Source organism: Cnephaeus nilssonii (assembly GCF_951640355.1).
Source record: "Cnephaeus nilssonii genome assembly, chromosome: 7".
Lineage (NCBI taxonomy): Eukaryota > Metazoa > Chordata > Mammalia > Chiroptera > Vespertilionidae > Cnephaeus > Cnephaeus nilssonii.
Window position 1 is genome coordinate 19,979,778 of NC_137078.1, and position 72,089 is coordinate 20,051,866.

The window sequence follows — 72,089 nt, forward strand, 5'->3', positions numbered from 1 at the left end:
TTGGAGACAGATCAATAGAAACCATCAACGAGAGAAAAAATATTAAGGAAAAATGAACACAGGGTCAGGGACCTGTGAAACAGTGTCAAACAGCCCAACATTTGACATCCCAGAAAGGAAAAGGACTGGGAGCAGAAAAAAGTATATGAAGAAAAAGTGGCCAAGAACTTCTCAATTTTTTTGAAAAATGACTTACAAATCCAAGAAGCTCAAGAGTAATAAAGATGATGAAAACCCTATATCATAGTTGAACTGCTGAATACTAAACACAAAGAAAATATCTTGAAAGCAGCCAGAGAAAAAAGACACATTACATAAATGGTAACAAAGGTTAGAATTTTTGCTAATTTTTCATCAGAAGCAATAGAGCTAGAAGATAATGAAACAATATTTTCTGAGTGCTAGATGAAAAACTCTGCCCACCCAGAATTCTATTTTGAATAAAAATATTTATCAAAAATGAAGATGAAATAAAGACATTCTTAAATAAACAAAATCTGAGAAAATTCATCACCAGCAGACCTGAACTAAAAGAAATGCTAAAAGATTCCTTCAGTCCAAAGTCAGTAATAGCAAATGGAAACTACAAAAAAAGTGCAAACTAGCAGAAAGAATAAACAATAAAATAAACAAATTGTGGAATATTCATACAATTGATTAATTCTCAGTATTAAAAGCAATAACCACTGATAAATGTAATAACATGGATTAAGCTGACCAAAATAAGCCACATACAAAAGACTTCATGCTATATGACTTCAATTATATGACATTTTAAAACAGGAAAAACTAATGATATAAATCATATCCATGGTGTCTTGGGGTAAGGGTAGGAGATTGACTATAAAGGCGTAAAGGGGAACTTTCTGGGGAGATGGACATTTCTATTAACTTGATTAAGGGAGTGGGTATATACATTAGTCAAATGTTATCAACTTAAACACTTAAAATCTATGAATTTTACAGCAGATACATTATATCTTAATAAGGTGGGTTAAAAAATTTGTTACTTTCTTATTGAGGTTCCCCACACTTTTAAACCTGCATGCACCCTAATATTCTCTATCTTTAGTTTTCTCTGTGGTACATATCACTGTCTAACCCACTATATATTTTATTTATCTTGTTTTATCCTCCCTTCTAGAATGTAACTTCCATGTGGGTAAAAATGTTTGTCCGTTTCTTTCACTGTTGTTAACAGGACCAAGAACAGTATTTGGCACATAATACATTCTCAATAAATGTTACATGAATGAATGAATGACTTGACTTCCTTTACTATTATCAAATGTAAGATGGAGTAGACAGCTTTAAATAATACCCCATTAATATGTTGTGAAACTGAAGACAGAAGATTTTAGTCTAACTCGAAGTTAGAAGTCAGTAAACCTGATTTAAAAAGGTATTACATGAGATAAAATACATGTGCATGTAGTTAGCACCCATGTGAGATACTTTACTTAGGCTCTCAGATGAATTATGGATGTTTCCAATAAATATAACCTCAGATATTCTTCTGTGCTTTGCCCACTAGAGATAGAGGTATAATTAGGAAGTTAGGATAATAAGGGGAAGGTAAGTGGGGCTGTAGTTTGCAAGAAACCTGGGTGGGTGGGCTGCTCTCTATCATCCTGAGATCTACCACCTTTTTGGTTCTTTCAAGAATTAGTAAATATAAACTCTTCTAAGTGTAATGGTCTTAGGATACCTGGGCTGGCCACATCTCTGGCTTTAAAAATTGCTTGTGATGGACATAATTATTAAAATACGAATGTATCCCCGATTCTAAAGAATTAGCCACCACATTTAACATCAAATTTCAGACAGTTGAAAAAAATCCACCTGGTCCAGCCTATTAGAAGTCCCACCCTAGTGAAGATATTTACCTTGAATAGAGAGGGTTCATTTAAGGTAGGGGAGAGGTGGGAAGGGGCTGTGCACAAAGTACCAAGAACATCACACTCCTGTCCCAAGTATTACACCCTCCCAGAGAAGAGCAAACAGGATTCCAAGTTTCAGATAAGGAGATGTTTATTCCAGGTCATAGTTTAGTTGATAAAGTAAGATTCCAACATACAGAACCATGTGGATGGCTCTGAAGTGTGTGACCTCAATGCCACCTCCTCCAAGGCAAACTCAGCCTCCCTGATTTCTACTGTACTTAGATCACATAGCACACATCCCAATACGTGACTGCATTTGCTTATTGCACCTGGATGTTAGCCAATATCACACCACCCTCCCCAAGCCCATCAGGATTATCAGCTTCTCCGGCTCCAAAAGTCAGAAAACATGTACCTGATGTCTTACTTTGTTTATTCTTATCATAAAAAAAACAACAACAACTTTCTCCTCTAATAACCCTCACTTTCCCCCTACTCTGGCTCCCCACCCCCATGAGAGTCAATATTCAAAGGAACTGGGGATTGGGACTCAAAGGTGGGGGAAAAAGGAGTGCTCATACTCCTCATTCTGTGTCCCTCTGAGTGTTAGAATTAGAAATGCTAGGAGTCACCTGTTTAACAGATAGGAAAAAATCTGGGGCATTCTTGTGGAGGTAAAGATGTCAAAAAAGAAGGTAATTTGTAATAGATCTTGTTTGGAATAAGGTACCTGGGAAGGGGGCCTGGAAAGAGGAACCAGGGTGAGGCAGGATGGGAAGGGGTGAGAGTGAGAGTGAAAATAACCTTGAAGATTCTGAGAGAAGAAAGAGGGAGAAGAAATCCATTTGAGGAAATATTTAAGATTTAATGGGGAGATACTGGGGGTGGGGGTGAGAGATGAATAAGATGAACTGATTAGTGTTTTAAGCCTAAACCAAGAAAACAGAATAACAAGAGACCATGACATTTGAGACTTATTTCAACAGTGTGTCGTTTGGACAGTGTGAAGAAATTTCAAGGTTTCAGGCCAACAGTGGACGAGATGGAGGAGCAAATACCAAAACAGCAAGTGTGAGCCTGAGTGTATGTGAATGTGTATGTGTGTGTGTGTTTGTGTGTGTGTGTGTGTGTGCGTGCGCTGTACTTGAAGATCTTAAAATAAGACTTTCATGCCAGCTCTGTGTGTGAAACAAGGACCTGTCCTTGCCCTGCTGTCACAGCCACCATGGGTCATGGCTGCATTGCCAGGTGAACTTCAGTAAAAAAGGAGTTTCTAGACACAATTCCAATGTGTCTAGAACAAGCAACTCGTGGATGCCAGCAAGTTGTCCAGAAATTTAACTCAATCTTATGCTATCTACATGGAGATATAGCATCAGATTCCAAAAGTTAAGGGTTAAGTCCTATAAGATTGCCCCCCTAACTGCACACTCTTCAGATGCCAGCTGCAAACCCAGGTTGTTAGATTGAATGTCTACAGACTGGAGGTTCTAACAACCCGCTCCAACTCTGATTGCAAATTGTAAGTTCAGGCTGTCACCTGTACTTCTGACTGATAGGCTACAAATCAGAGGTTCCCATGATCCCCTCCTCAGATTTGATTAATTTGCTAGAGTGGCTGACAGGCCTCAGAGAAATATTTTGCTTATTAGATCATTGGTGTATTGTAAAAGAATATAATTCAGGGACAGCCAGATTGAAGAGCGAGGCATGGAGAAGGGGCTGAGCTTCTATGCCCTGTTCAGGCATGCCACTCTCCCGCATCTTCACATGTTCCCTGGTCCAGAAGCTCTCCAAACCCCCCCCCCCCCCAACAATCTCTCTTCCTGGGCTTTTATGAAGGCTTCATTACAGAATCATGATTGGTTAAGTGATTGGCCATTGGCGATTGATTAAACCTCCAGCCCCTCTCCCCTCCCTGAAGCAGGGATGGGGTGGAGGTGGGGTGAAACTGAAAGTTCCAAACCTCCAGTCACATGGTTGGGTCTCCTGGCCATCAGTGCCTACTCTTGGGTGGGATCCAAAAGTCATCTCCGTTAGCATAACAATGACACCTCCCTCACTCTCAACACTTAGGAAATTCCAAGAGTTTGGGGAACTGTGAGCCAGAAGCTGTATATGAAGACCAAATATCTTATAAATCAAAATATCACAATCAGATTGCCCAATGTTGAATCTGCTCTTAGTCCCCTGTCCCTGCCCCAAGTTTCCAAAGAGACTTTCTGGAGGAGACAGTTTCTTCTTTTCAACCTCACCACACATGTAGAGGACTTATCTCTGAGCAGAAAGCACACAAGGCATCATGCATTGGTCGTAAATACCAATACAGCACTAAGCAAAGCAGCATTAGTGAAAGGTATTTCTAGCTGACAACAAAAGGTGAAGTCTGTGTGCTAGATGGGGGTGGAAACATTTTCCCAGCTCATCTCTTACCACTGTCCCTGGCTCATGCCCTTCAGCCCCACTGGCCTTTCACTGTTCCTCAAACACAACTTCTGCATCTGCTTTCTTTGCCTGAGGCTCTGGTTCTGACCTCCAGAGTTATAACTCCTGAGACCTCTCTATTTGAGGCATCTCCTATGTCACATCACCCACTTCTAGCTTCTATCTGACACTAACCACTCTGGCCTGATCTAGTGTATCTATTTATTTATTTGGCTTATTTGCAGCTCCACTATTAGAATATAAGCTCCATGAGAACAGGAGCTCCACTCTCCATCTTCTCCAGCACTGAGGATAGTGTCTGGCATACAGAAAGCGATGAATAAGTGCTCACTGAATGAAAAAGCATGCCTGTTGATGTAGGATTGGAACCTTTTATGTTACATAGAAAAGATTTTTCTGCACTAGGTATTCTCCCAGCCCTACTATTTCTTACAACAATGGGACAGTCCTTAAAATGAGAGGGCCACCCTAGCAGGCTTGGGTCAGTGGATTGAGTGTCAGCCCACAGACTGAATGAACTTCAGTTTGATTCTGATCAAGGGCATGTTGTACCTCAATTGTAGGCTCGATCCTTGGCTCCGACGAGTGTGGGAGGCAACCAATCAATGTGTCTCTCTCACATCGATGTTTCTCTCTCTCTGTCTCTCCTCCTCCTTTCCACTCTTTCTAAAAATCAATGGAAAATATATTCTCGGGTGAGGATTAAAAAAAAAAAAGAATGAGGGGGACCAGTGTTAGCTGTTAAATACCCACTCAAAAGAGCAATGCTCTTTATCAAGGAAGCAAATATCTGTGGTTCACTTTTACAGTGTGCTCATAAGAAGGCTCAGAGGCCCCCAGGTGTGTTCAAAGTCCCTTCTGTTTACTGGGTAGAATCAATCTTCTTATGATGCACACACTAAAATTTGTAGGCTGAGGGGCCTCAGCTCTCTGACTTATCGCCATAGTTTCTGTTTGAGGCTGGCCTGGCCTGGCCTTGCGGGGGGAAAGTTAGGGCTGGGGAGCACTGGCCTTGCAGAGACTATCTGGCGGGCTGCTGACAGAGCAGCTATTCCCTCAGCTTGTCAAGGCTACTTAACTTGTTTTGATCACTCAACCAGTAGCTGCTGCAGGCAGCAGCCTTGAATTTGATCTCAGTAAGGTCCCAGCTCTTGGGCCCCACGTGGAGAGGGTGTGAAAACCTCTTTTCTCCGTGGGAGCCCATACTTGATAGCTGTAGCCCAGAGCTACTAAGTCAGGGCCAGCCCAACATGAGCTATAAAGGGTAGGCAGTCTCTCCCATTCCCTCTCCTCACAAGTGCATTTCCATGCCCCAATCCCTTCCCCTTGCCCTTTATGGATCCCCATTTGGGCTAAGGGGCATCCATGGCGCAGCTTATCCAGCCTGCTCTGTCCAGCCCCCTTCTCCCCTGTCCCCTCGCCTCTCAGGCTCAACTCAGGATGCCCACGTCTCCACAAGAGCAGGGCCAGGAGGTGCAGGGTGGAGGGCACTGAGGGAACTACGATTGGGATGCCAGGCCACTTTTTTTTCATCTTTATGATCTGCAACTTTGGGCAAGTCACTTCTCTCTGAGACTCAGTTTCTTTCTTTGCAAACCTGCAGTAAAAATCCCCAGTCTTTCTAGCTCAGAGTATCTCTAGGTTCAAAAGACATAATGGACAGTGTACAAAGTCTTTTCCAACTTTCGAAACCAAGAAGATCACAGTTCACAGTTATTCAAGGTCTATTCTGGGCAATAAAGTTTGATCTACTAAACAATAAACTAATTTACACTTGACCTTTAATAGCCAAAAGTGGCTTCAAAGGATACACCAAATGGGTAACATATTTTAATTTATATCCAATCTTTTCATGTATATCTAGTCTTAAGGAGACAGCATTTAAGGTGAGGATTTCAGGTGTCAGGCTGACCTCTAGAGGCAATACCTTGAGGGGGAAGGTGGTTTAAACACTCAAGTCATAGTTGTGATAATTGTCCCCCTGATCAATGGACAAAGCTGACCCATACAAAGTCTCATGTAATCTGAACAGGACCGAAGATATTCTCAGAGGCTGTCATCACTATTATACAATTAGCTATTTTGCAACTCTTGCCTCATCAAAACTATGTTTTTCTCTTGGTTCAGTTTCTCTTTCAAATACACTGATCACAAATTACAAAGATCAGGCAGACGTGGGCAACTCCGAACAGAAGTCTCATAATCTAGCTTTGGCAACTTCCTCTCCTGTGATCAACTGTTGGAGCAGAAATTGAGACTCAGACTCTTGGAGTAGATGAGAACTTCAGAGATCTGCAGGCCTGGCCTCTTTCAATGTTGTCAGTCGATCAACATGCTTATTGTGCACCTACTCTGTGCCAGACGCTAGAGGGAATGTGACCAAGATGCTGAAAAAGACACTATGGCTAATTCCCCAGGAAGGAGGCAGGCAAGTAGATGAGCAGTTGGGGTGGGTGGATAAATATAGTGTAGTTGTACACTTGGGGGCTCTGGAAGGAATGTCCCCCAGGTTTGGGGAAATCAGAAAAGGCTTTATGAGAGAGGCAATGTCTTTAGAAAAAAAGGAGTAAGCTTGAAGAAGATCAAAAGGTGGAAGGAAGATGATCAAGCTAGAGTTTATAGCATGCACAGGGTACAGAGACCAGAAAGGAAAAGAGATGGGAAGAAGGAAAGAAGAGACTGAGAGGGTGAAGTAAGGCAATCAGAGTGGACCAGGATGGGGGATGTGACTGAGCTCCTCATACAGTTAGGAGATAAGGCAATAAGCCTGGAGCAATAAGCATGGGTCAGATCAGGAGTGGCCTCCTGGACCTTGCTTGAGAGTTAGAACTTCATTCCAAAGAAAATCAGGGGTCTCTGAAAGTTTTAAACAGCACAGCAATTAGATTATACTGGATGAATTCTAAGGTTTCTTCAGTGGTCCCCTGGCAGATAGTTCATTCCACTGTGAGGCTGGTCAACATGTTAGCAAAATGTGTGTTCAAATGGAGTCCAAAGCTTCCATCACAAGAACACGGGCCTGGCCCTGCCCTCACTAGTGGCTTGCTCTTCATGTACAGGGTCCTAGATATCCAAAAACTTTCTCTTATCCCATCTGCATCCCAAGTTTCCTCTTCTTCAGGGTTAAGCCCAATTCATTCCACCACTTCTCATAAGACCCAAGAGAGTTTCTCCTTGAAAGCATGGGGCTTGGAAACATACTTTTTCCTCTCTTGTCTCTGCTCTGGAGAAGTGAGTTGTGTACATCACAGATGTTCAGTGAATCCTCTCCTGGTGGGCAATATCCGTATTTGCATGGACACTGAGCCCAGCTTGCTTGGCCTTATAACAATCAACACCTGGCATTTGCTTCTTTGATTAACTCTCCTATCACCGATCAGCTGGTTGACTCTCCACTCTAGCCTACTCCCCCAGGAACATACTCTTTTTATGCTGCTTTATTTTGTTAAGCCTCAAATGTAAGTATTTAGTCCTTCTTATAGCTTCTTTTTCTGAGGCTAAGTCAATCTTAATTTGGATTCCTTAATGCCCCTTGGCAGCATAACATAGTGGTAAAAACAATCTTCAGAGTCAAAAAGACCTGAGTATGAATTTTGTCTCAGCTAATTAATAACTGTATGACTTTAGGCAAGTGACTTAGCCTGGCTGAGCTTCAGTTTCTTCATCTGTACAATGCTGACAATGTGTATTCTTCAGAGCTGAGATCCGAGCTAATTTAGGTAATGCCCTAGGTACACAGTAAGCATGTGAGAACTGGTGGTTATTAATAATGAAAATGGCAATGGTGATAATAATGATGATCTGGCACTTCTATTTACTTACCTGGAGTCTGTGTTCACATCTATTAAATGAGGCTAATAGTCACTATTTGGTAGAGTTATTGGGGTAATCAGTGTGATAATTGTGTAAAACACACAGTAGGTTCGTGGAGCACGGGTATGTCCCTGCCTCTTTGCCCTCCAGGGGACCCTCTTCCCCTATCACCTCTGTCATTAGACCTTTCTCTCCATCTCAAAATGTTACCAGTAGCTTTTGGGAACACAGCCTCTGAGATGAGCCTCTCCTTTTTGGTTGCCCAAGATCAAAGAGTCATTTTTCTGTCCCTTGTTTTTCTTTAGTTCTCTCTTTTCTGCATGTTATGGGTTGAATTGTTCCCCTGCTCTTCCCCCCAAAAAGACATATTGTAGTCTTAACTCCCAGGACCTGTAAACATGACCTTATTTGGAAATAGGGGTTTTTCAGATTTAATCAATTTACGATGAGGTCATTAGGATGGGCCCTAATCCAATATGACTGATAAGAGGAGAAGATAAGACGTGCAGACAGAGACACATGGGAGAAGACGGTAATGAGAAGATGGAGATAGATTGGAACTTTGCCACCTCAAGCCACGGAATACCTTCCAGAAGCTGGAAGAGGCAAGCAAGGATCCTCCACCAAAGGTTTCAGAGAGCGCATGGTCTAACCCAGTGGTCGGCAAACTGTGGCTTGTGAGCCACATGTGGTTTGCGAGTCGCGGTTTGCCGCTCTGTTGACTAATGAGTTTGCCGACCACTGCGTAAGGCATTACCCTTACCCAGAAGTTTTGACTTCAGGTTAAAGATATTAGTACATTATTAAAATGTTTTTTAAGTGTTTTTCCCTAAGGCAGTGGTCGGCAAACTCATTAGTCAACAGAGAGGCAAACCGCGGCTCGCAAGCTGCATGTGACTCGCGAGCCGCAGTTTGCCGACCACTGGTCTAACCAACCCTTGTTTTCAGACCTCTGGTCTTCAGAACTATGAGAGAATACATTTATGTCATTTCAAGTCATCCTGTTTTTGGTACTTTTTTACATCATAACTGGGAAACTAACACACTGTTCCCATGTTAGACAGTCACATGATTGAGAGGATTATTAATATGTAAAATAAACATTCTTAAAGCACATCTTTAGAACTGACAAGTTGTTTACCCAAATTAGGGATATATTATGCAATTATGTATAAAATAAAATGGATCAAATGGAATAGGGGTCGGCTGATCAAGAAGGGGAAAAATACTGCTTAAAAAGATTCAAGCCTTGGCCTGGTGGCTCAGTTGGTTGGAGCATTGTCCCATATAACAAAAGGTGGCAGGTTCAATTCCCAGTCAGGGCACATACCTAGGTCTCAGGTTTGATCCCTGATCAATATTTCTCTCTCACATCAATGTCTCTCTCTCTCTCTCTCTCTCTCTCTCTCTCTCCTTCAAATCAATAAAAATATCCTTGGTGAAGATAAAAAAAAAAGAAGACTCAAAACACCATCTTACTGATGGATAAGAAAAAGGAGGATGTAAAAGTTGGAAGGGCCTTAAATGAATGTCAGGGCGAAGAACAATATGAGGCCATAATTCAGAGGTCTCAGGGGAGCTGGCATTTTCATGATTACCCTAAGATTTCAGCTTAACAAGGGATAAGGTCTACAGACTAAAAATTAGCCACAAGGTACAACTTTACTCCTGGCTTTAGCAGAGGATTAAAAGAATAAAGCAGGCAGCTGTGTCAGGACTTGCAGGCAGCGTGAGATGCAGTGGTTTGAATAAAGCTGAGCTGGCCAGGGTATGAATTACAGGAAGAAAGGAAGGAAGAAAAAGAAAGAGCTCTGGGCCTATTTATTCCTTTTCTATGGGACACATTGAAGAAAAGACCGAGTCATATGTCACAGGCCCAGCTGGAAACCGTGGGGCCAGACAGGACACAAGGGGTGTGAGTCACCAGCTCCCAACTTGCAGGAGCTCCATATTTGGGAGCCCAGCAAAGCTCGCCACTATTCTGCAGGAGTCCTCTGGTTCCTGGGGCTGCAGCGAGCTTCAGCCAAATGTTTTGCAGGTCCTGAAAATTAGGACTGATGGTGATGGCCTTGGACTCATGCAGCATGGTGTTTCAGGGCAAAATAGTACTTCAATCTCTGATAGGTGGGGACAGAAGAAGAAACTGGGTACACGCTGTTGATGGAGTGATCAGATCTGATGGCTCAGTTTAAGACTATAGTGGACTTTCAGTTGCTCAGCATCTGTTCTTCCCCCGTTTATGGGACTAGATTCTGATGTTCCTCTGGAGTCTCAACCTTTCTCTTCTTGGTCTATAATGCTAGGGGCAGTACTGTCCTTGGCCCAGTCAATCAAGACATTCCATTGTCCTGGCCACAGTAATTGATTTAGGGATGGGCACACAGCACATGTCATCCCAAAGAGAGTCAATTCTAGGTAGAGACTTTTACAAAAACGATTGGCAACAAGCTGCAGTTGGCTGGGCTGCTGAAAGGAGAAGGCAGGCACCTGCAGCTGCTGGGGGCCATCTCACTAGCACATTGGAAGAGCCAGCCTGAGTGAGCTCAGGGATGGAGAGAGACCACGCCTGACGAGCCCGAGCCCCTGTATCCATCTGTGCCTAAGGCTCTTTTTTGTTACATGAGCCAGTATGTTCCATGCTTTTTGTTTTGCTAAGCCATTCAAAGTTAGGTTTCTTTTCTTTTTTTTTTAAATATATTTTATTGATTTTTCACAGAGAGGAAGAGAGAGGGAATAGAGAGTTAGAAACATCGATGAGAGAGAATCATCGATCAGCTGCCTCCTGTACACCCCCCACCGGGGATGTGCCCGCAACCAAGGTACATGCCCTTGACCGGAATCGAACCCGGGACCCTTCAGTCCGCAGGCCGACGCTCTATCCACTGAGCCAAACTGGTCCTGGCAAAGTTAGGTTTCTTTTATTGGCAACCTAAAGAGTTCTGACTAATACTCAGACCTCAGCAAGCGTAATAGGACCACAACAGATACCACAAAAATACACAGAAGCCAGAGAGAAGATCCAATCTGTATGCACGTGGCAAATTGGACCTCCGGGCTTATGTGATAGAAAAGATATAGACCCACCAATGATGACAAGGGCATTTTAGAATACTTAGAGAACTTGAAAACACAAAATGATGGCATTAAATCCTCAAATTAGGGAATAAAAACAAAGTGAAAAAACAGTAACCTGAATTCATTTTGCAATAATATGGCATAATAATAATAACAATAACAATACAAAGAACCATCCCGAAGGCAAGAAGTGTGGGTTTCATCTAGGCTCTGACCAAGGGCTACCAACTCCTCCTGGTGTGTACAGTGCTTTGTCCCTGTTTTAAAATTGAAAGTCCTGAGGTTTCAGAAGCCAGTTAGCCCTGAGCAAACCTGGAAGGTCAGCCATGCCATGAGTTGGGGGAGCAGGTTTCATAAAGAACCGCAGCAGCCACTGCAGAAGGGGGAGGGGTGCTGAGTTACCTCTTCTCTTTCAGGTATGGGGTTTCTCTTCTGGATGTTTACAATATCAGAGTCCACCAAAGATTTGTTGAGGGTGGGGAAACCTGCCTTCTGAGGAACCGCCCTCTGGAATTCCATGATTTTGTGTGTGCTTTATTACAGGGCAATTGGCACTTATAGACCAGTGGTTCCTGCACCTGGCTGATCATGAGTCACCTAGGGAACTTTAAAATGATATATGTTCTCGCTACCACACCTGGAGATCACGACTCAGGCAGAATCAGGTGGAGCCAGAGATCTGTATTTTGAAAAATCTTTGCAGGTGACATACATATAAATTATTCATAAATGTTGTATGTTAACTATCATTATTAATACATCACTTTCCACACACCTCACAAATGGCAAGACACCATTGTTTGGGACACGATGTTCCAGTACGTCTTAAACTTTCTGTGAACCAGGAGGGCTTGTTGAAACACGGCTGGGCTATGCCCCCAGGGCCTCTGCTTCAGTAGGACTGGGGAGACAGGGAACTGGCATTCGAAGCCGCTTCCTGGGGTGGGATGGGGGAAACATCAGAAGACTTTAGTAGCATGACTGTAGACCATAAGCTCAGTGCAGTGTCCTGTCTGGTCTCTAATCTTTGTAATCATTATAGCATTGCTTTCACCACCCCTATACTGATAGAACTCAATAAATTATTGATGACTAATTGTGTGGATAAATGTTTTATTGGCTTCAATGACAGTGACCTTTCCATCAACTTTCTAAAGAGTATTGGGACCTACACCCTTAGCATGTAGAAAACGTTTCTGTTGGTTATCTGAGGAATACTGTCTCATGGGAGCTTAGCTAAGGACAGGGTGGGAACGGCAGGATTTCCTGCTCCCAGTTTTAGGGACTTTGTGCTGAATACAATGACGCAACTGCTGCCTTCTGTCCTGGGGCCTCTAGCCAAGCCCACTGGACTCTCTCAAAGACTCCATTTTACTTGTTTGTCACTTTTCATCCACCAATTCCTTTTTGGCTTTCTTTAGCTTGTCGTCATATTTAAGTTTTAAACTTATTTATCGGGAGATTACTCAAGCACATTAACTTACTAGTAACTACTCCTATGGGTAAACTTGTCATTATCCCACCGGAGGCCCAAGAATGACTCTTCTACTCTCTGCTCCGGCTGTGTGGGACCCCTAATCACCCCTGTGTTCTTTGGCATGTGTTTGATCTCTGTTGGTGCTGGAACAGCTGCGGGCACGTTGGCACCATCTTCCCACCCATCTTCATTAGTACAAGCAATGTTTCTTGGACGACAGAGACCTACACATGGCTGTAACCCAGACCTCTACCCAGACACACCCCAAACAAAGTTAGAAAGAAAGAGAAAGCCACTGACCATTATTGGCCATTAATGATGGGAGTGCCTTGTCCAAGTTCTACAGGAACATTCAGATGGTGTTTCAGTGGCTTTGCAACTTTTATATAACTACTTGAAATAAGAATCAGCACCCGGAAAACACACAAGTAATAATAGTAACAATAGTAGAATTTAAAGATTCCCTATCTATTTCAGACTCCTACTACCACAGTGATACTTCAAAGAATTGATTAGTTGGTATACAGGCTTGTTACCCCTGAGAAAACAAGATGTGTGCTCAAGTTGGCAGGAAACGGAGGGCCTTCCCAACTCCTCTCTGGAAAGAAGGTTTAAGTATCATCAGAGCCTACACATATGGAGAAATAATCTCTCCTAGATCAAGTCTACATCAGCCGAGCTGAATGGCCAAGTTTGTGGAGCAAAAACAACCTTCTCTGTCCTTGACCCAGGCAGTCACTGTGGGTCTCACCTCCAAGATGACTAGTCAACAACTGAGGAGCAGTCCCTCTGCTGTTCTTTAACATCAACAGCAGAGTTAGAGCAAAGCAGTTTCCCACAATGCCCTACGTGGCAGAAATGCCTATAAGGACAGAACTGTTCTCTAGTGCAAACTGGCCTGGGAGCTTGGCCATGTGTGACCTGGAAGGTTCCTGAACCCTTTGGTCAACACCATCCATGTTTAGGTCATCTATGTTTCAGGAAACACCTCCTGTACCTGGCTGACAGGAAAACTTGGTGTTAGATAATAAATAAAGTTGAGGATTTAATGTTCTGACTCTCCAGAATCTGTCACTCTGGAGGGAGACTAGCTGTTCTCCTTGTAGGTTGCCTTGTGGGCTCTCAGAAGCATGGTGGGTGGTGGTGGGCAGGGGAGGTGGGAGGAGAGTGGAAGCATGTCCACTGCCTCTTGCCCTAGCTGGTTTGGCTCAGTGGCTAGAATGTTGGCCTGTGGACTGAAGGGTCCCAGGTTCAATTCCGGTCAAGGGCACTTGCCTGGGTTGCAGGCTCGATCACCAGTAGGGGGCATACAGGAGGCAGCCAATCAATGATTCTCATCATTGATATTTCTATCTCTCCCTCTCTTCCCTTCCTCTCTGAAATCAGTAAAAATATATTTAAAAAATAATTGCCTCTTGACTTAGAATCAGGACATTTATTTTTTTTTTCTGCTTTACAAAATGTGGATGATGGGGGAAGGTTGCTGCAAGGAGAAATTTGAAACAACTCTGACTATTCATAAAGACAGAGGAAATCCCAATACTGAGGCCAAGTTCACACCATGGTAGATAATCATGGCTTAATTATGCATATTACTACTACTGAGGGGGAAACCAGGCAATCTTCTGAGTTCATTTTTTTTAAAGGGGAGGGGTCAGAAACAAATATTTTGTGAAAGGCATATTGAGCTCAAAAAGCTTTAGAGAGATGTGAAAGGGCTTCTGTATGTCACTGACAGGGACTAGAAAGTTCCCATCACATGGAGAGCAGGTTCCCAAGGGTCTAAGTCAGAGTAGGTACAGCAAGGGAGCTGGAAGGCGTTCACTTGGGACGGGTGGAAGGAGCGCAGAGGGGAGCATGCATACTTATCTCTGCGCAGGGAGACTATTGAAGAAGCAGGCTGCAACTGTCAATAAGCCACGTGTTTACACCTGAGGGAATCCTGAGTAAATGGGCCTTTGCCCAGGAGTCCACAGGGGTCTCTCCAGTGTTTGGATTTCTCTGAGGAAGAGGGTGGAGGAAGCTTCTGCCATGGGTCTGGCATCAAGAAGACACACCCATGGCTTTAGAGAACAAGTGCCCGCCTGCCTGTATTTCACAATAGTCTGTATTGGCTAATTTTTGTTGAGTTCACATTAAAGAGAGCACACACTTTTGCCAGTTCAGTTATCTGTAAGTTCCCCTCATTCTTTACTTTTAACTCACGTCCTCTGGACACCTTCCTCCTTGTTGATGGCTGGATGTCATCACGGCAATTTCTCAAGAGTTGCCTCAACCACTGTTAGGCAGAGCTGAACATTTTTCTTTCATAATATCCATACAAATTGCCACAGGCTGCTAACCCAGGGCTTAGGGAGCATCATCATGGGAGGTTGGCATCCAATCCATCAGACACTGTTCTTGTCATTACGCTGTTCTCTATTTGGGAGCGTTAACATGTTGGTGCACTGTTTTAGGGCCAGAGGGTATTCCCTTGAGACTTGTTTCCTGCCACTGGAGAAGAAACCACATCTAGAAGCAGCATAATTGACAGTTGTGTCCTGGAAAGGAAGGTCTTATAAAATAATTTTCTGAACTCTCTGCCTATCATGGCAGAAGGAGGATGTTGTCCCGTCAGCACAGGTTGTGTGGAATTTATAACTGAGCTGGTCGCTGTGTGGTAGAATTCCGAGGGCTTCCATGGTTGGTGTGTCACAGAATGGAGAGGCAATAGTCCCTTCCAGCTCCCAGTTCTGTGCTTTCAGGGAATGGATGTTGGAAGAAGACTCAGTCTCTAGTGCCACCCAAAAGAGAAAGTATGGATAGAGTCAAAAGAGATCAAGCAAAAGAAACCCAGACCTTAGGGTGAAGATTTGCCACTCATGATGAAGGGTTAAAATACAAAGTACATCACACATTGGCAAAATAACAACCGAGAGTCTGCTAAAACTATAAAGAAAGTTGCAGGGAAGAGGAGAAAATAAAATAATCATCAAAGGGAGGAATTGTGGGGCCACATTGCTTGGCCACAGAAGGGCATCACTCCCTTCCTACATGGACCTCTCGTGAGAGAAGCTGGCAGACCTTCACAGGGCAGAGCAGGGTGGCAGAGAGGACAGAAAGGGTACACACATGTCAGCTTGTTTGTGTGCATGTGTATGTGGTGCTTTTCCTTATTGCCATTGACTTTTGAGGTCCTCAAGTTTGAATCAGACAATGAATTGTGAAGTAGTGGTCTCCACAATAAAGCAGCTGATATGAAGAGAAGGAAACAGCCTTTGGCAAAACTAGATTTGGGTTTTGCTAAAGGAAATATTTGTGCTTAATACTTAGCAATGCCATGGGGTCAGAACTGGAGGAAAGGTGGCTTGTTAAAGTTGTACTAAACCCTACATGGCACCCTCTCTTTACCTCACAGTAGATGGTTGACAAGTGCTTGTTGCTGATGAGAGAACAGAAAACCTGACACTTTTGTTTAAAAAACTCAGAGGTAAATATATATATATATATATATATATATATATATATATATATAGTATAATAAATATGTTAATATGTATACATATTTATATATACTTAAGTGTACATTATATACTTTATAATATATGTCATCTGGTAAGTACATATAAACTAATTATATATACACATTTATAAAATTATACATATCTATATCTATATCTATATCTATATCTATATCTATACCTAAATATCAATGCAATTTTAAGGAACAATATTCAACATTACAACAGAAGCTACATGTGTTTGGAGGAGGAAGAAAGCCATGGGGGCTAGGGTGGGCTGGGGTATTCAGGAAAAGATGTCCAAAAATAAGGGATATGTGATCTAAGCCTGGCAGGTGGATAGGAAGAGATTAGTCTGAGCAATGGTGGAGGAATTCAAGAAATATTGGGAGATAACAGGAAAAAAGTGAAGTCTTAATGAAAGGCATTATGCTAGCACTCCTCCATCTTCATCTCTTTCTTTGTCTCTCTCCCTGTTTTGTGTGTTCTATCTTGCTTCTCCTCTGCATGTCTTAAGCCTTTCAGTAGCACCCTTGGGCCCAGCTATTAGCAACCAGAGCTTCAATAAATACTTTGACCTCCATATTCTATGAGCTTCACTTCTAATTTTTCTAGATCTCAGTATTTAGTCTTTAAATCATGTTATTAACCTCACATTATTCTTTAACTTTAGTTCTCTTTTCTTGCTTTTGTCACCGGAGGGCAAGATTTGTGCAGGGGTCAAAATCTGGCACTGGGTTGACTATAGTCATCCAATAAATACCCACCTACACATTTGAGATGTGTCATATACCACCTAGCCCAAAGGTGAATCTCTTTTATTACATTATTATACATTAGGAATTGAATGTTAAAGGAAAAGACATTTATCGACCTTTCACCACTTGTAAATTCTATGCAAGGCTCTCTAGGGGACAGAAATAACTAAGAACTTTACAAAATCTTCATTTATTGAAAGAGACAGATGTATAACAACTAATTATGCTAATATTGAGACAAACTATTGCCTTAAGACTCTGTTTCTTCATACTCTATAACAATATGGCAATCTCCATTGATAATGCATATATTTTTTTTAACTTAAAGTATTTTCCTTGCAAAGTTTCTCCTATAGAATCTAAATATTGAGACGAAATTCAAAGGATTCTGTAAGCCCTGTCCCATTTCTAAATCCTTTTTCTTTTAAACTAAAAACTACTCCCCATTGGCTGTAGACAAGCATTCCTCTCAATACAGAGCTTTCTCTGGTTCAACTAAGTTAATTTGTGCCATAGTTGTCTACAGTGCATTCACAGTTGGCTGCTGGATATATCTGCTGCCCATCCCATTGACATAGCCAAAGACACATAAACCTGGTGATGGTGAAGTAGAGGGAATTCTGTGATTTAAAAAGCTTGGTACACTGGTTTGTATTAGGAGAGAGTGAGCAGGAGAAAGTTCTTTGTCAGATATTTTTAAGCTTAAAAATTGGATGATTTACAATTGAATGATTTCAATTATCATGTGAAGATTCACTATCTAAATCTTGTAAAAGAAAATTCTTAGGATGTTATGGATATACTAGAGGCCCGGTGCACGAAATTCTTGCGCAGGTACAGTCCCTAAGCCTGGCCTGAGATCAGGGCCATCTTCCCTGGCTACACACAGCCAGCCCCGCCCCACACCACCACCCACCCCCAGTTCCCCATTTGCCATCAGGTGATTGGTGCCTGACGGCCGGGAAAAGGGACGGAGAGGTCAACTGTTCTCACCCGCTTGCTGGCCCCACCCCAGCACGGATCGCCCTCTGTGTGTAGGGTGACCAGCGGGGTGGGGGCCTTGGCCTGGCACCACCCGCGTCCCCCGCCACCCACCCCCAGTTCCCCGTTTGCCATCAGGTGATCGGGGCCTGCCAGCAGGGGAAAGGGACCGAGAGGTGGTCAGTGAGCCTCATAGTGACTGGTCCAGTGGTCATTCTGGTCATTCCACCATTAGGGTCAATTTGCATAGTACCTTTTTATTATATAGGATAGAGGCCTGATACATAGGTGGGGGCAAGCTGGCCTGCCCTGATGGGGGCCCTGGATCGGGGTGGAGGGTCCCTGCTGGGGGTAGGCTGGCTGGGGTGAGGGGCTATGGGTGGTTTGCAGGCCAGCCACACCCCTGATCGGAGTAGAAGTCCCTGCTGGGGAGGTGGGGCCAGCTTGGGTGAGGGGGTGAGGGGCCGCTGTCGTTCTGGTCTCTGATCATTCTGGTCGTTCTGCCTTTTCAGTTGCTGGGCTTTTATTATATAGGATATACTGAAAAAATGAGGGACCTCTACAAAGTATGCCTAATTGAGTGGGAGGGAAGATTATGGTAAGTCCAAACTATGCTCCTTTGGGGCATTAAAGTACAGAACCATGTCTACACTCTAGGTGTAGGGTTCTGTACACAGTGTGATATTGCTTGTAGCTTGAGGAAGCTATGTCTCAAAAACAGGCAACTACCCTTAAAGGCTCCATCCACTGTAAGCCAGAAAAGGAAGGGGTCCACCATCTCCATTCTCAGTTGAGGTTTGAAGAAGGATACTACTTTGTGTGAAGCGAATAAATGAATGCATGTTGTTTTAGTCAGGCACATGTGAATTCAGATTCCAGTTAAGCCAATCTTGACTCTGTAGTTATTCCAATCTTGAGTAATTTTTTTTTCATTTAATAGTAATGGTTAAAAAAGCTTTAGGGCTTCCCAAGTATAAGGCACTGTTGTGGATGTGTATTACTTCATCTAATTTCACAGTAATCCAATGAGGTGATATACAGAAAAGACTTAACTTAGCAGACCCAAAGCTGCTATCCTTAGAAAGCGCTACATGCAAGACTGGCTCCTGGCTGGCACTGGGAACCTAGATTTCAGGGGGTTTCCACCATTCCCTGAAAAGAGTTACTCACTGTACCCAATTGTTTGTTCAAACAATTCGGTTTATGCTGAACACCTGCTCTCTTTCTGGGAATCTGGACTTTTGGTATGTGCTAAATAGAGGGTGCCTAAGTGACCAGCCCTCAATCAAAAGTCTAGCATTGAGTCTCTACTGACACCATTTTGCACCTGCCATAGCTCCTTTCTGGAGGAATTAGTGTGTGCTATGTGAGTCCCCTGGGAGAGGACTCTTGGCAGCTTGTGCCTGGTTTCCTCTGGACTTCGCCCTGCACTTTTCCCTTTGTAGCCATTTGATGTAATAGGGTATGACTATATGCCGAGCCCTGTGAGTCCTCCTAGTGACTCATCGAACCTGGGGGTGGACTTGGGGGACCTCTGATGCAGGTGTGTTACCGTATTATGGTCTCAGTTTTAAAGGCAAGGAAGCTGATTCATGAAGAGGGTAAGTGATTATCTTAAGATCACCCAGCGGGCTCGTAGCACAATCAGGATTTGAACCTAAGTAGGCTGGCTCCAGAGCCCTTATGGAGGCTCTGAAATTATAGTAATAATACCGTCCTCACTGGGTTATTGTAAGTCAAAAGAGGTGTGTTTGTTTAGGATATACTAAGTATTCAATAAAACTATTATTATGTCATTACCCACCAGCTCTCTATCACTTCCACCTCCTAACCAGGAAACCTACCATATATTTCCCACAGTCCCAATAATAAGCAGAATGTGTCCAAGAAATTGAAACATTTATGAGGAGGGAAAAGACAGGAAAATGGTATAGAACTTATCGTCTATGTATTTTTTAACAATAATATCTATTACAATGATTTTTCCTTAAAAATGGAGCCTCTATACTTCCTTCCTTCTTCCTTTATGTCTCCTGTGGTCTCCTTGTGTCCAGCTGGAACTGTGGTGACCGTGGTAAAGTCACAAAGCAGGCTGGGTTTTTAGAAGCACTGAGGCAGACATAGGAGAGGATGGGCAGTTTGGCTGAGCCCCCTTCATTGTGGTAACCATATCTCCTATCACCCAGCCCCCAGATAGAAGCACTTTGTTTTATAATAGCATATTTAACATTCTGTTTGCTGAAATTATTTCATAATTATCCTCACCCCTTCTTACCTTTCAAGCCTTCTAGTTAATGTAGAAACATCCTGTTTCTTTCCAATGAGGGAACAAATGACCCCAGCATTCCCCAGATCCATTTTTGCACTGCGTTCAAAGGAAAACAACTCTTCCTGCTAAATGCCTGCTTGCTGAACATCATAGCCAACGCATGGCAAGTGCTGTTTCCTTGGTTGGTAGATCAAGATGTCCTAGTTAGAACTGAGTGGGCTAAAGCTAAAGCACATTACATCTATACGGTAGAATCTGGAGCGTAAGGAAGGTATCCCTGATTTAAAACTTCCTCTTCTCCATCTACTCCCCCAAACCCACTTTTCTTCTTTCAAAGTAAGAAATGTGGCTTAAAATGCAACTAGCAGGGGAGTAGTGATTGGTGTTATTTATATCAGTTGAAATCAACGAGAACAAATCCTTCTCTACAAACACATTTTGATAAAGTAAAATTGGAAGGAACCCATGGATATTAGGTGCTTCAAAAGGGGACTTAGTCATAACAAATGCCACAAAAAGGAAATGTGATATAGAAAAAAAAACCTGATATATTGAAGGGTTACTTCACACACGCAGTAGATTTTTCTGTGGAAAATCCTGGCCCTTGGTGGTCAGCACTTTAAAAGCAGCATGGTAGAGGTAGAAATAAAAAACGACAACAATTTCCTATCTTTAAAAAAGTGCATTTTTATCTAAGAAAAGGCAATGTTCTCACACCAAAAATATCTACACTGTTAAGGATCCACTGCAGAGCAGCCCAGTCATCGGCTGAATGTTTTTTAGCAAATGACTTAGTCAAAAGACCTGGGTTTCCCCCTGGCTTGTGTGCTCAGTGGTTAGAGCATCATCCTGCACACTGGAAGGTCTCAGGTTCAATTCTCAGTCAAGGGCACATACCTGGGTTGCATGTTCACTCTCTGTCCACCCCCCACTCCCATCCAGGTGAGTGTGGGAGGCAACCTGTCAATGTGTCTCTCTTACCTCTCTCTCTCTCTCTCTCTCTCTCTCTCTCTCTCTCTCTCTCTCTCTGAATAGCAATGGGAAAAAGTCCTCATGTGAGGATTAACCAAAGAATAAAAACAAAAGACCTGGGTTTCAGTTTTAGCTGTGTCAATTGACCAGTTGCCTGACCTTACATAAGTCACCTCATCTATTCCACCGCAGTCTCTCAGTGTAATTTCTGTGGAGTGGGGGTTATAGTAATACTTCCAAGGATTGTTGTGAACATTAAATAAGATCATGCGGTCAGTGTGCTGACTGAATCATAAATTAGTACCTAAATGTTAGCAATTAATATTTTGATCCAACGATGTTAACTAGCACCAAGATTGAAGAGAAAAATCAAACAAAATAAAAACCTAGTTCTCACCATAGTGAACATTAAGAAAAGAGGGTCCCCTCAAGAGGAGAGCCTTATAGAGCTAACTTACAAATGAAAAGGGTGTTGCAATAAACCGGTCAAAATATTAGCTTTCCCTCATTGTAGCAGTCTTAACCACTCCTCCAGGGTGTGTCTGTTTAAAATCACTCACAGTGGTCTAAAAAGGCAATGGGCATCAATTAAGATTTAGGTTAGAGCCTCTGAAGTAGCCAGTGATTTAGTTTCTAGGATTAAGAAAGACAAAATCATACTGATGGCTGGATAAGCATAGCATTCCTTTCCATTGTAGTCATCCTACATCAAGGAAAGGTTTGAAATTTAGGCAGCGTAGTATGAGGTGCCTGCTAAAGTTATTATACGGTTGAACTTTTGAAAAACATAGCAGCACAAATGTGTTTTATCAATCTTTACTGTTGGTAAGAGTCTTGGAGAAAGCAAATGTGACTCATCCCCACTGCAGCTCACTCTGAAATGGATCATCCTTCTAAAGCACTCATCCTGCCTGTTAGGTTCAGGTTCATCCACATGGAGTCTCTTCTCCCTTCAGTCATTCAAACGTCCTGTGCTCTCTTCCTAAATGCTGCAGACTGTCATTAGGTTTAGAGTAGCTGCAATTAGTAGGTCTCTCAGCTTCTCTGACAAGGAACTTATTTTTCAGTGGAAATTTTTGTAATGGTTTCTCTCTGATTTTTAACTCTTCCATAGACCACACTCCCCAGCTCAGTCCTTGGCAATGGGACTCTAAGGAGTAAATGATACCCCTTTGGATCAACTAATTACTGTAATTTCTTAAATTTAGCTACTCACTATCTTGGCACCTTCCACACAGCATCCATTGCGAATAAATTCTGCAGAGCTATGAAATGTCTGGCCTGTCTGAACTCTGAGAGATTTATAAGACTGGATCTGGGCCCTCATGAGGACTCTACAGTGTGGTCAGGAGTAGCCAGCAAAAGCTTCAGTGTTTCAGGGACCCACTTGCATTTAATTTACTGGGTGAAGGTGATAGGGTGTTTGGCAAGGTCACCCAGCTCAGTGACCAAGGTGCTGCTTAGAACTCACTGTGGTAACCTGACAGCTACTCCCCTCTTCCCCAGCTCCCAAGGCGATTCAAAAGTTGTAAAGAGAGATGGGCATGGAGGTTAACCAGAAATCCAAACAGATGGAGAAAGACTTTCAACTTAAAAAGTAAAACAATGATGATTTATTTAACTTACAAATAAAATAAACACAATTTAATTTATGAATTATATTTATTCCCGTGATTCCTCATTAGCACAGAAAATCAAGAGTTGTCTGTAACTTTCTTTTCTTTGTATTATGAGTCACACTGAGGTAACTACTATAACACTTGGGTACCTTACAAATCAACACACAATGACACAAATAATCCCAATAGGGGAGAAATCAAGATAGCGGCATAGGTAATCACCTATACTTGCTGCCTCTCACAACCACATCAAAACCACAACTAAACGGCAGAACAACTACCACCCAGAACCGCAGGAAAGCTGGCTGAGTAGAAGTTCCACAACTAGAGAGGTGAAGAAAGCACAGTGAGACTGGTAAGAGGTGCAGAGGCGCGGAAAGTGCTGGCACCTGGATGTGCTGCTCTTTAAATTGGGAGGGAGATACAAGCTCCCGCTTGCTCTGAACTCCAGTTCCGGGTGAGACTCTAGGGGACCAAGGCACACATGGGGTGAAACTGGACTGTCTGGCATCGGGACAGGAACGCGAGGGTGGCTTACTCTTAGAGGTGCTCGCAGTGATCATTGTTCCTGCATGGGGGCACAGGATACAGAGAACCTGGGACTTCTCCGGTTCAGGGCAGCCACTGCTATTTGCTCCACCTTGGTGATTCCCAGAGACCCCACCCCACCTAATTTACAATCCCACCCAAGCTATGCGCATCAGCTTCTGCATATGAATGGCCTGTCCTTTCTCCTAAAACAAACTGCAGCTGGGTCAGTGAGATTCCAAAAGAAGGCCCACTGCCTGGCAGCAGTAGTGGCCTTGCTTCACAGCATGGCCTCATCTGGGCACTTCCAAACCTCATGGAAAGAGGAGGAATCTGAAGATCTCTCTGTAGCTCCTGCTGGGCGGCCCCAGACAGTGGCTGACCTTGCACCTCTTTGGAGATCCAAGAGCCAGAGTACCCAGTGGTCAGAGTGAGACCATACTGGATTACAACTCCTCACATCCATAAGAGACACACTCAAAGGGCAGAATCAGTGAGCACCAAAGCCCCACTGAAGCAAGTCCTGCCCCATAAGGGTGTCTCCTGTGCAACAGATCTTCCAGTGTAGACACAGCTGATTCTCACAGCCAATTGGCCTGGAGGTCAATTCCTCCCAGTGATACCAATAGCAATCAAGGGTTAACTACAATAAAACTGTGCAAACAGCCCACAAAGGGGTGCACCAAGAGCGTCCACCTCAGGTGACTGGGGAAGCTGAGCCCCTGGGCCCTATAGAACACCAACCACACAAGGCCACTCTATCAACTCAAGGAGACTTAGCAGCTACCCAGTACATAGAAACAAACACAGGGAAGCAGCCAAAATGCGGAGACAAAGAAACAAGTCACACATGAGAGAAATGGATGAAAGCAAAATACTGGACATAGAGTTCAAAACCACGGTTATAAGGTTACTCAAGAATCTTCTAGAAACCTCTGAGAAATTTAGTGAGACCCCCAAGGAAATGAAAAAGGACCAATCATAAATTAAGCATACACTGACTGAAATAAAGAATAATGTATAGAGATCCAACAGCAGACTAGAGGATCCCAAGAATCAAGTCAAAGATTTGAAATATGAAGAAGCAAAAAACAACCAACTAGAAAAGAAAAAAGAAAAACGAATCCAAAAATATGAAGATAGTGTAAGGATCCTCTGGGACAACTTCAAGGGAACCAACATACAAATTATGGGGGTGCCAGAAGAAGAAAGAGAGCAAGATATTGAAAACCTATTTGAAGAAATAATGACAGAAAACTTTCCCTACCTGGTGAAAGAAATAGACTTACAAGTCCAGGAAGCACAGAGAACCCCAAACAAGAGGAATCTAAAGAGGACCACAACAAGACACATCATAATTAAAATGCCAAGGTCAAAAGACAAAGAGAGAATCTTAAAAGCAGCAAGAGAAAAACAGTTAGTTACCTACAAGGGAGTACCCATATTACTGTCAGCTGATTTCTCAACAGAAACTATGCAGGCCAGAAGGGAGTGGCAAGAAATATACAAAGTGATGAACAGCAAGAACCTACAACCAAGATTACTCTACCCAGCAAAGCTATCATTCAGAATTGAAGGTCAGATAAAGAGCTTCACAGATAAGAAAAAGCTAAAGGAGTTCATCACCACCAAACCAGTATTATATGAAATGCTGAAGGGTATTCTCTAAGAATAGGAAGAAAAAGGTAAAGATAAAAATTATGAACAACAAAGTGACAACAAATACATATCTATCAACACGTGAATCTAAAATTCAAGTGAATAAAAAATCTGATGAACAGATAAACTGGTGAATATAATAGAATCAGGGACATAGAAAGGGAGTGGACTGACAATTCTTGGGGGAAGGGGGTTTTGGGGATGAGGAAAGTGATTGGACAAAAATCTTTACACCTATGGATGAGGATAGTGGGGGGCAGGGTAAGAGCATGGGGTGGGGTGGGAACCGGGTGGAGGGGAGCTATGGGGGGAAAAAAGAGGAAAAACTTTAATAATTTGACCAATAAAGATTTATTCAATAAAATGAATTAATGACTATCATGTAAAAAATAAAATCCCAATAGTTTTCCTAGTTTAAATCAACTTGAAAAAAATTCCATGCTGGCAGGGACTGCTGATCTTGTTTACAGTGCCCAGCACACTATAGACATTCCATAAATATTTGTCAGACTGATGACTAGTATGCAGGTTGGTCTACATGAAAACAAAGGAAAGCAAACTTTATTTTAATCCTCACCTGAGGATATATTTATTGATGAGAGAGAGAGAAAAAGAGAGAGAGAGAGACATTGATCAGTTGCCTCCCGTACTTGCAGGGACCAAGGATGGAACCTACAACCTTTTGCTGTACAGAGAGACACTCCAACCAGCTGAACCACCCAGCCAGGGCAAGGAAAGTAAACTTTAAAAAATTATCCTTGTATTTCATTTTAATATTTGTACTATGTGCTCTCCTTTATCACCTAGGTATCTTTACAGAGGTTGAGCTGAACTTAATTGGATTGTTTTATTCATCCCCTTTTATTTGTTTATTAGAGGCCCAGTGCACGAAATTCATGCATGGGTGGGGTGTGTAGGCCTGGTCGGCGATCAGGGCTGATTGGAGCCAGGCTGATCAGGCCCGGGCTGGAGAGGAGGTGATGGTTGCCAGGATGGGCGTGGAAGAAATGGATGCCAGACGCAGGCACTGCCATCATCAGCGCCCCACCACCGTGGTTCCCTGCCTCCCCCCTCCTCCTTCCCTCACCACCCCACTGCCACCAAGACTGGTGGGCAGTGGGCCGATCAGGGCCTGCCAGCCAGGGGGAGGGATGAGACATGGGAGGGTGGCCGCCGGCCCCAAGGAGGGAGCCGGCCCTCATTCACCCTGGGAAAGGTGCCACGTCCACCGCCACCCACCCCCAGTTCCCTGTTCCAGCTTGGGGCCTGGCCCTGATCAGGCAATCAGGATCTGCCAGCTGTGGGGAGAGATCACAGGAGGTTTGCCAGCAGGCCCAGATAAGGCAATCAGGGCCTGCCAGCCCAGGGGAGGGATCATGGGAGGCTGGCCGGTTAGGGGAGGTTGGCTGTGGGAGCACACTGACCACCAGGGGCAGCTCCTGAATTGAGCACCTGCCGCCTGGTGGTCTGTGCACGTCATAGTGACCGGTCATATAAAAGCTTAGGCTTTTATATATATAGATTTGTTTTTCATTTTCCATGGTCTTCTATTCTGGAATTCTCTTTTCTTGTCAAATCCTACTCATTCTTTTTAAAAAATATATATATTATTTATTGATTTTTAGAGAGAGAGGAAGGGAGAGATAGAAATATCAATGAGAGAGAAAGATTGATTGGCTGCCTCCCACAAGTCCCCTACTGTGGATTGAGCCTGCAACCTGGGCATGTGCCCTGACTGGGAATCAAACCAGAGACCTCTCTGTGCATGAGCTGACACTCAACCACTGAGCCACATTGGCCGAGCAAACCCTACTCATTCTTTTTAAAAATATATTTTTATTGATATCAGAGAGGGAGAGGGAAAGAGAGAAAGAAATATCAATGATGAGAGAGAACCATTGATTGGCTGCCTCCTGCATGCTGCCTACTGGGGATCAAGCTTACAACCCAGGCATGTGCCCTTCACTGGACCCTTCAGTCTGCAGGCCAAAGCTCTATCCACTGAGCCAAATCGGCTAGGGCAGTGGTCGGCAAACTCATTAGTCAACAGAGCCAAATATCAACAGTGCAACTGTTGATTGAAATTTCTTTTGAGAGCCAAATTTTTTAAACTTAAACTTCTTCTAACGCCACTTCAAAATAGACTTGCCCAGGCCGTGGTATTTTGTGGAAGAGCCACACTCAAGGGGCCAAAGAGCCGCATGTGGCTCGCGAGCCGCAGTTTGCTGACCACAGGGCTAGGGCCCCTACTCATTCTTTAGGCCTCTTGTCTTTTTTAAAAACGTATTCTCTCTCCTCTTCCTCCTACAAGCTAATGTGTATCCAGCATTTATTCTATCAGATACTATTTTAGGTACCTTGCGTATATCAACTCATAAAACACTCAAGACCATATATTGACTCATAAAACCTTCAAAACCATCCAGTGAGGTAGGACTGTTTTTACCTCCCTTCTGCAGATGAGAAACTAAGGAATAGGAAGGTAAAGTAACCCTCTCAAGAGCACACAGCTGGTGGGTGGTGGAGATGGGATTCAAGCCAGGCAGTGGCTTCAGAACTGCCCTCTTAAGCACCCCACCAGTTACTCTTGGATCTGTCAATTTCCTGAACTCCAATGATCTGTTTTTTTTAACAAGGAGAGTGATAATTATGATCATTTATTAGAAAAGGAAATTATACTGTATGTTCTATTGTATTTGTTGCTTTAAATTTAGTTCACATCTTTTTATGTCTTCGTGTATGGATCAGCTTTATTCTTTTTTAACAGCAGCATAGTATTCCAACGTGTGAATTGCCAAATAGTAATAAGAACCCTACTGATGGATTTTGGACTGTGTTCATGTTTGCAATGTCATGTACAACTGCATTTTAAATTGCCTCAAAAGGAAGAAACCCATGCTGGGTTGAACTCAAATAGAGAGTGTTGGGCCAAAAGGCTCTTTTATGCTCTTAAAAAATGATAAATTATGCAGCAGAGAGAAAAAAATGGCATAGAAGTGCCAAAATTATCCCAGTATTGTTGGGGATATTGTTGTTGGGAAGCTATGTTAAATGATTTATGTGAAAAATCTTTTTCCTATGCAAATTTAACTATGGAATAGACACATTCCGCTGTTAGACCATCCTGGCAGGGACACAAGGGGACCAATCACAGGCCTGCTTAGAGTAAGATAGTATGTGGAAGCATTACTGAAGTTTTCCTATGCCTGGAGCAAGCTGCCAGCAACATCTTCTCTGAAAAATGCTTAGGCCAAAAATAGTCTTTGCTCTACTATATTGAGTTGAACTCTGTTTTCAATCAGGCTGCTATTCAAACACTGGAGTAAGTCCAAAATTGCTTTCCTGAGGAAAAGTCTGTCTTTGCTACAGATTGTGCGGCCAGATAAAGTGGGCTTCTTATTTTCACAATGGATTGCCAGACCTGCAGCTCACTTCTCCAGTGTGCAAGAGGGTGGCTTCAATTCAGCTCGCTGGCAAATGGACCAGCTTGCAGGTAAAGGGACCAGCTCGTAAGTCCCATAGTGCACTGGTGCAAGTCTGCCCACGGCCACATATATACGTAACAGCAAGTGGCACAAATAATCCCATCATTTTAAGAAAATAGATTATTCGTTCTAAACAACTAAACTGTTGCCTTCATTTCTAACTTCAGACACACACACACACACACACACACACACACACACACACACAGAGGCCAATAAAGTAAATAATTTAAAGCAAACAAAAAAATGAATGCCAAACTAGCAGTCCTAAGTTTATTTTATTTTAAATACAACTTTATGCAATTTGTTAATCCTCACTGTCAGTTATAACTGAATTATATGTGCTTTTGAAAGTTGTATAATGGATAGCATCTTGTGCATAATTGTTGAAATATATTTTAATTGTATAATTTACATCTGAGGTCCCTTGTCGACCATAAAGTTCATAAAGACACAACCTCACTATATTCCAATACCATATTTTAAGGAAAAATTGGATTTGATTGGTTCGAGTGCTTCTTGAGGGTATGGAACCTACTGCACGTGTTTTTAATTACTTGGATACTTCTTGCATGTGAGGATGGGGACTTTGCTTGGCTTCACTACTGAATCTTCAACACATAGCACCGTGTCTGGCCCATAGTGGGCCCTTAACAAATGTTGAATAACTAACTTACTTTCTGAAATGAGACATGGTATCTGTGCTGGTTTATCTTATGTGTCAACTTGGCTAGGCCAAGATTCCTGAACATTTGATCAAACATTATTTTAGGTGTTGCTGTGAAGTTATATTTTAGGTAAGATGAACATTGAAATAAGTCAATTCTGTGTAAAGCAAATAACTCTCCATCAGGTAATTGGGTCTCATTTAATCAGTTGAAGGTCTTAAGAGAAGAAAGATGGACTTTTCCTGAGCTAAAATGCTACCGGCGGACTTTGCACTCAACTGCAACATCAACTCTTCCCTGGGTCTCCAGCCTGCCAGCCTAGGCTGCAGATTTTTATAGTTTCCATAAATGCATGAGCCTATCCTATCTAATAAAAGAGTAATATGCAAATGGACTGTACATCTGCTACACCCACCAGCCACGCCCACCAACCACGCCCACCAGCCAGTCAGGAGCGAATATGCAAATAGACCCAACCAAGATGGCTGCGGCCACAGAGAGCAGGAGGGAGGCTTGGGTTTCCCTGGCAATGGAGGAAGCCAAGCTTTCCACCTGCCCTTGCCGGCCCAGGCCTCCACCCAATGCTACAAAGTTTCAATGATAGAAGATAAATAAATCCCAACAAAAATGGCAGCAGCCACAGAGCTGGAGAGAATAGGAGGCTATGGTTGCCCCCGGTAATGGAGGAAGCCAAACTTCTGCAACCCTGGCCTGTCTTGGCCTCCGCTTAAGGCTACAAAGTTTCAATTATAGAAGATAAATAAATCCCAACAGAAATGGCTGTGGCCATGGAGCAAGCAGAAGGCTTGGCTCCGCTCCAGGCTACAAAGTTTCAATTGTAGAAGATAAATAAATTCCAGATACCAGGGCCTCTGCTTGGGTTGCTGGGGGGCATGGCCAGCCTGCAAACCACCACAGGCCCCTCGCCCAGGCCGCCCCACACCCCAAGGGAACCCCCACCCTGATCTGGGACACCCTTCAGGGCAAACCAGCTGGCCCCCACCCATGCACCAGGCCTCTATCCTATCTAATAAAAGAGTAATATGCAGATTGACCATCACTCCAACACACAAGATGGCTGCCCCCATGTGGTCAAAGATCCTGCCCCCATGTGGACACAAGATGGCCACCACAAGATGGCCAGCAGGGGAAAGCAGTTGGGAGGGACCAAGCCTGCAGGGGAGGGCAGTTAGGGGTGACCAGGCTGGCAGAGGAGGGAAGATGGGGGTGACCAGGCCTGCAGGGAAGGGAAGTTGGGGGGGACCCAGGCTTGCAGGGGAGAGCAGTTAGGGGTGACCAGGCCTCAGGGGAGGGCAGTTAGGGGTGACCAGGCCTGCAGGGGAGGGGCAGTTAGGGGCAAACAGGTTGGCAGGGGAGCAGTTAGGCATTAATCAGGCTGGCAGGGGAGTGGTTAGGGAGTGATCAGGCTGGCAGGCAGAAGCAGTTAGGGGCAATCAGGAAGGCAGGCAGGCGAGCAGTTGGGAGCCAGCAGTCCTGGATTGTAAGAGGGATGTCCAACTGCTCCTTAGTCAGACATCCCTTGAGGGGTCCCAGATTGGAGAGGGTGCAGGCTGAGCTGAGGGACACCCCCCCCCCCCCCCCGCCACATGCATGAATTTTGTGCACGGGACCTCTATTTCCTAAAATAAATCTCTATGTATACGTATTCGTATACACACACATCCTAGTGGTTCTGTTTCTCTGAGGAACCTCTAACAATACAGTATCCCTTCGTTATTTACTCTTTCAATGAATCAATCAATACATTTCATTCCAAAAATCACACTCATCCACCAAACTCCCACAGCCACCAGAGCTAGACACAACCCCTGACACCAGCTATTGACCTCAACTTCTCCACTAGGCAGTGTTACCTCCTCACTGTTTGGTTTCTCTAGTGATGCAAGGCACCTGCACATGTTCTCTTTAGAGAAGCAGGTGCTGAGAGAGCCCCGCGCATAATGAAGCTACGCTGCGAGGGCGTCAGGTGAGGCCCCGGCTCCCCACTGGGCTCGTAGGGGAAAATACTTCCCATGGTGAAGCTGAGCGGCTGATGGTATCACTTCCTCTAAATATTTCCACTCTTTACGAGTGAAGCTGTGGGTGGGGAATTTCAGAGTCATGGAAACTAGTCAAAAGGTTACAAAGGGTTCACAAACACTGTGCTAATTAGTCCCATATAATGTAAGGAGAAGATGACTCTAAAAATACATTGGTACGAAATATGGTCCTCTTCCGGATTCAGCCCTGGTGGCGCCTGTTTGCCCATCTGGAGGAGGATGCTTTCATAAAGAGTTTTCATAGACACCCTTCTACCAAGGGTTTATGTGGCAGAGGAAGTGGACTGGGAGGGTGAAAGCTTTCCTGAATGTTCCGGCAATCAACACGATTTTTCATCCCAGAGTACTTTTTATCTCAGGAATCAGTGGTACCCCTTCCTTGTCTCTGTTTCAGGTCTCTTCCCTCCCTTGATTTTTTTTTCCCTGACCCTCAAGTTCTTAATTCATTCACTTCTTATCCACAGTTAAAACCTATTTCTAACATAAGACAAAGCTTCTTGCCTGTGCTGGTAATATTTAATACGTCAGAGAAGGAGAAATTTGGAGAGCATTGTGCCTTCCTGAAGTTATATTCTGAGGCTTCATCTCTGGCAACTACCTAGCACTGCCCATTGATACAAGTGATAGATGTCATATGTCTGCACAATAGGATACCGGGAAAATGGGTCATCCATACCTATTTGCATCGGCATGGATGATCCTCCAAAATAATGTGGAGCCTGAGAGCCAGTTTTGGAAAAATAAATATGTTGTGATTACATTTGTGAAAATTTCCCAAACAGGCAAAAATAAACTGCATATACACATAAATTATATGTAAGTTAATTTGTATGGAAATATATAAAAATTGCATATACACATATCCATATATGTGTACATATAGACAAATGAGGCCAATCTAAAAAAGAAGTAAGGGAATGTGGGTAACACAAAATTTAAGTCTGCAGTTCCCATTGAGGGAGGCATGGGTGCAGACGGGCACACTCGGTTAGGGGCGTGCAGCAGGCTCAATTGAGGGTTGGTAAGGTGATCATGTACTTGTTTTATTGTTTCCATTATTATTTAGAATATGCATATACATTATACGTTCCTCTTTGTAGTATGAAATATTTCACAATACTTTTAAAATTTCTAAATTGAAATTTACCTGGATTATTAGACCTTCGTTATCACCTTCCTTGGCAAGTGGACGGGCCAGGGGCTTGGACAAGAACAGGTGCTTATAGAAATTAAACCCAAAGTCAACTGAGTTATAGATCTCTGTGAACCAAACCTTCTGCCTGAGGAGGTTGTGAAAAGGAATGTGGATGCAGTGACACCTCCGCCTGTCATCTCATTTCACCATTGCCGAGTGACTTCTAAACCGCAAGTATTTTTCCACGCAACTAGAACTACCACATAAGGAAGCTTTGTGGTGTGCCACTTTTCAGTAGTCTATTCTAGCGCTGCCTGGATATTTGGGAGCCAATGTGGAGAGTGAAGTTATTTGTTTGGATGACTAAAAAGGGCAGCTTGGACATCATTTGCCCTGGCCCGTGCCATTCCTAGCCCTGCGGCACACACGGGACAGGCACTGGATGAGTAAGACACAGCCATGCTCTCCAACAGCTCTTATGGGGCTCTGCCCATCTTCTCTCACTCAAGTCCCACCTGCCAGTGTTTGCCATTGTGCTGCCAGTACAATCAGAAACATATTCCTTTCTATAAATTGTCTCACATTTCTTTTTATTTAAAGACAATTCTATTTAAAAAAAACATTTATACCACTCCTGAAAATAAAAACAGTGCCATTGCAGTTACTAGCAAATAATCATGAAAAATAAATTCAAAATAAAAAAACCACCCACAAAACATGCTATTACCTTTTAGCTAGCTACCATTCCCTACCAATGGCTCGTAGCCTGAGATCCACTTTCTCTTTGTTAAAGAGGTAAATGACAATGGTTAGAGGATGTTAAGATCAGGCCCAAATCAAAAGAGTGAAAATGAAAACGCCTTCTCTCTGTGACAAAATCTAGTGATTCAATGTGATTTAATAACACATCTGTGTATTGCATACCATATAAAATTATTATAGGGTGCCCACACTTTGGAAATTTTGATTAAATGAGATGAAGGGGGACAGATAAGCAGAAGGAAACTGGAGGGGAATAGTAGGATGTGTCTTCATGGGTGCAGCTTCATGCAAGGCATGTTGAGTCTAAAGGAGCTCTTCGTGTAATAGTTAACCTGGGTCCTTCCTCCCAGGGGATCTCAGAGGGGAGGAGGGGGACCTTCCCCCATAGGGCCTTGAGATGGCTATGAGGAATATCAAAATGCAGACACCTAAGGTCAAAGAGTTGGTCATTGGAGAACAGAGGATGAACCAACTTGAGTATCCACAGCATGTGTTGCAGGTGGTTTTGAGTTCCTCCAGAAGCCAAGCTCACACAGGATTCAAGTGCATGTAGTTTAAGAAGTGATCCCAGGATACCTTGGTGGGGAGCTGGCAATTGGGGAAGTGAAAAGGGGAGAAAGGAAAGCCATGAAGGGCACAGCAACTACGGTGGGCAATTGGAACGTAAACCCTTGTGGAAACTTTGGGAAAAGGTAAGACATGTATCTTAAGAGTTATTCCACTCATGCCTGAGGGAACTGGGATCCTTATAGCCCAGTGGTTCCAAACTTTTTTTTGGCCATGCCCCACCTAAGCATCTCTAAAATCCTGATGCCCTCCCCCTGTGACATATAATTCTTATTTTTCAAAAAGTGAACTCCTGAGAGAAACCAAGATGGCGGCATAGGTAAACACCTAAACTGCTGCCTCGCACAACAATTTCAAAACTACAACTAAAAGACAGAACGGACATCATCCAGAACCACAGGAAAGCTGGCTGAGTGGAAATTCTACAACTAGAAGGAAAGAAAAAAGCTCACGAAAAATCAGAGGAGCTTTCAAAGGACTGAGGTGTGGAGACACGCGTGCAGAGAGGAAGGGTGGCTGAGTGCCTGGCTGGCTTCATCTGGCGGGAGAGGGAAGGAAGCCCCTGACTGCACTGAACTCCAGTTCCGGGCGAAACCCTGTGGACCCAGGCTCATACGGGGGGAGTCTGGACTGTCAGGTAGAGAGAAAGGCACACGGAGATTCGGAGACTTGGGGAAACTGTGGCAGGCAGGGGTCTGAAGACTGCTGAGGTTGCCGCTAGCTCTCCCTAGCAAAAGGGAGTCGGAAGCTCGTGACTGCACTGAACCCCAGTTCCGACTGCACTGAACCCCAGTTCCGGGTGAGCCTGGGGGAATCTGGACTGTTAGGCGGAAACTCAGGGGAGCCACGGAAGGCAGAGGTCTGGAGGCGCGTGCGCAAGGGCAGGGTTGACGGGAAGCCAAGACTGTCTGCTCAGCCCTGAGACTCCGCTCCATCCAAGCTGAGCACAGAGGCTTTTGCAATTTTGCAAGTCTGGTCCTATAAGGCTGTCTCCCAACGTAGACACAGCTGATACACATAGCCAATTGGCCTGGAGGTCAATTCCTTCCAGTGATACCAACAACAATCAAGACTTAACTACAACAAGGCTGTACACACAGACCACAAAGGGGTGCACCAATAGTGTCCACCTCAGGTGACTGGGAGGCTGACCCACTGGGCCATATAGGAAACTTAGCATACAAAGCTACCCTACCAACTCAGGGAAGCAGCGAAAATATGGAGACAAAGTAACAGATCACAAACGAAAGAAATGGAGGAAAAAACAACAACTGGATATAGAATTCAAAACCATGGTTATAAGGTTTTTCAAGAATTTCCTAGAAAAGGCCGATAAATTTAGCCAGACCCTCGAGGATATGAAAAGGACCAACTAGAAACTAAACATACACTGACTGAAATAAAAAATATTATACAGAGACCCAACAGCAGACTAGAGGAACGCAAGAATCAAGTCAAAGATTTGAAATACAAAGAAGCAAAAACACTCAACCGGAAAAGCAAAAAGAAAAAAGAATCCAAAAAGTTGAAGATAGTGTAAGAAACCTCTGGGACTTCAAGCGTACCAACATCAGAATTATGGGGGTGCCAGAAGAAGAGAGAGAGCAAGATATTGAAAACCTATTTGAAGAAATAATGACTGAAAACTTCCCTCACCTGGTGAAAGAAATAGACTTACAAGTCCAGGAATCACACAGAACCTCAAACAAAAGGAATCCAGAGGACCACACCAAGACACATCATAATTAACCTTTTGCACTCAGATGTCGAGTGTGACTCAACATGGTTAGCATTAGAATAAAGGAATTGAGAAAAAAGCAAGCGAGTGGGTTAAAATGCCAAGAGCAAAAGACAAAGAGAGAATATTAAAAGCAGAAAGAGAAAAACAGTTAATTACCTACAAGGGAGCACCCATATGATTGTCAGCTGATTTCTCAACAGAAACTATGCAGGCCAGAAGGGAGTGGCAAGAAATATTCAAAGTGATGAATAGCAAGAACCTACAACCAAGATTACTCTACCCAGCAAAGTTATCATTCAGATGGAAGGTCAGATAAAGAGCTTCACAGATAAGAAAAAGCTAAAGGAGTTCATCATTACCAAACCAGTATTATATGAAATGCTGAAAGGTATTCTTCAAGAAGAGGAAGAAGAAAAAAGTAAAGATAAAAATTATGAACAACAAATACATATCTATCAACAAGTGAACCTAAAAATCAAGTGAATTCAAAATCTAAGGAACAGAATAAACTGGTGAATATAATAGAATCAGGGGCATAGAAAGGGAGTGCACTGATAACTCTCAGGGGGAAAAGGGTATGGGGGGTGCAGGAAGAGACTGGACAAAAATCGTACACCTATGGATGAGGACAGTGGGGGGGAGGTAAGGGCAGAGGGTGGGGTGGGAACTGGGTGGAGGGGAGCTATGGGGGTAATAAGGAGAAACTATTGTAATATCTGAACAATAAAGATTTATTATAAATAAATAAATAAATAAATAAATAAATAAATAAATAATAAATATACCAACCAAACAAAAAAAAAACAACAACACCAAAAAACAAAAAAAAACAAAAAGTGAACTCCTATTCATGTGGAGGAAGCCTAAAAGGCCATTAACTTAGTCTAAACAAGCTTCCAAAGAACATGGCATCCATGAAAGAAAAATAAAAGAACAAAAGGACAGGTGAAGTACCAAGGAAGAAATCATTAAGAAATTGTTAAAAATAATAATAATGTGAAGTGGTATAAAAAACAATAAATAAAGTTTCAAAACATATAATAGAGAACTAAAATGTATAACTATGTCACAATATATATTTATATACTGTATATGAGGCCCCTAGAACCATAAGAAATGCAAAAAATTCACTGTTAATAGCTCATTCTCGAGTTGCCCCCCCACCTTTAAAAATTAAATTGCACCCCTGTGGGGCATGTGCCCACAGTGGGAGCCACTGTTAAAGCCCATTGGAGAGTTAATTTCTGGGCATTTTCATTTGCCTTTGGGCAATTGCAGTGGTGCTGCCTGGCTTGGAGAAAGATCTCAGGTCCTGATTCAGGTTGCTAGGAGTCAGCCCAGTCCTGATGAGGCCTGAAGGATTGTAGGTGGGAACCTGCCTGCTTCTATTGCACCCTTCTCTGCCAGAAACTTGAACATATTATCACATGTAATCCTTACCACAGCCCTCAGCATAGCTACTTCCCTTATGTTCATATAGAGGAAGAGGCACCAGGAATTATAACATTGACCGAAGTCATACATCCTGTATTCTCCTTCACCTCTGGTTATACCTTCCGAGTCTTCTTCTTCCTTTTTTTTTTTAAATATTGAAGTGAAATTCACATAATGTACATTAGCCATTTTAAAGAGACAGTTGTGTGATATTCAATATATTCAGAATGCTGTGTAATCACCACCTCCATCTAGTTTCAAAACATTTTATCACCCCAAAAGGAAACTCCATACCCATTAAGCAGTTGCTTTCCGTTTTTCACTACCACCAGCCCCTGGTAACCATCAAGCTGCATTCTTCCTCTACTGATTTACCTATTCTGGATATTTGATATAAATGGAATCATATACTTTTTGGGCCTGGATTCTTCCACTTAGCACAATGTTTTTGAGACTTATCAATGCTGTAGCATGTATCAGCACTTCATCCTTTTCTGTGGCTGAATAAACTCTATTGTATGTTTACACCACATTCACTTGTTGATGGACATTTAAGTCATTTCCACTTTTTTGCTATTGTGGATAGTGATTCTATGAAAATGCATGTACATGTACTTATTTGAGTCCCTATTTTCAATTCTTTTGGAATCATAACTAGGAGTGGAATTGCTGGGTCATGGGGTAATTTTGTGTTTAACTTTTCAAGAAACCATCCTAGTCTTCTTGAAGCGCTCATTCTCCTGTACCTCTATTTAAATATTAGGATTTCTCGAAGTTCAATTCTAAGCTACCCTTCTCTTTTCTCATTTGATGCTCTTAAGTATAGTCATGTACTACATAACAGTGTTTCAGTCAATGACAGGCTGCATGTAGAACAGTGGTCCCATGAGATCATAACGGAGCTGCAAATTTTCTATTTCCTAGTGATGTTGTAGCCATGATGACATCCAAGCAAAATGTATTACACACATGTTTGTGGCAATGTTGGTGTGAACAAATCTACTGTGCTGCCAGTCATATAAAAGTATAGCACCTATAATTATGTACAGTACATAATCCTCGATAAGGAGAATTAATGGCTATGTTTCTAGCTTATGCACTTCCTATACTGTACTTTTTATAATTATTTTAGTGTGATCTTCCTACTTATTAAAAAAGTTTGCTGTAAACTAGTATACTGTGATACACTGGCAGTAGCCTTATACATCTGGTATTTGCAGTGTCTCTTAACTGTATCATTTTTTCCTGTGCTTGATTTAATTTCATGTTGTTTTATTTATCATGGCACCTAAGTGTTTGTACAATGACAAAATTGCCTAATGACACATTTCTCAGAACATATCCCCATCATTAATCGATGCCTGACTGTATGTATCACCTGTACTCATGACTTCAATTACCATCTGGGTCTGGGTATCCTTGCTGTCCACCACCAAGTCCTGTTGATTTTCCTTTCTAAGCTGACTAATTTCTAGTTGTATATTCTGTCTCCACTGTCACCACTCTTATCTTGTCTGTACTCCTATAGATGTCCTTGTGTGGCTGACTTTATTGACCTAACTGGTCTGCCTGTCCACAGACAAGGCCCTTCTCATCCATTCTCCATTCCATATCAGGAGGGATCCCTTAAAAATGCAGGTCAGATCACAGCATCTCTAGCGTGTTTGCCTTTCAGAACAATCAACATTTTTAATGCTGTCCCATCTTGAGCTACTCCCCTCTTCCTCTGCCCACTGGCCTTAATTGTGCTGGACAATTCTGTGGTCTCCCATCTGAGGGCATAGTAAACTGTTCCCTCTGTCTGGAGCATTAGCCTTTTGAACTCACAGTTTTTCCAGTTCTCATATCTATCTTCCTTATGGAAACCTCCCCAACTCCAGGTGAGATCAGGTCCCCCACAGTATGTTCTGGTCCTCATCACATTTACATACTTTTAAAAAATACATATTTTTATTGATTTCAGAGAGGAAGGGAGAGGGAGAGAGAGATAGAAACATCAAGGATGAGAGAGAATCATTGATTGACTGCTTCCTGCATGCCCCACACTGGGGATCGAGCCCACAATCGGGGCATGTGCCTGGACCAGAAATCAAACTGTGACCTCCTAGTTCATAGGTGGATGCTCAACCACTGACTCACGCTGGTCAGGCACATTGTGTACTTACTAATTAATGTCTGGACTGTACTTTTGAGAGGAGATGGGGCAATGTCAGTTTTGCTTCAACTTATATATATAAGTTTTGACTTAAAAGTGCCGTCCACATAGTGGATACTCACTAGATGGCTGTTAAATTAATTAACGGGAAATGTTGGAACTCTAACTCAAAACTGATGTCACGTCCTTCCCTTTCCACTGCTCCACCTGCCCCATCCTTAAAAACAGGAATGTCCTTGAAAATAACCAAACGGGGGAGGAAACAGAAGCAAGGAGGAAAACCGCGTGGCTGGTCACCAGGGTCTGGCATGGACATTGCTCCTCACACCCACTTCTGGGTGGGAAACCAGCCTCCAGGGGAAAGGAGGGCCTCTCCTGCGGGAGGGAAAAGCACCGGAGCACCCACTTCCACCTCTCGTCACCAGCACAGGGAGAAGACCGCCTGCCCTCCACACAGCCTGACATGTAGCAGTCACCCCTTCCCCGCGGGGAATAACGTTCCAAACCGCCAGAAACCTGGGACAGCACCAAACTTTATATAAACTACCAGAGGCCCAGCGTGCACGAAATCGTGTGCAGTTAGGGTCCCTAGGCCTAGCCTGGCCTCTGTTGCATGGCCTCTGCCGCCCTGCGACGCTGCATGAAGCTCCCCGCCCCGGGACGCTCCGCGATGCTCGAGGCCTCTCCACTGCTCCACAAGGCTCCCCCCGCCCCTTGACTGCTTCCTGAAACTCGCTGCCGCCTGGGTGACTGCTCCGCTAAGCTCACGGCCACCCGCTGCTCAATAGTCCCCAGTCCCGCCATGCTGCCAGCTCCCCCTCAGGTGAGCAGCTTGGGGGCTGGGGGAAAGGGGGTACCGAGAGGTGCTCCATGCACTTTATGGTGACCGGTCGACCATTCGGTCGTGACACCACCTAGCTCTTTATATATATTAGGATGTTCTTTACTGTACACACATGCCTATGATAAAGTTTCATGCATAAATTAGGCACAATAAGAGATTAGCAATAATAACCAATAATAAAATAGAATAATTCTAATACTATACTGTAATAAAAGTTACATGAGTGTGGTCTCTCTCAAAATATCTTATTTTACTGAACTCACCTTTTCACTTAAAGGTCGAATTTTACAGCTTCTCTTTGGCATATCTGAATGGCCAGCATCACCACTTTTGCACTTGGGGCCATTATGAAATAAAATAAGCTTTCCTTGAACACAAGCATCGTGGTGCCGAGACAGTTGATCTGATAACTGAGCTGGCAACTGTGACTAGTGGGTGGGGAGTATATACATGTAGTGATGCTGGACCAAAAGATGATTCGCATCCCGTGCAGGATGGAGCAGGACAGTGCAAGATGTCATTGTGCTACTCAGACCGGTGCATAATTGAAAACTTGGGGATTGTTTCTTTCTGGAATTTTCCATTTAATATTTTTGGACCACAGTTAATGGCCAGGTAACTAAAACCAGAAAAGTGAAACCTCAGATGGGGGAACTATTGTATAACCCTTTTAGAATAGCTTCCCCCTTTGAAGTTGAATATGTTCTTTATCCTATCTAATAAAAGAGTGATATGCAAATTGACCATACCTCTGCTACACCCACAAGCCACACCCACCAGCCAATCAGGAGCAAATATGCAAATAAACCCAACCAAGATGGCTGCGGCCACAGAGAGCAGGAGGGAGGCTTGGGTTTCCTTGGCAATGGAGGAAGCCAAGCTTTCCACCTGCCCTTGCCTAGCCTAGGCCTCCACTCAATGCTACAAAGTTTCAATTATAGAAGATAAATAAATCCCAACAGAAATGGCGGCAGCCACAGAGCTGGAAAAGCAGGAGGCTAGGGTTGCCCCTGGCGATGGAGGAAGCCAAGCTTCTGCAACCCTGGCCGGCCTACGCCTCCAATCCAGGCTGCAAAGTTTCCAATTATAGAAGATACATAAATCCCAACAGAAATGGCTGCCGCCAGGGAGCAAGCAGGTGGCTTGGCTCCACTCCAGGTTACAAAGTTTCAATAGTAGAAGAAAAATAAATCCCAGATATCAGGGCCTCCGCTTGGGTTGCCTGGGGGCGTGGCCGGCCTGAAAACCACCACAGGCCCCTCGCCCATGCCCCAAGGGAACCCCCACCCTGATCTGGGACACCCTTCAGGGCAAACCAGCCGGCCCCCACCCATGCACCAGGCCTCTATCCTATCTAATAAAAGAGTAATATGCAGATTGACCATTACTCAAACACACAAGATGGCTGCCCCCATGTGGTCAAAGATCCTGCCCCATGTGGACACAAGATGGCCACCACAAGATGGCCAGCAGGAGAGGGCAGTTGGGAGGGACCAGGCCTGCAAGGGAGGGCAGTTGGGGGCGATCAAGCCTGCAGGGGAGGGCAGTTAGGGGTGATCAGGCTGGCAGAGGAGGGAATTTGGGGGTGACCGGGCTTGCAGGGAAGGGCAGCTGGGGGGGACCATGCCTGCATGGGTGGGCAGTTATGGGTGACCAGGCCTGAAGGGGAGGGCAGTTAGGGGCAAACAGGTTGGCAGGGGAGCAGTTGGGCATCAATCAGGCTGGCAGGGGAGTGGTTAGGGGGTGAACAGGCTGGCAGGCAGAAGCGGTTAGGGGCAATCAGGCAGGCAGGCAGGTGAGTGGTTGGGAGCCAGCAGTCCTGGATTGTGAGAGGGATGTCCCAGATTGGAGAGGGTGCAGGCTGGGCTGAGGGACACCCCCCTCCCCCCGTGCACAAATTTCATGCACCAGGCCTCTAGTTTTTAAATAATTTCAACAAGATAAAAAGTGGCCTTGAATCCTTTGTGGATGAATGAGTTAAATGAATTAATAAATACAGAGAAAAGTGTGAATGGAGCTCTTGGTGTGGCCCAGTATGGACAGATAGAACAAGTGCAATTTGTCCCCAACCCCTTAGAGAGGATGCTGATGACCAGTTCTCTGCAGGGCTGGGACACACACTGATTCAATTCTCAACCAACATTTCTTGCCCCCCTAGGAGTCTTTCCCAGAGAAACTGAATATGGATGGCAGCATAAGTGACTCTAATCCATCACTAAATGGAAGTGACAGCCCACACTCTGAAGTACTGAAGTAATTTAGGAAAAGCAAAAGCTCAAGGTTATCGCAGGTAAGCTCTCTGAGGACAGTAGGGAGAGGGAGGAGCCATCTACTTTACACACCAGGAAGTACCTGCCCAGGATGATTTTTGAAAATAGAATCACAGAGGCTTTAAGTTGCATTAAAGCCAGTGCCTCCAGGTCAACTTGAAGGACGCCTGGAATCACTGTTTCTCCTCTGGGGCATGTTGAGTCCCTCCCACCTCCATTTAAGGGGTGTTAAGGATGGGAAACACCACCAGATGTCTGACACCAACTCAGGAAGTCAGAGTCTGAGTGAGTCTCCCCACTTCTCCCCTCAGGTCACAGCAAGGGTTTGAGAACTCACCCAGGCAGCACCATTGGTGGCTCATCTGGTCTCCCTGGTGTCCTTGCCTTTCTCTGGGCAGCAGGCAGGAGGTGGCAGCTCAGCCCTGAATCATGATCAAGCTTCTCTTGTTGCAGCCACCAGCCTTGCTTCTAAAGGCAGCTGCAAGCATTTCCCTACTGAGCAACCACACACGTAGAATATGAGTGGCGTAAGCGTGTGTGTGTTTTTCCTTCCGGTGCTGTGAAGTGATGTTGTCTCAGTTCGTTTCCTCTCTGAGCTTTTTTTTTTTTTTCTTCTCTGTCAGAACTGATACACTGTGGACGATTTGTAGTTTAGGGACAGGTAAGAAATCTAGTTTGAATCTATACTGTTTGCTATCTTGAGAAAGACAGGTTAACTTTTAATTATTAATGCAATGCAACTCTGTGGAATGTACTTTCTAATTGGCATGAGCTCCTTTCTAGGCTGCATTGAGGCAAAAATTCGTCTATTTTAAGACCAACCAAATTGGGATTTTTGTGGTTTTATGGACTCCATATGTTCCAGAGTTCCACTGTAAATTGACACAAAACATCCTTCCATTTTACAAGTATGTATTGAGCCTATACCCAGTGTGAGGCACTGTGCCAGGGGCTAGGTATGCAAATGGAGACTCTCCTACTTAAATGTGATGAGTTTGTGGAAGGGAATTGGAAAATTACTCAGTCCCAAGCCGTTTGTGTTCTTGTGGCTGTACTTTTGAGTAGCAGACAAGTAGATATGCTCTGAAGCCAAGCTCCCAGGTTTGAATTACCTCTACCCTTTAAACACTTTTGCATTTCTGTGTCTTAGCTTTTTCATCTGCAAAATGGGAATAATCATAGGGTTGTTGTGAGAATTAGATAAGTTAGTATATGTAAAGCACTAAAAGTGTACCTGGCACAAATAAATAAGTAAGCGGTATTTAAGTTTTTGCTATTTTTATTAGTAGCAAGTGATGTTATTATAAGTTTAGTCCTTTGCTTTCTCCTTCTTTCTCCTACTTCCCACACCTTGCTGGTACATAGAAAATGACTTGGAGGCATACAGGTTTAAGAAAAGAGGGAGAGGGCATGAACAATAGATGCTCCCAAGATGACCAGTGGTACCTCATGCTCCTGCTCCTTCCTGCTCCAACACCCAGGCAAGGAAAGGGTTGTGCTTGGTGCTTCCCTCATCTTTATATTCCTCTCATGTTGCATGTTGCACTCTTGTGAATTCTAGTTTGTTGGTTTTTTTTTATTATTTTATTTGCAGTAAGATTTCTCTAAAATTCAGATGCATGCCATTTATTTAAAAATGTTGAGTTAACCTACATCATGCTAAGGAATACTCTGCCATAAGCAGACATCACATTTAAACAAATAAACAAATACTCAGGCCAATGCTTTGAGCAATTGGGATTTATAAATACATCAATAACAAGAACATTTATATTAATCATCATCCATATATTGCATTCTTAAGTGTAATTAGCAATATTCATGGTGAAAATATCAAGTTACTCTCTTTTTTAATCTTTATTTCTCTTTCCTTAAAAAAACATTCTAGAGTACATGTTATGTATGCATCAAGAACTGTTGCAGATTTGGGGTAAAATATCTTTTTCGCAAGTTTTTATTTTATAGTGCAGAGTATTTGTAATAAATTAATAGAGGTAGAGGAGTAATATGGACAGTAAATATTTTTTCAAAATGTCCCTGGACTGATTTCCTATTACACTAATCAGTTAAAGTATTAGGTTTTTCATTAGATGTTAAGCAGTATAAATTTAAATGTGTCAATTTTAGAAAAAATAATTTACAGTTATATAGTACTAGAGGCCCCCAGTGCATGAAATTCATGCGTGGTGTGTGTGTGTGTGTGTGTGTGTGTGTGTGTGTGTGTTCCTCAGCCCAGCCTGCACCCTCTCCAATCTGGGATATCCCTCTCACAATCCAGGACTGCTGGCTCCCAACCACTCACCTGCCTGCCAGCCTGATCACCCCTTAACCACTCCCCTGCCAGCCTGATCGACGCCTAACTGCCCTCCCCTGCCAGCCTGGTCACCCCCATCTACCCTCCCCTGCAGGCCTGGTCCCCCCAACTGCCCTCCCCTGCAGGCCTGTTCTCCCCAACTGCCCTCCCTGTAGGCCTGGTCCCCCCAACTGCCCTCCCCGCAGGTTTGGTCCCCCAAACTGCCCTCCCCTGCAGGCCTGGGTTCCCCCCAACTGCCCTCCCTTGCAGGCCTGGTCCCTCCCAGCTGCCCTCCCCTGCAGGCCTGATCGCCCACAACTGCCCTCCCCTGCTGGCCATCTTGTGGTAGCCATCTTGTTTCCACATGGGGGCAGCCATCTTTGACCACATGGGGGCGGCCATCTTGTGTGTTGGAGTGATGATCAATTTGCATATTACTCTTTTATTAGATAGGATAACTAGAAGAATAATGCCATCGAATAATCTCCATAAATCAATGATACTCTAGATGTATCAAAAAAGCCAAGCTTGGGCTTCATTTAAATAAATTACTTGAGTTTGGCAACTTAGTTAGAGTTAGCTCTGTTCTTTCACCTACATCCTCATGGCTTCTTTTCTCACTTTGATCTGCCTGGGCCTTCAAAACCCACTGTGGGCCTTCAGAACCCACTGTGGGGTTCTTCACAATGGAGAGAGAGGGCACTTTTGTCAAAGCAAATGAGAAGCTTTGTCCCAAAACAGACCAGAAAAACAAGTTAAATATTTTTTTCCCACTTGGAAAGATGGAAGTTTTCCATGTCTGTTTTCCTACTTAGTCTTAGATTATTTTCTTCCTTCCTTTCTTTCTTTCTTTCTTTCTTTCTTTCTTTCTTTCTTTCTTTCTTTCTTTCTTTCTTTCTTTCTTCCTTCCTTTCTTTCTTTCTTCTTTCTTTTTGGTTTGTTTGCTTCTTTTTGATTAGTGGCAGGTTATGCCATGTGTCAAAATTTTGATAAACCACAGATGGTTCTGACAAAAAAACAAACAGCTGTAATTTCTAATTACTCTATCCAATAAAGGCCATGTTTACATTTTCATCTTTAAACAATCTCTTGGCTACTTTAATCAACTTCCTCATGCCATCTCAGTTAGCTGGAATATCGGTTATCACCACAGAATAGTTTATAACTACCTGTTAAGCAGTAGCCAAACCCCAGGCAACTGTTTTGAATTTGTCATGAATGTTTGGTCCAGGAAGTGATTGTTGTATAGAGTGGAGGCTGAGGGGTAGGGAAGGGAGAAATGAGGAGAGAAAATTTTTAAAAATATATGGCCAAGTTGTGTGTGTGTGTGTGTGTGTGTGTGTGTGTGTGTTATTCTATTTGCTTGACTCATTTCCATTCATGATTGAAGACAGTATTAGCTATAGGAAATCAGCTGCCCACTGAGGAATTCAAATGAATATGCTCAAGAGTTGGTTTGGAAAGTTTTAAGAGCAAAGTTGTCTAGTATTATAACATATGCCTCATCCCTGCTTGGGAATGGGAGTCAGTTTTGTGGTTTTCATTTTTAGTTGAAGAAATCAGAGCTCAAAAAGATCCAATTTATTTGTCTATTCAATAACTACTGTGTATCTGAAAACTTCCCTGAGCTTTCCTGTGCATTTTTGATATATCAGTCCACAAGACACAGGGCCTGCCTTCAAGAAACTCATAGCTTAGTGGGGAAATGATCTTGTAAGATAACTATTCCCATAAATTGGTTTACTCATAATATTAAAAGCATTTATTGAATAAGTGCTATAATAAGTAAAAAAATGAATGAGAATCAGCTCCTTCCCTAAGAGAAATTATGGTCTAGTAGGCATGGTGAAATGAACTGTCCACCTTTCTCTTCTGCTCTCTAGCCACTTAAAACCCTCCTTTTCGCTCTCTCTCTTAACAGGATATTTTTGTCTTCTGCCTCTTCCATTCTTCCAGCCCATCAGCCAAGTCCTGTAGTCTAGTGCTCTTACATTGCCAAAACCCATGACCAGCTACAGTATTTTAGCAATGTGTTAATCTCTATTTCTGTTTTCTTGTTCTTCTGGGTGTTCAGCCATTTGCAGCCCTAGGAGGAAACTTAATCTGCTTTCCCTCATGCTCCAGTGCTACACAGACTCAATGGAAAAAGTTGACAAAGGCCAATATCTTTCCTTGCAAATTCTCCCCAAATAACTTCAACTGAGGCCCTTCAGGAATCTTCCTGATCATCTCCCACTGACTGTCAAGTCTTCTCTCCCAAATGTTCTCATTGTCCAGAATCTCTAAGCCCAATGCCATGCCAAGGGATAGAGCTGCTGATGTGAGCCCTTTTAGCATCTCTCAGGGTCTCTGAGAACTTCACTCTTCCATCCATCCTATTCCTCATTCTCGGCTCATTCTTCAACCCTTTGAATGATAGCTTCAAGCATCACCACTTGATTAATAATAATAGTAAAAGCTATCATTTTTATGTTTATCATTAGGAGGTAAATGACCTTTGCAAAGATAAAATCATCCCTGTAGCTCACAGAACAGCTGTTTGAAGAAACATGAACAACTAGAAGAGTGAAAGGAAGAAAGGCTAAATTATTTTTAAGAGAGAACTCATGGAAAATTTAAAAGATTCTGGTTTAGTGAAAGCATTCATTGCATTTAGGCATCTGGCAAGCACCAAGCACTGATTTCTCCCTCTCTTATATCCTGTTTACTTGTCTCTCTACTGGATGATAACCATCTTTGACCTCCCAAAAACTGACTGAGAGACTCTTGTTGTTGGTGATTTTTTTTAATTTTAAAAAGTAATTTATGAAATCTATAAGTAATAAATTTATATTGTAAACAACTCACTTTGCAGGTAAAACTAAAGTGCCTTTTGACCATCAGCCCTAATTTCAGTTTCCTCCACTGCTTTGTCCACAGTGAACCCTCACTATCAGTTTGGGATGTGTTCTTCCAAGATGTTTTCTAGGCATTTATATAAATGTGTGTAACTGCTGCCAATTTGCGACTGTGTGCATATACAATCTTGCCCTTGAGCGTGCTCATGCACAAAGACAGAACATGAGACTGAAACCGTTAGAGTGCACTCGCTTTCTGAGGGAACTATATAAACGGCTGTTCTGGTTTCACATGCAGTAGCAATTTGAAAACAGCACCTTATTTATGAGAATATAAAACTACATGGCTGTGTTTGATGGTTGAAGAGATTAGACTCTTCAGTCTATCTGACTTTTCTAAATATACACAAATATGGATTTACATCCAAATGATTTGCTTCTGAGTAGACTCCCAATCAAATACCAAAGGTCATTATTATTTGATAAAACAATTTTATGTATTTTTCCTTTTGCTTACACAATCTCTTACCCAAAAAATCAAGTCAAATCATGCTCCTCTCTAGGTATGCATGATGCCCCAGACAAGGACTCCTATCCCAGGTGGGGACTGCCAACTGCTGGGATCTTTATAGCCACTCTCCTCTCTGCAATGGCTATGTCTTTATCTTTCCTCTTCCTTGAACATTTCCTTCTGATTCTCAGAGCAGCTGTTTCACAACCCCATCAAGAGATTACTACTTTAAAGATCAGAAATGTTTTGTTTTGTTTTTACTGATTCCCAGTACTTAAAACCTCAGCACTATGTGTTTTTTACCTTTAGTTTTTATATAATTATTTACTCTAAGACAATAGAAGTATAAAAATGAAATACAACTTATACCTGCTCACTTTTCACCCCAACTTTTCCTATTACATAAGCAAGAGATTTTGTACACATGTTCATGGAAAACCCTAGAACCCAATCTCTTGGCCTATCTACCTTCTTACTTTGCCTCCCTTTCTCTTCTTCCTCTCATGCTCAGCTTTCCTGAGAGAGTAGTATACAGCCTATGACTCCACTTCCACACCATCTATTCCCTCCTTCTTTACTGCATGTCTTCCATTCCGACATCTGGCTCCCACCCCAGCTCTCCACTGAAGTGTCCCTGTTAGTATCACCGTGGCAGCCTAGATGATGAAACCAATAGACATTAAAAAGTCTTTCCCTCTGTTAAATGAAAATTACTGATTACTTCTTTCCTCTCAGACCCCTTCTTTTCTTTGGTGGACCCCACTCAGCTTTGGTTTACCTCCTTTATGGTTCACTATACCTCCTCCACTTACTGCTGCCCATGTTTCACCGTTGGACCTCACACATTTTCACACTACTGCTCTCTCTGGTTGGGATCACCCACTTCCATTTCAGACTGGGATAAGCCTTTGTCTTGGAAGTCTTCATAACATCATTATATACACTTAGTTTCTAGCTTAGTTCTGGCTCCTTTAACAAAACACCATGAACTGGGTGGCTTAAGCAACAAACATTTATTTTTCACAGTTCTGGAGGCTGGAAGTCTGAGAACAGGGTGCCAACATAGTCACCTTCTAGTGAGAATCCTCTTCATGGTTTTCAGATGGCCACTGTCTTGCTGTGTCTTTGCGGGGGGCGGGAGCGGGGGAGGAACCTCTCTTGTTATTTAGGATACTAATTCCATTCATGAAAGCTCCATTCTCACAATCTCATTACCTCCCCAAAGCCCATCTCCTATTACCATCTAATTGTGGATTAGGCTTTAGTATACGAATAGGGGTGGGATCATAGTCATTCCATAGCAGTCTCTCTGCTCCAAAACCTTCTTTCCCTTGCTTCTTAAATTTAATGTCAGCAAATATGGGTTGTTTTTGTGTGTGTGTTTTTAACTAAATCTCACATCTTGACCCACTCCGTTCCCTCTGTACATCCCCCCTGCCATGACCTTAGTTTCAGCTTTCATTGCTTGGACTGTCACAATTCCTAACTGTGACATCTCTCTTCTAACCTCCAATACTTAACGCACTATTGGGCACAGGGCAGGTCCTCAGGAGATATTAGTTGAGTAATTATCTGCACAATATTAGATATTCTCTTGGACCAATTCAAATCTCTTCACGTCACTGTCAGCTTGAATATTTCCACCAACTTGCCCAGCTGGTGTGGCTCACTGGTTGAGCATCGACCTATGAACCAGGAGGTCATGGGTTTCATTCCTGGTCAGGGCACATGCCTGGGTTGCATGCTTGATCCCCATTGTGGGGCGAGCAGGAGGCCCTGTCTCATCATTGATATTTCCTCTTCTCTCTCCCTCTCCCTTCTCTGAAATCAATAAAAATATATTTTAAAAGAATAAAACTTCCACCAACTCCCTATTGCCTACAAAATAAAGTTGAAATGACTTGGTTGGTGAGTTGAGATCCATGCTATCTTCTTAGACTCTCCTGCTTGTCCGTCTTCAGAGTGCCCTTCACTTCCCAGCATCTTGAACTGCTCACTGTTCCCTAATCTTTTATGTCTTCTCATAATCGTCGTCTTGTAAAGGCCATTTCCATGCCTAGAAGACCCTTTCTTCTTCTCTTTTGGGTAATGTCCTCAAGTCGGCACTCCCCTAGACAGAGCACCCTTTCCTCCTTGCATTGTCATCAGGACTTTCATTACTTACATTGATCATATCATCACAATAGTGTGTCTCCCTCCCCTGGACCTCAAGCTCCTGATGACAGGGAACTACTGATTATTCACTTTGGGGACCAAATGAAACCTTTTACAAAGTGGTCTGCAGAGGCCTTGCTTCAGAATAACCTAAGAGGCTGGTTAAATACAGATCGTGAGGCCCCACCCTTGAATTGCTGAATGAGTTTCCTTGGGAAGTGGAAATTCCCGCCCCCTTCCCTCCCCTCCCCCCAGCCCGGTAATTCTTTTGCACATCAACATTTGAGAACACAGTTACAGTATCCAACACATATTTGATGAATAAAGACATGATAAAAAGTACTGAGATCCCTACTTCTAGAAATCTGTTCTATTTCCTTCATTCCTCTGGGGTCTATTTTTACTGGAGACAGGGCCAGGGAATTTGGCTCAGCCATGGATCAAAGTGACCTAACAGGAAACAGTCTTGCATTATTCTCTAATCAAGTCATGCAAAGTACCTATTGTCCTGTCCAAATGCCAAATTAAGTTTAGGGTCATTCAGAGCCTTGAAGATGGCTGGCTGTGATAAGAACTAACACATTCTTGCTCAAGTGAGAACTGGTATTACTGGCATGCTCTACATTTTTAATTCACTAAAGCCAAATTTTTAAGCTGAAGTAGTCCACAAGTACCTTCTAAGGAGTCACACTGTCTCGTTTGCTGTGTTTATTACCAGTATTGGTAATTCTAGTATCAGTTAATAGCTCTCTCCTGTTGACATTGGTTGGATTGTGAATGGGCCTCAGGGGTTTATGTAGGCTTTTGAAGATAGGCATGTCTTGTATAAACCACAAGTCTCTAGCCCTAGCTGGTTTGGCTCTGTGGATAGTGTGTGTTGGCCTGTGGACTGAAGGGTTCCAGGTTCGATTCTGGTCACAGGCTTGATCCCCAGTGTAGGGTGTGCAGCAAGCAGCTGATCAATGAGTCTCTCTCATCATTGATGTTTCTATCTCTTTCTTCCTCTTCCTTCCTCTCTGAAATCAATAAAAATATATTTTAAAAAACACACAAGTCTCTAAAATGTCTTTTTAAAATGTATTCAGTAGATTTTGAGCTCTATTAACATGACCTTGAGATTTGTCACATTGCCCCATCCCAGGCCTAATAAAGATTAAAATACACATATCATCTAAATGACCTGATGACTACACAAAGTATCCTCAACAAATATTTGTTGGATTTATTATTTAGTAAATAACTACATCTTTTCAAAAGTACATATAACAAAAGTGTAGAAATACATTGATATTATTAGGTAGTTAAATACAAACATATGTACCTGAGCGATGGGGAGTAAAAATAAAGGCATCAAGTGATTTGAAATTGGTGGTACTTTTCAGAGGAACTGAGACTGAGTATAGCTTCTAAGAAGAGGCAAGATATAGGGTGACAAGCCATCTCCTAGATTGTTCATATAATGTTACATCTAGGCCAAGTCTTAGAGGCTAATTTGTTTTAGCATATATTATGTATTCTTTAACATCTCTAATATTTCTCTATTACATAAGTAGCATATACTCATTGTTGAAATCAGGAAAAATAAGTAATTAAAAAAGATGACATAAACAATGTTATATTGGAATATATATTCTTGTATATGGCTTAAAACAAAACACATTTATTCTTTTACAATTCTGTGGGTTAGAAATTCAACGTAGGCCTCACTGGGCTAGAGTTAGCTGCATTCTTCTGGATGGTCTCTGGGAGATTCTGTAGCCTTGCCTTTGCCAGCTTCTAAAGACTACCACATTCTGTGGTTCATGGCCCCTTCATCCATTTACAAAGTCAGCAATGTTAAATCTCTATGACCATTCATCTGGTAGTCACATCTCCAAACCATAGCTGGGGAAAGTTCTCTCTGCTTTTAAGGACCCATGTGATTAGATTGGACTGTCATACATAACACGAGAGCCCATCTCAAGGTTCCTAACTGAACACCTGCAAAATCCCTTTGCCATGTAAAGTAACACATTCACAGGTTCCTAGAGTTAGGACAGGGACGTGTTTGGACCTTATTCTGCCTATCACATATCGAGATTACAAAGACAGTAAATATTAGATCTATTAGGATTGCAAGAATCTGATACAATCAGATACTCAACTAATGGAGATTTATGATAAAGGGATGTAAGGAAGAACTGCAGAGTTTGAATAAACATAGGACCAAGCCTCCCGGGAACTGGCACTTTATTCTCAGTCTATAGATATCATAGCTTGTTCACGTCTCACCAGCAGGCATCCACGGCACCAGACCAGGCCACTGCCTATTTCTGCTGCACTCTTGATACTTCTCAAATCCTTCTGACTTCCTCTAATGTCCTTCTTTTATTGCCTAGCTTCTCAGTTTCTACTGACTCATGGCTTCTGCCCACTGGTTTCTCCATGAGTCTTTTGGTTTCTGGACCTATCTGTCACTTTTATTTCTTTCTATATGTCAGGCTCCCTAAGAAAATGATCTAATAAAGTCTGTTGGTTACTATAAGGCACTGGACACTGCTGTCCCATGAAAGGCTCCCCTAGGTTATCTCATCTGCTGCCCACCAGCTTATAGATGGCTGTCTTTGAAAACTGCCAATTCCTGGTTCCATCAGCAAGATCACAGGGTCACATGTGACAATCTGTGTGTCAGGAATCACATAAGGTCACTTCCCTCACAATAGGGCCATGAGAAAGTGGGCCCAAAGAGAGTCTTCAAATCCTGGGGCACAATGTCTTCCTAAAGCACCCTGCATACACTGCACTGGAACCATAGCTGGGAACCACACTTAGAATAATCTAGCTGAACAAAAGACCATAAGCAGGGGCTGAACGAGAGGAAAGGAACTGTGCCCATAACTAATACTCAATACGGGCATTTTGGAAAGGGTTTAGGTAATTGGTTTCAGTACTATAGGGCTAATTGTTGGCCTTTAACCTCGCAGGAACTTGTGAAATAGGTTTTGGAAAGAGGGCTCTAATGTCTCTAAATGGTGGACCCATTTGCTTCTCCATCTATATTTGCTCTGCAAAGGGAAAAGTGGTCTCATTAACTTGGAAAGAATGAGTCTAAACAAGTTTCAGAAGGAGAAAACTTCTCTTGGTTATGCTGAACTCTGCCACCTCACCCCATCCCTTCCTAATGGAAAAATGTTGCTGTAAATGTTTCCTCTGATATTTCCCACAAAAATCTGTGCTGTGGTCACAGCTCAGAGATGCCAACACAAATCTCAAACACAGCCACCTCCTGACAGAGAGTATACTCTGGGCTGTTTTTAGGCTGAACCTCAGTAACCAGGGACAAAAGTTGACTTCAAATTTCAATTAATTACATGGGAAGAAATGAACATCCAATAGACAGGGGTCTTAGCATGAATGCTTCTTCCCCGATGGCAGAGTATTGGGATGTTGCCATATCACATACAACCAGGACTTTTTCTATGTGGTATGCTATTTTTTCTCCTGTTATGCTTTTAGAGAGAATGCCAATGGCACATTGTCTCCTGAACTTTCTATACCCTATAATAATTCATTGGACTCATTCATTTTTACTTGGAAATACACATTCTTCATTCAGGCAATCAAAACATTTTTGGAGCAATTACAACTGTGTTAGGAGCTGAGAATAAACTAATAAGTAAAAATATGTGTTGCATACTGTGTATATTGGACATTTTAACTATAAGAACATAAAAATAGAACTTATAATGGCTTGAAAAATACATTTTTTGTTGCTTAATCAAGCAAGAAGTCTGGGGGCAGGTGGTCCGGAGATTGGTTAATTCAGTAGATCCATAAATATCTTCATGTCAGCTTTGTTCTCAGGTGGTTGGAACCCTCATGATTGCAAAGTGGCTGCAATATCTATAGAGTGTATTCTCAACTATGTCCAAATGCAAATTAATACATAAATAAAGAAAGCCAAAGGAAGACACTCCCCTTTATGAGCCTGTGCTTTCCTTTTTTGAGAGATGTTCCATTTCCTAGAAGGACTATATCCCCTAACCCTACTCCTGGAAGAAATTCCCTCAAGTCTTAAGAGGCAGAATTCCATCACAAGCTTGCTCCTAAGCCAATTAACAGCAAGTTAAAGAAAATAGTCATAATTGGTTTAGACCAGTGGACTTTTGCCTCCTGGGATTAGGAAAGGGCTCAGTTTTTCCTAAAGCATAAGGTTGCCCCATACACAAACAAAACCCAGCCCTGCCGCAGGAAGAAGGGTTTTAGCTATTGGGTAAGAGACCAGGAATCTGCCTCAGTGTGGGACTTTCGGATGACACAGGAAGGAAGGGGAAAACACTCCCCACACACATTTCTCACAGTCCGAAAGACCAATGTTCCAGTATCCTCTTTGCTACTTGTAAGATCTTGGGTTAGTTATTTAACCTCTTGGAACTTCTGCATATGCAAAATGGGAAATTATTTCAATCTCATTGGGGAGCTGTAAAGATAAAATATATTAGTGTACACAAAATACCTAGCACTGTATCTGGCCCATAGGAACTGCTCAACAAATCCCATTCCCTTCCTCAAAGCCCTCAGGTTGCTTACAGCGTAAATTGCTGTGTAACTGATATGTCCATCAGTCTGTATTCTGCTTATTAGGCACTATGCTGAGTATGTACAGAGGTTTTAATTTGAGGTGAGATCAACAGGATTTTATGTTGGATGTGGGAAGTGAGAGAAATAAATCAAGGTTAAGCCCAAATGTTTTGGTTCCAGCAAGAAGACGAAGGAGTGTCAGTCTCAGAGGTGAGGAGAACTGTGGGGGTGCAGGTGGGGATGGGAATGAAGACTAAGCTTCGAGGCAGGTTAAGTTTTACACGGTTGGTAGACATTGACGTGTAGCTGTTGAGAAGGAAATTGGATTTAAGACTGTGTAGGCCAGGGGAGAGGACTGGGCTAGAGCTAGAACTTTGGGAGTCATCAGCATGCAGATGACATTGAAGGCAGTGACGCTGGATGAGATCACCAAGGAGACTGCTCATGGAAAGGGAAGCAAACTGAGGACTGAGAACAGAGAGGTCAGGGAAGAAGGGAAACCACCAACAGAGGAGACTGAGGAGGAGCAGCCTGAGAGGAAGGAAGGCCACCACCCATGTGTGATGTCCTGCAAGGCTGTGGAGAAAGAGTGTCCAGCAGGAGGTGAAAAGTGTGAGGACTGCTGATAGGGGAAGTACGATGGGGCTGAGCCCAGACAATGGATTTGGTGACATGGAGGTCATGGGTGACTTTGACGAAGCAGCTTCAGTGTTGGGTACAGGGGGAATTGGAGGAGTTGGAGGCAGCAGTACAGGCAAGTCCTTCAGGGAGCTTTGCTATAAAGCAGAAAAGTGGGTAATAGTCAAGTGAGGCCTTCTGGGTTTGTTTAAAGAGAGGAGATTTAGTATTCTTGAATGATTAAAAATCTAATAGAAGAGAAATGTGTATGACACAGGAGAGAGGAGTGAATTGTTGGAATGAGGTCCTTGAGAAGGGCAAGGGGATATAATCCAGGGAATAGCAAAGAGGTTGGCTTCTGTCAAGAGTTCAGCTAAGCGACTCCCTGGCATTGCTACCTTGGCATCCATGTTGTTTGGCCAAGCAGCCTGCAGGGAACCTTAAACTGACGTTAGCCCCTCTTGCAAGAGCATTTCCTAGATAACAGCCCATGGAGTCACAGAAAATGTAAGTTCCTGGTGTGACTCCCCGAACAACCCTTGCTATCAACAGGCTCCCCTACCTCCCCGGCCTTCCCTTGTGTGCCTCTTAGGTAAGACCCCTGGGGAATTTACCAACATCCCATTGATTTGGGTTTGAATTGACCAATCTGGCCTTAGCCTGAGAACCAAAAAGCACTCCTCCCTCCACCCTAATAATGGCAGGTGCCAAGGTCCTATTGCTCTCTTTGCTTGTACCCTGCCTTGACCTCCCCTCATGGCCCCTGGAAGTGTGCAATACTTCCTTCAGGACCAATGAGTAATAAACTTCTCAATGTCAATGTCTCTTGTGGTCTTTTGTTGAATGGAAGAGGCTCTCATAGTGAGTAGGAGGAAATGGTATAAGATGAGGTCAGCAAGGTGAACAGGGGCCAAATCATATAGGACCTATGAAAACTGCAAGAATGAGTTTGCATATCATTTTAAATGTGGTGATAAAATCATCTGATTTTTAAAAGATAACTCTTGCTATTGTGTGAAGATTGAATTATTAGCATGCTTGTAGGGTGAGGTGGAGTGGGGAGACATACTCAGAGCTGTACTTCAGAAAAGTGAAATGTGTCAGCAACATGTAAAATAGCTCCGAGAAGGGGAGCAGCTCTTCAGAAATGTTTGCAACTGACAGTAGAGACAGCATGAGCTGGGGAACTAGACTCATGCTTCCAAACAAAGCTACAGGAAGTGAGCTAAGATTCAAATAATCCCCAACCCTCCTCAGTCAGCCATAGAGGCCAAGACTTCCTCACCAACTGCCCCATTCAATCCTCTCTACAACCCCACAATTCTGGTTACAAAAAGCAGTTTCCAGGTTTGAACCCAAACTCACTGCCAGAGAGCTCCAAGGGCATCTGCTTATCAGCACATAAATGCTTCAGGAGATTTTAAATTCGCAGACGTTGAAATTACAGAGTGTGTCTCCACCTCTGCCAAAAGGAATGGTTATTTTTTGAGTACCAATAACTTTCTTCCCCTGACCCTTTGTGGCTTTCTTTAAACCCTACTGATTAATTTACAATCCAAGTAATAATGAGATTTCAGAATTCCAGGATGAATCCACCTTAAAAACCCCAAATTGCAAGGTTAGAAAGCCCATGAAGAAGAGTCTGTGCCCCTTACTGGGGTTGGGGTGTGATGTGGCTGGCAAATTTAAGGTACAGGCAAACCTTGGGGGTAATTTTGTTGTTGTTGTTAATCTTTACCAAAAAACCTTGGGGTTAAAAAAATTTTTTTTAAATCCTCACTTTAGGAAGGGAGGGAGAGAGACATATAGAGAGAAACATCGATGTGAGAAAGACACATTAATTGGTTGCCTCCTGCACATGCCCCCACTGAGGTATGTGCCAGCAACCAAGGTATGTGCCCTTGATTGTAATTGAACCCAGGACCCTTCAGTCCACAGGCTGATGCTCTATCCATTGAGTCAAACCTGCTACAGCAGGGGTAATTCTTTCAGCTGCAATCCTCATTTGTATTTCAATGTAAATGAGTTTCAGATTCTTCTTGAGAGAAAATTTTGGCTGGGAAACTCTAGATGGTTCTGGGCCCAGAGTTGGGGCACAAGCCTTAGGGGAGTTGAATGGGGAAGGGAAAAGGGGAAGAAGGTGGCACTAGAGCACTGAACTTCACTTCCTTCCCTGTGTTTGATGGAGCCAGGAAACAGCTGCCCACCCCCTTCCTGAGTAGAGGGCTCTCAACATGCTGAATGAAGAAGAAAATAATTTGGTTTTATAACTTTGCATTATCTGTGCTTGGTTAGATTCTAATGTGAGCTGTGCATCTGGATGGTTACCTTAAAGTATGCATTTCTTTCAAAAGGAAACTCCCATCTCCTTGTGGACCCACTTTCCCTTGGTGTAGCTCCTGACCAAAACATTTGCAGCTACAAGGGGAGCTTCAAGGAAGAGCAGAGAGAATTGTGCACTTGACATTCATTTTCACAGAAATAGGGAGATGACAAGAGTAGAAGGAAGGAAAATTGTCACTTACTGAGGACCAACGATGTGCCCGGTCTGCTTGGGCACTTCTCAGGAAGGTTATCCCAGGGGCACATTGTCCTCTGGTTCTCCTTGGACTCTCCAGTGTCAGCAATCACTCCGAATGGTGAGCATATCTCCTGCAGTGTCACTTGTGTGTGTGTCAGCATAGCTGATATTTATCAAGCACATACACATGTAGGTGCTTTAGGGAGATACCTCATTTGTAGTCTCATTTTAGACAAAATAGAGACGCCAACGACTTGTTCAGACTCAGCAGCACCATGATTCAAACTCAGGCCACTGGTTTCTAGGGATCACACAGTCATTTTGTGATATTGCCTTTTACTTACACAGGAAAGGCAAAAAATTACACACCTGCTCTCATTGTAATTGCCCTCTAAGTTTATGTCTGAGGTTTTCAGGCTCCTTAATTTTGCCTCTTCACTTTAGGTGCCCAGAGCCCTCTTATGTTACACACCTCACTACCACTACCACCTCTTTTCTGAAGAAGTTACCCAATATAATTGACTCATTCATGCTAATGCTATGCCTTCCAGGCATAAATGCATTTTTTTACGTTTTATCTGTAACTATAAAGTTTTTTTTTCTTCTGAGAATTTTAACTATCAACTCAGAGATAATAAGAATCCATTTGTCTCTTGACTGTGGTGTTGGGATGCCTGGGGCTGGTGACGGGTTGGACTATCAAGTATTTCCTGCTTATCTAGAGAGAGTGAGCTCAAAGACCAGCTGCTAGAAGTGTGTTCTCTGGGTGATGTATGGTATAGGAACAGGTGTCCTGGCCTTATTAGCTTATTAGAACTCTGTGATTCTGAAACCCGGAGTCTACTCTGCTTGAACATTCATTTATTCATCATTCATTCATTCATTCATTCATCAAGTACACATGGTTGCTTCAATGACACTGGGGATGCTCTGATAATCAAGGCAGACATTGCTCTTGCTGCCAAAAAGCTCACAACACTGAGTAGGAGATAGACCTTAAATAAGAATCTTCAGTGAAAATGAGCACATCTCATTCTCCTATTTGTCCTTTTCCTTCCTCTTCCTTTCCTACTTCATTGCCATTATAATTTTTCTCCCACCCCTTTTCCCCAAGGCTCCCAGATACCCTATAGTATCTAGAACCTTCCTTATTCTCCTATGCCAATACTCCAGTGTGGATCTTCCTATCTCACTCTTCTTCGTGGGTGACCATTGTTTGGCCCAGCTCCGTGCCAGCTAGGAAGTCATTGGCTTGTGTCTCATTTTTCTTTACCCTGAACTCTTTGCATTCATGCTAATGCTTTGCCTTTCAGGCATAAATGCATTTAGCAAACACACAACATCAAGAATTAGAACAGACAGTAGTTGATGGTGAAATTCAAAGTATCCATTTACCTCATTTATTCATTCAGTAAATACTATAGCTAATACCTGCCAGGAACTGAGACATAGAGGGAAAAACATATAGTTTCTACGTAGTGAAAGGACTATAAATTTCCAAAGGTCTTCTACATCTACCCCCTCGATCTTCTACATGTCTCTGTTCCCAATATTTAACTCCTTAGTACAAGGTGGGTACTTAATAAATATGTGTGAAATCAAAATGAATTCATATTTTGGTAGAAAAGATAGATATATAAAGTAATATAATAAAATGGGATGACCATTCATTTAATAAATATTGATTGAACATCTCCCAAATGCTACATACTATATCAAATAAGACAGATTCAGTCCTTTCCCTTATGAAACTTACAGTTTAAATTTTGCACAAATAAGTATTAGACCTGTGATAAGTGACGTGAAGAAGTGCAGGGTCACTTCTTTACGTCACATGAAAGATATGTTGCCTGTCTCATGTGACGGTCTTGTAGCTCAAAAAAACCTCAAATTACTTTTGAAAAATGGCAAGATTGCCCAACCAGCATGGCTTAGTGGTTGAGTGTTAATCTATGAGCCAAGAGGTCATGGTTCAATTCTTTGTCATGGCACATGCCCCAATTGCCGGCTCGATCCCCAGGAGGGGGCATGCAGGAGGCAGCCTATCAATGATTCTCTCTCATCATTGGTGTTTCTATCTCTCTCTCCCTCTCTCTTTCTCTCTGAAAGCAATAAAAATATTTTTTAAAAGAAAAAGTGCAAGATTGATATGGTTGAAACATATTGAGTGAAGGAAAGTGAGAGTGGGAAGAGATGAGGTTAATAAAGAAAGCAGAGATTGTATCTCCACAGCTTGGAGGGCAAGTTAGGGATTCAGGGCTTATCTCAAGAGCAATGAGAAGCTTTTTAAAGGTTTTAAGCAGGAACAAGGTATAGTGAATGTTAATTTTTAGATACTTATTCTGTTTTGAGGATAAAGAATGAAAGCAGATCAAGAGTGGACAGTAGGAACCCACTTAGTATGCTATTGCAATAATCTAAGTATGAGAGGACATTAACTTGAACTAGGGGGGTGATATTGGAGACAGAAAAAGTGGATGAATCCAACATATTTCTTGGCTCTAGAATCGGCCATGATGATTGCATGGTGGTTGGGATGATGGTGACAGTAAGGGAGAGGGATTGTCAAACATAACTCTTCTATGTTTTATCTGAGCAAGCCCATAGTGTTGGTGTCATTTTCTGAGACTGAAAATACTGGAGGAGAAACAGGTTTTTTGGAGGAACATTACTAGTTAAGTTTTGAATACTGTCACCTTGAGATACCTGTGAGAGATCCAAATGGAAATGTTGCATAGTTTAATACACATTGGGTGACTGGCTGGCCCAACATTATTCCTCTAGTAATTATGAGGTGTTCGTGTGACTCAATATAAATCCATTTTAATATCTTAACTCTCAGGCCACATGACTGATTCATAGGAAATCCATACAAATTTCACTGAACCAATCAAATTCTTTCTTTTAATCTGAGTGGGCAGAAGAGAAATGTTTTGCACTCTGGTTTCAGAGCTAAGAGGCTTTAAATTTCATAGGTGTTGATGAGTATTTCTTCTCTATGGGAATTATGTTGGATTAAAAAAATGAAGATAATATGCAGAGAGATGAGTTGGAGGAAAATAATCCTAAAATCCCCAGTTTGGTTACATGAGTTAAGAGTCAGTACCTGTTGATTGGGGAGGCTGAGCTACTGGCCCCTATAGGTCACCTACCACACAAAGCCACTCCATCAGCACAGGGAAGAAGCCAAAATGCGGAGACACAGAAACATGTCACGAATGAAAGAAATGGAGGAAAGCAAACTACGGGACAACATAGAGTTCAAAACCACATTTATAAGGTTACTCAAGAATCTTCTAAAAACTGCTGAGAAACTTGATGAGACCTTCAAGGACCTTAATGAGAATGCCAAAAAAATGGAAAAGGACCAGTCAGAAATTAAGCAAACACTCTCTGAAATAAAGAATATACAGAAACTCAACTGTAGATCAAAGTACCCCAAGAATCAAACCAAAGATCTGAAATATGAGGAAACAAAAAACACCCAACCATAAAAACAAAAAGAAAAAAGGATCCAAAAATATGAAGATAGTGTAAGGAGCCTCTGGGACAACTTTAAGCATACCAACATCCAAATTTTTGGGGTGCCAGAAGAAGAGAGCGAGCAAAATATTGAAAACCTATTAGAAGAAATAATGACAGAAAACTTTCCCTACCTGGTGAAAGAAAGACTTACAAGTTTAGGAAGTGCACAGAACCCCAAACAAGAGGAATCCAAAGAGGACCACACCAAGACACATCATAATTAAAATGTCAAGGACAAAAGACAAAAAGAGAATCTTAAAAGCAGCAAGAGAAAAACAGTTACCTACTAGGGAGTACCCATACGACTGTCAGCTGATTTTTCAACAGAAACTATGCAGGCCAGAAGGGAGTGGCAAGAAATATTCAAAGTGATGAACAGCAAGAACCTACAACCAAGATTACTCTACCCAGCAAAGCTATCATTCAGAATTGAAGGGCAGATAAAGAGCTTCACAGACAAGAAAAAGCTAAAGGAGTTCATCACCACCAAAGCAGGATTACATGAAATGCTGAAGGGTATTCTTTAAGAAGAAGAAAAAGAAAAAGGTAAAGATAAAAATTATGAACAACACAAAGACATCAAATACATACCTACCAACAAGTGAATCTAAAAATCAAGTGAATAAAAAATCTGAAGAACAGAATGGACTGGTGAATATAATAGAAAGGGAGTGGACTGACAATTCTCAGGGAGAAGGGGGTCTGAGCGGTGTGGGAAGAGATTAGACAAAAATCTTACACCTATGGATGAAGACAGTGACGGGGGGTAAGGGCATGGGGTGGGGTGGGGAATCAGGTGGAGGGGAGCTATCGGGGAAAAAAAAGAGGAACACCTGTAATAATCTGAACAATAAAGATTTATTTTAAAAAAATGAGTCAGTATCTGTTAATCAATCTTTCTCTTCCTTGTCCCCCTCTGTCTCTCTTTGTGTATCTGTCTTTCTGTTTTATTTTATCTTAGCTAGATTTTGGTGGTATTTTATCACTTGTAATCATGATAGTGCTAGCAATATAAGTAAACAGTTTAATTTACAATCTAGAACTCATTAAGAGATCTTGCCTATAGACATATGATGAACGTTGTTCATATAGATATAGAATGTGAAGACAGGGAGTGGACAAGATCACCAAGAAAGAAAGGAAAGAGAGAGGAGTATTGAGACCTCAGCTCTGAAAAACTAACATTACAGATCCAGGAGAGGAAGATGAACTCCAAAGGAAGTTGAGAGAAATGTTTGTAGTCGTTGGAGGAATACCAGTAGAGTATGGTGTCACAGAGGCCAGCGGTGTTTTAAAGAGGTGGTGATCAACTGTAGAAGATCCAAGAGAGAGCAAGTGTGGTATGCACTGAAAACCGTCCATTGGACCGCTGGCATAGAAGTCATTGGTGCCTTTTTCGAGAATAACTTCAGTGAAGTGGAAAGGTCAGCAGCCAGTTGGGGTGGATTCAGAAGTAAATGAAGGTGAGAAAGCACAGCCTGAGTGTGAAAACAATTCTTTCAAGAGTCAGTGAAGAGTGGCACTGAGAGGGAACTCAGGAACAGATGTTGTTACCTTTTTTTAAGTTGAGAGAGAATAAGCAACATTATATTTAAAGATCTAATAGAGCATAGTGGAGAAAGCAGCTGGCTGGGTGAGTAGAGAAAGATTTCCCCAGGAAGATGACATTAAGCCTGGTCTTTAATAGTGAGTAAAACTTTTGCAAAGGAAGAAGGCATTGCACGCAAAAGGAAGATTGTAAGCAAAGACACAATGGCATGTTTGGAGGATGGTCAGTTGCTCAGTGCATGGAAAACTTTAGCCCTGGGTCCTACTAGGGAGAAATGAAAACCCACCCAAGACCTTTCTCTATCTTTTACCTTTGTTCTCATTTTCATCTTTAAAATAATAGAATAGGTCAGATTATCTTTAAGGTCTGTTATAATATTAAAATTTGTACCTAATGGTGATCTATCCTGAATATTTTGTTTGATTAATAATAATGTTCACCAAAATGAATTTTCCACACAGCTGTTTCCTGGAATTCCACTTCATATTGTGTGATGAGTGGCTTCCAGGAGATTGGAGGCTCAACCCAACATGGCCCACTTAGGAAAAAGGAATCATGAAATGCCTTTGAAGTCTACTGTGTTTCACCTTACAAGTTTATGTGCATCCTCTTCCTTAATATATTTGGCATGCTTTTACTATTCAAGTGTTTTATTATTATTCATTGATTCTCCAGGAAGATAGGCTGGACTCACCCTTTAGGTTTAAGTATTTCCAGTTATGCCATAAGCTCTGAGAAAGGTTGAAAGTCCCTGGCTGGCTCCTCTTTCCTAGTCTTTTTTCACTTGCCCATTCACTGCCAGCTTCACGGAGGCAGAGAGTCTGAGCACTAGCTTCCTGTACAAGTTGAAATAGGGTGGAACCTGGGGGTAGAGAGGAAGAGAGCTTTAAGAGTAGCTTAAATGAGTTACTTGATCTTTATAAATGTCCTGGTCCAGAGGGAATCAGTAACTGTTTTATAAGCCTTAGTATCTTAACTACTCACACACAGTATTATTCACCTTCACTTGGTTGTATGAATTTTCTTTCTAAAAGAGTGTGAGATATAAAAGCCACATAAAAATTGCCTGAAAGAAACAACACATGTTAATTGGATTCTTGGCCAAAGAATGAAAAAATGTCCCTGAACTGATGAAGCAAGTTATTTTTAGACAAACTTTGCCCTAAAATATGTTGGTGCTTCTGTGAATGAGTTCATAGCACATTCTACAAACGCCTTTGGCCTGATCTTTCTTTAAAAAATCTCAATTTTTCCTTTTTTTATTACAGAATAAAATAAAATGAGCAGTCTCCCAGGGCTGTCTCTTGGGTGCTTTACTCAATAGAAAGCTTTTTTTTTATTTCCTCTTCCATCTTTATGCTGCCTACATCTTTTCATGCCCTACGTTTGTAACCTAAAGATGTCAATAGAAATTTAAGTTCTTTCCACCATTCATTTAGAATTTTAGTTGTCCCCTTTTTTAACCCATGAGTTCACCCTGATGATTCATCAGATTTCCAATAGTACAACCTTCTGCTGTTTTTATAATGAAAAGGTTGAAAACGAACACTTTATATGGCATTGCAAGGGAAGGATTAAGCCACTGGCAGTTACTGAGATCTGACTTCGAGATACAAGACCTGCCAATGATTAGAAGACCTCACCTAGCTGGTCTTGAAATGGAGTTAGTCCAGATGGTGCCAATGGGAATTAAGGGGCTGCATGGTCCCAGAGCAAACACAATACCTGTCTTTTGGATGCTCTTAAGCTCAGAGGCAAATGAGGGAAATAGGTCTTTCTGAAGCCTAGTCACACATTCCCCAGTGATTATAGCACCAAATACTTGTGATTCAAAGTGACTGTTTATCAGATAGTAGAAACATCTAAATCATTAAAGGATTTAAAGTCCTGCTAAAGAGTCCCATGTTATTGAAATTAATGAGTTTTAAAGTCATTTATCCCTGTGAGGCTGCATCTACAGAGGTTTTCAATAATCTTGGCCATAGATGTCATTGGAAGAAAAGACACATTTGCTTCTAGAAAGCACAACCTGGATACAGATATGTTTCCTTAGTGAGTCTTTTGTACTTTGCTTATAGAACCTCTACTATGTTCTATATCCTAGACACATTTCTGGAAATCATGCAAACAGGCATACTTAGAGTGCTTGCTTCTTTGTGTTTCCAGCAGCTAGAATTTGGCATCTGAGCTAAAATAGCTTCCTAGAATGTGTATTGCTTTTAGAAGCTAGGAAGATCCAGAGGCCCTCTGTACTCACACGATCTTGCCCCTTAAAACATCCCTATATAATTGATGACAGAAATGATCAATTTTTCAACCTTTAGGTTTAAGCTTGAGTGTCTGGTAAAATGCACACAGTCTAGTTGAAACATTCTGTATGTTGTTATTATTCATTTAGACGTTAACGTGAATGAAGAGACTGAGAGATTCCGACATAGAGTGGAGAAAGGAGCTCAAGGTAGTGGGTTGCTATGGGTGATAAATAATGAGGAAAGATTTTCTGGGGATGGAAACAAATCCTGACTTTGCTCAATTCAACAGTTGTACATGGATGGTCTTGCCCTCAGTTATGAAACTAATGCAATTCCTTTAAAGAGGAGGCACTTCCAGACTTGTTAGCACTTTTTTTGTAAGCAGGAATGGAATATGTAGTCTCACAGAACCTAAGACCGGTTCCCAAAGACACCCTGTGGGCATGCACCAATCTGTGTCAATGCGTGCAAATCACAATGGCTTCCAACCAGAGGATTTTGTATCTACCGCACATTCTTCGTGGCTGAATTTCTTGTGGCTGATTACAGATTTGACTTTTGAAGCCAAGTGACGCAAAAACTTCCTGTCAAAACATAGAGTTTGCATGTAAAGTTTTCTTTTCTTGTGATGTTTTTGTCTGATTTTGGAATCAGGATAATCCTGACCTTAGACAATGAGTTGGAAAGTGTCTCATCTTTTATTTTATTTTTTAAATTTATAAAGGAAAAATTACATGTTTGATAGTTCTCACCAAGTGAAGCCACTTGGACCTGGGATTTTTCTTGTGGAGAGTTTTTTGAATGCTACATGTGTATAGGCAAAGAAAGATTAGTGGCTGCCTAATGACTACTTCATAGTGACTGTAAGGGCACAGGATTTCTTTTCAGAGTGATACAAATGTTCTAAAATTAGATTGTGGTGGTAGTTGCAAAACTGTGTAAATATACTATAAACCATTGAGTTTTTCACTTCAAATGAATAAACTGGCATGCAAATTATATTTTAGTAAATTTGTTTAAAAAGTAGGCATTGATTCAGTTCATAATCTCTACTGGTTCTCTTTTCTATATATTATTAATTTCTGCTGTCTTTCCTTTTTAATTTCTTCGTGTTTGCTCTTTTCTTTTAAGCTTACAAAGTTGCAAATTTAATTTATCCATTCTCAAATTTTAATTTATTTGAAGTTATATATTTATCTCTAAAAACCTTTTAGCTGCATCTAACAATTTTTAAAAGCAGTACTTTTATTTTGATGTAAATATTTTGTAATTGTCATAAATGTTTATGTCCCTAAAAATCATAGCTTCAAAATACATAAACTATATGAATACTTTACAATGTCTACTGTGATTTTTTTCTCTATGAGTCATTTAAGAGCAAATATAAAAAGTTTTCCAAATATATGTTTGTGTTTACTATATCCTGGTAGATTTTAATGATTATGTAGTACCCATATTTATTTTTATTAATGTGTTGTGTTTGAAATTCTATTTTGTCTAGTATTACTATTTTTATGCAAAATTTATTTGTTAATTAATTGCATGGTACCACTTTCCCATAACAGTCAATCTTTCTGTTAAATTGTTTTAGATTTTGTTTAGTGTTTCTCATAAACAGCAGCTAGCTGTCTTAAAAATTCTCAATCTGATATTTCTGTCATTTATCCAATGAGTTTGATCCATTTTCATTGTTATTATTCACTGATAATTTGCACTTATTTCTACCACCTTATTTTATTTTTACTATCTATTTTATTGGATTATATATATTCATGTTTTCTTTTGAATAAAGTTGTGGCTTTTTTTGTTTTGTTTTGTATTGAATATTCTCCATGAGTCTCTCTCTCTCTCCCCTACCCTGTTGGTTTGGAAGCATTTCCATTATTTTAATTCTATTATTTCTATTATTTTACTTACCATCACCAATCTTTGATTATATTATTTTTCCCAAAGTGTAAATATATTTGAAACATTTTGGAATTGTATATCAACTATAATGGAAAAATAAATTTAGAAAACAAAGAAAAGAAATTTATGTATTTTAAAGAAAAGAAATGTTACAAACTCCTTCAGCAATTTTACCTACTCATTAAATAGCTAATTCCTGGAATTCTAAAACTTTTTCTTCGCAATTGCTAAAATAACTTTTAACATGGAATTAAATTAACCAACATGTTTGTTGTTAATATTATGTTTACTGTCGTTTCTTTAAAACACACACACACACACACACACACACACACACACACACACACACACACTAGAGGCCCAGAGCATGAAATTCGTGCATGGGGGGGGGGGGGGGTCCCATCAGCCCAGCCTGCACCCTCTCCAATTCGCCAATCTGGAACATCCCTCTCATAATCCGGGATCACTGGCTCCTAACTGCTCACCTGCCTGCCTGCCTGATCGCACCTAACTGCCCCCCTGCTGGCCTGGTCACCCCTAACTGCCCCCCCCCCTGCAGGTGTAGTCACCCCAACTGCCTCTCCCCTCCCCCGCCAACATGGTCACTCTTCAAGGCTCCCTCCTGCTGGTCTGGCCACCCCCAATTGCCCCCCCATGCAGCCTGCTGCTTGGTCGTTTTATCACCCCTCACTAACCCCCCCTGCCGGCCTGGTTGCCCCACACAGTCTGTTTGATTGTTCATTTGGTTGTTTCTGATGCGATGGTTGCTTAGCCTTTTATATATATATATTTATTGACTTCAGAAAGAGGAAAAGAGGGGGAAAAAGAGATAAAGACATCAATGATGAGAGAGAATCATTGATGGCTGATTCCTGCATGCCCTGACCAGGAATCAAACTGTGACCTCCTGGGTCATAGGTTGATGCTAAACCACTGAGCCAAGCTACCCACCTACCATTGTTTCTTGTATCCCATGCCTTACCTCTGGGTCCTTTTACTTAAATACAATCTTTGTAATCTTCAATATTTGTGCTTATGAACATCAGTTCATGGTAAACTCTCTTGGTATTTCTTTCTGAATCTAGAAATACATATATTGCTTTTTATTTATGTTTGAGTGATAATTTGGGTGTAAACATCTAGGATAAGCTACTTTCACTTAGCATTTTGAGGTTATTATCCTATCTAATAAAAAAGTAATATGCAAATTGACCATCACTCCAACACACAAGATGGCCATCCCCATGTGGTCAAAGATGGCTGCTCCCATGTGAACACAAGATGGCCACCACAAGATGGCTGGCAGGGGAGGACAGTTGTGACTGATCAGGCCAGCAGGGGAGGGCAGTTGGGGGCAATCAGGCCTGCAGGAGAAGGCAGTTAGGGGTGACTGGGCTGGCAGAGGAGGGCAGTTGGGGCTGAGCAGGCCTGCAGGGGAGGACAATTGCGGGGACAAGGCCAGCAGGGGAGGGCAGTTGGGGGGGACCAGGCCTGCAGGGGAGGGTAGTTGGGGGCAACCAGGCCTGCAGGGGAGGGCAGTTGGGGGAGACCAGGCCAGCAGGGGAGGGCAATTAGGGGCAATCGGGCCAGCAGGGGAGCAGTTAGGCATCTCTCAGGCTGGTAGGTGAGTGTTTATGAGGTGATCAGGCTGGCAGGCAGAAGTGGTTAGGGGCAATCAGGCAAGGCAGGCAGGCGAGCAGTTGGGAGCCAGCAGTCCTGGATTGTTAGAGGGGTCCCAGATTGGAGTGGGTGCTGGCTGGGCTGAGGGACACACCCCCCTCCCCACCTCCACCCCCATGCACGAATTTTGTGCTCCAGGCCTCTAGTTCTTTTATATCCTGTTATCTACTGTTGCTGTCAGTTTAACTGTCAGTCTTTTAAGTAATTTGTCTTTTTTTACTCTAGTAGTTTTTAAGATCTCCCCTTCCTTTGTTCTTGATTGTTTGTAGACTCACTGCATGTATTACCTTGTAGTAATTGATATTGATCTTCACTATAAGCCCTTGAACTTAATTTTTCCTTTAGGACTCATGTCTTTCTTCAGTTCTGGAAAAAACATTATCAAATATCTCTTTAACTATTGCTTTCCTACCTTTCTGGAAAATTCTTTAGACAGATACGTTAGACTTTTCTATTTATCCTCTGAAACCTTCAACTGCTTTGTCATATTTTTCTCTCTTTGTCTCTTTGTGATGCATTTTAGTGAAATCCTTAGTAATATCTTCCAATTTCCTGATTCTGTACAGCCTGGCTGTTTTTCAAAATCTTTTCAATGAATAGTTTTCATGTTTAAAATTTTTACATTTTTTTTAGATATACATGTTTTGTTTAATTTCTTCCTGTTTTTGCTTGCCAATTCTGTGTTCTATTTTCAGTGAAAGTTAATCTTTGACTTATCTCTTTTATCACCCTACATGTTCTTATTTTAAAGTCTTTGGCAGACTTTTCTTTTTTAAATTTCTATCTGTTGTTTTGAGAGAGAGAGAAAGGCAGGCAGGGGGAGGGGAGAGATTTGTTGTTTTACCTATCCATGCATTCATAGGTTGATTCTTGTATGTGCCCAGAACGGAAATGCAACTGCAACCTTGGGGTATCAGGAGGACACTCTAATAGACTATTTTTATACTTTAGTTTTCCTTGATAAATGTATCTTCTTCTAGATAATTTGTATTGGATATCTGTCTTAGCATTACATTACTTTGTTTTGGTATCATAGTTTTTAGGGTCATTTTGAGAAAAAAGTGTGTATGTCTTTGTTTGTTAGTTTTTTGTTTGTTTTCCTTCTCTGCCCATGTCTCTTTCTCTAAGTTGCCTCCACCTGGCTCCTTGGGGCTTGCTGACCAAAACAAGTCTTGTGTTGCAGGTTTGGAGCTGATGCACCTTAAAATATGGATTAAGATTTATGGCCAATATGGTCATAGAGCTAATAGTTATCTTCTTTCAGATTCTGAAGATGAGTTTGTTTATATGTCCTATTAATTTAAGAAGGAGACAAAATTCTTAGGCAACAATTAAAAAGCATTTTTTTTAGCTTTTTTGATTTTTTTTTTCTTTAAATCAGGGGGTGTTCCACTGAAGCCTTCAGCTTGATTCCTGTTGCCACTTTGTATAATTTTAGTTACCATTACTTTAAATGAATCCAACTTCCAAATATCTTTGCCTACTTCCTGCTTAGAAGTAGGCTTAGATTTTTGTGTTGTATGCTGTTGACTGCCTTCCTTTTCTGGTCCATGAACTTGGTGCATGTAGAAGCTTACTGTGCTTGAACCTACTTACATTGTTTTACTTATTTATGTATATTTGCCTGTCATTGTTCTTATTTTAAATGGGGTGTGAAAATTAGGAGAAGGGGTAGGTATAAAGCATGTACTTAATAATATAATTTTATACCTCCTTAGGATGATTGTTGCTTAAATACAATTTCCAAATTGCTTCAAAATTTAAAAAATACTTTGAGGCCAACTGAAACAAACATTTTCTTTGTGCTTTCTTAAACTGTAGAGCAATATAAATATAATGCAAACCACACATAGACTTTTACATTTTCTAGTAACTACACTAAAAATATGAAAAGAAATAGATAAATTTGACTTCAACATTTTTAATGCTCTCTTGAGGATATGGTGTTTTTTTTTTTAAATTGATTTTAGAAAGAGAGGAAGGAGAGAGAGAGAGAGAGAGAAACATTGATGTGAGAGAGAAACATTGATTTGGGATCAAACCAGCAACCTGGGTATGTGCCCTGACCAGGAATCAAACTCACAACCCTTTTGGTCTATGGGACAATGTTTCAACCAACCAAGCCACCTAGCCGGGGCAAACTATGACATTTTACTTAACTCAACATATCCAACATATTATTATTTCAAAATAGAATCAATATAAAAATTATTAATAATACTTTTATTTTTTATACTAAATCTTTGAAATCTGGTGTCTATTTTATGCCATTTATAAAATAACTAGAGGCCCGATGCACGAATTTGTGCATGGGTGGGGTCTCTCAGCCGGGCCAATGATCAAGGCCTTCAGGGTGCCAGCCACCCAGAGGAAGGGACTGAGGAGGTTGGCCTGCCAAACCCCCAACCCCTATCAGGGCCCAGAGGGAGGGCTGTGGAAGGTTGGCTATGGGAGCACACTGACCACCAGGGGGCAGCTCCTGCGTTGAACATCTGCCCCCTGGTGGTCAGTGCGCATCATAGCTACTGATGTTCTATGATGTTCGTTCTGTTGTTCCGGTCATAAAGGTTGCTTAGGCTTTTATATATATATATAGATAGTAATTTAATCACCACCAAGTAAATGTAATCACCACTACTGCCATCAATTTGGATTTCTGGACCTTTTCCCCCCAAGAAATGTATTAAGTAATTAAGACACACAACAAAATTTAGATGGTCCCAAAATCTGTCATCACAATTTTACTATATTTGAAGAATCCTCCTGAGCTTCTCTTTCTTAACTGAGGGAAGATAGTGGAACGTGTTTTGTGTACAAATTTTAAACAGAAACAACCCCATTTATGCTATCAATCTTGGAAAACTGGTCTCTGGAAAATCAAAGTTTTAGGTTTTTTCAAATGACATGATATGAGACTATATAAGGTTGAAAGTGTTCATTACATTAATTACCTAATAAATTAATTAAGGAGTTAACTTACTAAAAAGCATTTGTAGGTGCTGAAAAGGATTAGAAAGGAGTCAAAGGTGTAAAATCTGATGGAGTTTTATGGGTTTATATGGAATATTTTGCAGTTGAGATTACTTTTCACTTCCCCCTAAGCAAAAGATGCTCGGTTTTATTGCGTGTTCTAAGAACGATTTTGATAGGCCGTTTACAGTCTGACATCCAGGTATCTCAGGCAGCCAGGTAGGTCTGTTTGGATGCAAGAACTCCTTATCCTCTATATGGGTATTAACAAACATTGCTATTTCTGGAAAAGGTAATCCCTTCAAAGTATACTGTTACATTATTAAATCACTTATTTTCCAAAGCATGGGACCACCTTCTCTCAAGATCTCTAAATCATACTATTTTGTAAAGCTGCTTATTTATACAGCTTAGAAACATTGATAGTTCATCAACCTCCTGATTTTATGGCCAATCTTTAAACATGCTAATTTGTCATACCTATTGAAACTCCTTCCTTCATCATTGTGGTTTTCCCCAGTAATTCCCAATCATGTCATATTTAATGGAAACATTACTGGTAATTACATTGGTACATAGCCCTTTTCTCTTGGGTATCTCCAAATGGTTTC